Genomic DNA, 72089 nt, shown 5'->3' on the forward strand with positions numbered 1-72089 from the left:
TTCATATTGCATATATAATTTTTTAATTACCTACAGGTTCTATTTACAAATACAAACAACATTAGACCCGTAATTGGTAATGGTCTTGTGCTACTATTTTATAATTTTATGGTGCTGAGATCACAAGTTTTTTATTTAAAAATTTGTAGAGAAATAAGTTTTTTAATTTAAAAATTTGTTGAGAAATAAGTTTTTTATTTAAAAATTTGTTGAGAAGTAAATATTAACAAATAAATATTGATGATGAATAAAGAAATAGTATATGAGGCTAGTCCACATCGATATGCTGAGGTTAATCTCAATAAAATAGCCAACTAGGAATTGATGGGTCGCCATTTGGCGTCTATTCCAATCTCAATATCATGTTTACCAAAACTATAAATAGAAGACAACGATGAGTGAGACAAACATTGATTTCTGCTGCTTGTACCGCAAGGCAACTGATATTGAGAAGACCAAACGGTCACAAAATATATTACAAAACAAAAGGGGCAGTTGAAAAATCTCTCTGTTCAACAAACATCAATTTCAAGGGAGGAGGTGCCTTGTAAACAAAGAAATTGAAAACCAAAAGCCACAAAAGAAAAAGAAAAATTGAGAGCAAGGTGCCCTGTATCTAAATGAACTAAAAGCGAGATGATCTTATAAATGGAGCAAACAAAATTAATGAGAATGAAATTGGGAAGATAGGTAATTCAGATTTCACTGAGCAAGAGCAATGAGCAGAGCTTCTGTCTCCTTGTTTCTTGTAATCTTGTTGGCTTCAACAAGATTTTATTATGTTCATGGGTGGGGCTGGTTTTCTTCCTCGGAGGAAGAAGAAGGAAAAGAAGAGAACAATGGCAGTGAATTTGACATTGAGGCGTTGGACAATGCAAAGGGCAAAGATCTGGTGAGGGAAGTTAAGGAGAGAGTGGCTTTACCTGGGTCGTGCTGGCAGCAGGCTTATGAACAGCTGTTTTCGAGCTGCAAAAAGATAATGCAAGAGGAGGAGAAGAAATCAAGGCTGGCTTGGCATATGACAGAGTGCTTTCAGAAGGAGTCTGGCAGAGGCCCTCTTCCCTCCTGTTCTTCAAACACCCTTATCCTCCCCTGCCTCAAGAAGCTCAATGACGAACAGCACAAGGTTTACCTTGCCTTCTTCATTAACACCAACGCCATGTGCCATCATTTGCAGTTCAGTATGCTTTTTCCCTCTACCTAATTGCTCTTATTAAGCGTATCACTATTTTACTGCATTCCCATGCTAAAATTTCTAGTGGCACAGGGAAAAGTTCTACATCTTTTAAATCTTAAGTTGTATCATGCCAATTTCTTTGGTGTATCTTCATAGGTGACTCAAAAGTTTACAGCTAAGATTTTGATGTTTGGGTATTTATGGACCTTTCTGTAGAAGTCAGGCTGTGGAGTGTGAAGTGGTAAAAAAATATCATTTTAAAATACTCGCCCAATATCTGTTATGTTCATCCCCCAATAGTCGCTCACCAATAAATAACATTATTTGTGGTTAAATATCCCCGTAGTTGTTAAGACATGTCCCAACAGTAATGCACAAATTGATCAATCACCAACCATAAAAACCAGAAAATAATCGAGAGAGTATCTATGATAACACTCTATCACTATTATTGGACCCCTATTGATCAGCAGATCTCTTCACTACACTAGACATGATGCTCTTCTCGGCCGAGAATTCTGATCTTCAGCATACGATCAGCAGTTTTATGTTATCACATGGTCTTAAATTCAAACTTTGCAACAATGATATGCGTGACTCACATTTGTTTAGATCTTTACCTATGTATGAACTTGAAGAGCTCGAGGAGATCAATACTGTTGAGACACAACCTCATCATTTTGGCGATTCCCTGATAGAGTACGAAGCAGTCCTAATATTAGGACTTTGAGATGCATGCCATGGAGTCACTTGCTTTGGATTGGTATATGCTTGGAAATAGTGAGTTCCAATAGAACTATGCTCCAATTTATAGAGATGGTCATTTGAGTAGAACTATTCCAGCCAAAACTTGCTGGGTTCCAATTCAATTGTTGTTATTGGGAGGCCATCCTTCATTGCTGGTTACGAAAGTTTTAGATTGTAATTTGATGACATCAGTAGTTGGGATAGATTGGAATGATTGGGGTCATTACTCCAACTTTGGATATTGGCATGGTGACAAGGGCCCAACAACAGACGATACTAGATGCATCTCTTACAGTGTTGAGGATTCACTTAGATGATCAGGGACAACTCTCTTCCATTTGAGGGAGTGTGACTGTGCAATGACTTGGGATTCAGGGATTCACATTATATATGGAGGGCTTCTTTAGTTGCAGATTGATGATAGTTATATCAGATTGGCGCAACAAATTGGGGGAACTGTATTACTAAGATTGATATAGGATGCAGGTATTTAGACCAGAATAAAAGTGCATAACATTTGGCATTAGTCATATGGTGAGATATCAGATGGCTTAAACATCATATACTAAGGCTTGATTCCTAGGCTAAAAGTGTTCAATAGTCAAAGTTGACTTATTTTTTTCAAGCTTAATTTCTTCCTTAGTGTGTGATGTTTAAGAGTGACCGTGAGATACATCTATTTTTACACTTTTAGCGTTGGAGGTTGAACGGTTTGGGATCTTGGCATAAATATGTTCGGTAGGGTGTTTCATTGGGATCATGATGCATTGTTTCACATTTCAAGGTATACTGATGTTATAATTAGAGTGCAGCAGCGACAGTGTAAAATAGATGTACACGGGAAGACAAACTGAGATTCTAGATTAATATGCAATCCAGGTATTGGCTGGTGTACTTGGAGTCACTGAAGAGTTGACTTGTCTAATGGCTTGAGGTCAAGCAATTTTGGGGAGTACAGCTGCAGTACAACTTACCATGCATCAATTAGAATCTTAGAATCTTCTCTTTTAAGCATTGTATGGCTACGATGCAACTTCTTTTGTAGATCAGCATCTCATCAATAGTAGAGTACCTAGTGCTCAAGATTTGACTCACCAAATCAAAGATATTCAGGAAGCCAATCATGAGAACTTGCAACAAGCCCAAAGTGGGCAGAAGTTGTATTTAGATGGACATCAAACAGAGAAAGCATTTAAGAGGACGATTTGTTGCTTCTAAAGTTACACCACATTTCTATGGCACTTACCAAGTGATTAAAAAAGTGGGACAAGTTGCTTATGAATTAGAATTACCTCCCGACAATAGCATTTCACAATATTTTCCATGTTTTACACTTAAAGAGAGCTCTCAGACGATCTGTAAGGAACACTTTTAGTTTCTGAACTTTGTTCAACTAAATCCTGAAATAAATGCATAATTTATGTGAGTCATAACAAACTATTAATTTAGTTTTGAACCGGACATAATCTCTTCAATGATGAGCATCATTTACTAGAAGTATGAAATGGGTGGAAATAATCTCTTCAATAATGAGCATCGTTTATTAGAAGTATTAATGGGTATTAATTTGATGTTCTACTCTTATTGTTTCTGGATTTTGATTGTGTTTATTTTTGAGTTAATATGTTGAGTTACACTCAGTGAACCATCATGAGGACAAGCAAAAGTGAACTTTTCATCTCCTTTGTGCTCTCTTGTTTGTCTTCATGATAGTTCACTGAGTGTGATCTGAAACATTAGCTAAAAAATGAGGCACAATCAAAATCCAGAAAAATAAAAATATAATTATAGATTGTAAAAACCTAGTAGAATAACTCTGATGCCCTGATATATGGTATTGCCCTTTTACCATGGTATGCCGGTATTAACCTTTCGCTGTGATATAGTATTAGAACGATTATCACTCTTTTACTTTGTTATGGTCCTGTTGAGTAACTACAATGGGACTAATAATTCAAAAGTTGCAACCTGAAAAGGGGATGAAAGTTTAGTTTCCTTCCTCTACATCAGAATGACATCAGAATTTATGATCTGTGTTCAATGTGGTCTGCCTCCCCTGATCCTAAAAGGTTCTGAGCCAATGCAATCTGAGGAATGCTAACAGGCTTAAGAATCAAGATCTATGTAGTTTTAGTAATAAAAGGTTGAGGATAAATGTAGCTCGGGAACCTTCAATGCAATTGTATCTCAGCTTTTGGTTATGAGGAAGAGCTCCATATATGAAGCCTTTTATAAGCTAAAATGCTTATGTCATGGGGATTTCACTACGCTCAACCCATATAAGCATGGTAAACTGCAGTAATAATTATATAGCCCTTTCTATTTCCGGTAAAATAATATGCATGTCCCAAGAAAATACCTGGCCTTTTCACAGTAATTTTGTTTAAGAAAGATGCATCACTTTTAATACATGTGCATAAATTGAGTCATATAAGTCCAAATGCCAAGTTGTATAGAATCAACTCCTATTTGTAAACACACGAAGAAACTTGTAAATTGTTTATACAGTTGAAATAATACTTGTATATAGATAGATGAATAATTTATAATCAGTCAAATGTGTATTTGGTTGCTTCTCGTTTCTAACAAATTTAGTTGTTATTTGCAGGAGCAATGCATTCAAGAAAGAAACAGAAAGAGTTGTGAACGAGTTGAAGTCATCTGCTCATTGGGTAGTGGACAAACTGGGTAAAATAGAAGAGCAATCAGATACTCTGTTAGAGTCTTCTGGTCAAATCCATGATTCACTCATCACTATAGAGTCCCAAGCAGTGGTGTTGGTAGAGAAATCAAAGACTGTAGAAGATAAGATTACAAATGTATTAGAGAAATCCAATGCCATTTTTGAGCAATCTCATCTCATAACTGATACTCAATCCAAGTTGCAAGAACAACAGTTGTATATGCAGAAAACAATGGATTCTAGCATGGCCGATCTTGAAAAGTCCTACGCAAACTTAGGGGAAGGAATAGGGTTTCTTAAACAATTAACACGACAAACTCAGACAGAAATAACTCAACTGACTAGTACTATGTACTCCAAATTAGATAACCTTCAAACTAAAGCAGATGTCATCGGCAACGTAGTGACCCTTTCATTAGATCAACAGAGAGAATTACTGAGTGGACAAAGTCTTGCAATACAAAATCTTGATTCTCTTACTCAACATCAAGTTGAAGCGTTCAAAGAAAGCAGGTAATTTGTTTTTCCTAATCTATTGTTTGTCTAAAGAACACTAACATTGGATTATAGATTTATTTTTTATAGTAATGTATCTCTAAATCATTTTACAAGTGAAGAACTGTGGTAGAATAATACATCTTTCATATGGTATAAACAAATATGATTTGTCAATAGTAAACAGAAGACAATGGTATTTGATTTTGCATAATGCTCTGTGAGAATTAATTGAATTTTTTGTCGCCATCAGAATTGATTTCATATCTTTTTTGTAATTTGCATTGCAGGGCATCTTTACAACAACTTGCTGATGGGGCTCGACAACAACAAATTGAATTCAATTTATACCAAGAGGAACTTCAGCAAACTCACACCCGCCTTGCACATAGCTCCTCCGCAATTTTGGCAGCTCAGGTTTCATTTATTTTCTTTTCTTTAATAAACCTTTAATGTGATGTGTGTAATTTTCTTTTTTATTTGGGAAGTTTCAGAGCCCTCTTAGTTTAGATGTCAAGATAGAGTGTCATATCTTCATCAGAATCATAAGAAAATTCACATTTGGTTTCAATTACTGTATGTGTTATTTGGGTTAGTTTAACTTTAAACAGCATACATTAAGGCTTGATTCTTATATTAGAAGTGTTAAATAGTCAATGTTGACTTACTTTCTTAAGCTTAATCTTTCCCTTAGTATGTGATGTTTAAGAATGGCGTAGTATTCTACCCAATTGAACACTTTGTCTCATTGGATTGACTTAGATCCTCAATTGAACCCAGTTGCTTTTACCCTTGAAGTTCTTATTGTTTGATATTTGGAAAATATATTACAGTAGATTAGACAATTATCAGAGCATAATTGTTAAATATGACGTGTATTTTCAATTTGATTGTAGGAAGCATTTGAATCAAAGCAAAGCACCATGTTGATGACTCTTGATAAGTTGTTTTCTTTACAAAATACTATCTTACTTGAGTCTCGAGCTGTGAAGACCTTTATTTTCTACTTGGTCATGTTGTGTGTGGTGTATCTGCTAACAATTGCAAAGCAAAGCAATAATATCAGAGGCATTTTGTACCTAGGTAGGTGAACAAAGAAACCTACTATTGTTATGGATGGTTTTTGTTTGGTGAGTTGTGAAATGAAGTCTAACAATGGTCCTTGTTTGCAGGACTTTCTACAACATTTGCAATTGAATTCTTCATAGTTCGCATCAAAGGCAATGAGCTTTCACAAGATTGGATTTCTTCAACAACATTCTATCTTAGGACTTCATTCATATGCATTTCTATTCTTTATCTCGCCATTTCAATTATTAGATACAGGTATACCATCTTGTCTACAGAACACTAAGTAGCCTCCTCCATTATCTATTTCAATGGGATGCTTAGTGATAAGAGATTTTGATATGCAGGGACTATGAACGACTAAACTATAGAATACTCTTAGAAATACAAGAGAAGATGAAAGTGTTAGAACCCTATTGTAAGGAATCTAAGCTAATGGAGATTAATAGAACAACACAACACCATTTCACTGAAAGAAATCCTATATTTCAAAGTAAGTGCCATTTCTTTTAAGTTTTATTGTGAAAGAGATTTTGGTCTCTTGGACTTCTTAGTCATGCACTTCAATAAAATTCGTTTGTTAGCCATGACAATTAAGATAATTTCGAGATCTTTGGAATTTGTTTCAGGGAAAAGATATATAGTTGGGGAATTGGGTGATTGGTCTTATGCATCATTGCTTAATGCTCAATTGGGAGAGGATGATTCAGATGACCCAGATTATGAGCTTCCATTGAGTACTAGACAAGAATTTTCTCTCACACCCAAGACATATAATTTTCGCCCTCGTTCTCAAAATTGATCTCTATGTCAAGCTAATCTTGTAATTTAAAGACCAATTGGTTCATTGTATTTTTTATATTTTCCTAATAATGCTTTAATTGTAACATTTTATAATTTGTCAAGCCCCACTTGAGTTGTGTTGGTAGTATTCTAAAGCTATTTCAGTAATAGAATGTTAGTTATAGAATGCTATTAAAATTTATCTCAAGAATATTATGTTCAATTTTATTAAAATAATGTTGAAAGTGACATACAATTTATAATTTTAGATATGAAGATATTGTGTGATTGTGATATAGATGTTATGATCAAGGTGTTGTGGCTTGGTAATGCTAAAGTCTATATTTTGTATTTTGTCTTTGATTTGGGACAACTAATTTTTATTATTAGGAGTTGATTCAAGATTTGACATGCTTAAGTGACTATTGGTTTGAGAATGGTTATAAATTTTTTTAAGCAGTGTATGATGCTTGGTCTCAATGTGCTTCATTTGTCTTTATTTTCTTTGTCATCTAGACTAGTGACATTAAAAATTACTCTTAAAGGGCTATTAGTATGTTATTGGGGGGAACTAGTCAACCCTCTCAATACATGCTAAGATTGAAGACAACAAGCTTTATCCATGCAAATGCTTTATGTATAAATGGAAGGCCAATTACACAATAACACAAGGGACGCAAGCATCCAAATTTATACCTATGGTATAATATTTTTTGTTGTAAGATATGATCAAAATAGAAGATGAAATAGAAATTGTCAGACCCTAGACATGATTAAGAACACAAAAGTATTGAAAAGGGATATTGATGTTAATACCTAGTTCATCAATTCAATGGTGACAATGACTAACTAGGTGACAAGAGCTAGCTTTGGCATTGTGGGCAGTAGAAAGCTTATATTTTTATATTTATGACGTATTGATATTATCATTGAGCATGTCTGTCAATTCTGGCTAGTGACGTTTTCATAATGACTATCACAACAACACAATTTGGGTATATGGTTAGTACTTGCAACATGTGTTGTAATGTAGCAGAGGGTAGATCTAAGAAATCAAGTATATCATACCTTGGTGATACAAATACTTCTTTGAATGTATCAAATTCATTGATTCAATAACTCTGACTAAACCTAAAAATTTAAAAGAAATCATGAAAGATAAAACCTTATGGAGTAGATGTTGTGATTTGCAACAATGTATGATTAAGGAGAAAAGATAGAAGACTTAACTAAAAATTGGTGCATGGGGATCTCTCCTTGAGAGAAAATTCATTTGATCAAAGCTCCAATAGGAGAAAAAGATAGGTATATGGAGGAAAACACCTTGAATTCTTAAAGGAGAATGAATCTTGAATACTTGAACTTGATAACTTGATGACTCTAAAACTTGATTTGCTTCCTTGCACTCGATAGCTTCAATACTTGTTTGTTGGAATACTTTGATAATAGTGGATGTGCTTGATTATTTTGATCGTGGCATAGATCTTCATATTAAATTTGGGCCAATCCTCAGGGACATGGCACCAATGGTGACTTATCCTAAGGAAAAATCATTAATGACATCATGTACCTGGGGAAACAAGTCAAGATTTTGTCATGGTTCCAAGAAACTAGGGTAGATGTGGGATTTCCAAGCACCTCTCATTTTAAGGTCCAAAAAAAACATGTATACCAAAAAGTAGGTACACTTCTATAAACTCTTATTCTCAAGAATATCTATGATGAAGGGAATCTCAAGAGGTATCTTATAGCACTCTATATATAACGTACAAAGGTGCAAATAGAAGTGTTGTGGCTTTCAAATGAACCTAGATATGCAACCCTTTCCAGGTGCACCGTGGAACAAGAGATTCAAAGATGAAAGCGAGAATTCTAGCATCCAAGAATCACAATGTAAATGCAATGCAAGGTGAAAGCCAAATGAAGAATGCAAATGCAAGCTAAACTAACAAGAAAGAAAGTATTACAAAGTGTCCTAGTTAAACTATGTGATCTAAGCTATAAGCATAAAGGAAATCTAAGTCAGTATGCCATAAAGCTACAATGCAAGATGAATGCCAAATGAGTGCTCCAAAATCACCAAGAAGACCTACAACATAACATTAGCATAACAGGCCTAGATTGAGAGAATGAGGAGAGATCCCTCCTTTTGAAGAAAAATGGACGGTTGAGATTAAAAGTCAAAAGAGGCATAATCAAGGGTGGGGATGATTCATGTGCACAAGCATCTCACCTAATCAAAATTAACATTGGAGATCAAAAAGGTGAGATGTGTGGAGGAGAATGAAGATTCCACCCACTGTGGAAAGTATGCACCTCATCTGAGACAAAAAGCCTTTTCTTTTATTTTTAAAATATGAATAATTCTTAATGGGTGCACATTTAGGATAAGTGGGACTTGGGTATTTTTATTCAATTAAAAGGCATCAAGTTCTTTTAGTTAAATAAAAGACTTAGGATAAAGTGGTCAAGCCATAGGTTATAATTGAATAAATATATTTTTGAGGATTTGATCAAAGATGAGTGATAGATAAATTATGCAAGATTGCGAAAGGGGGCTTATAGTCTAGATGACCATTTTTGGGTGATTACACAAATAGGCCTAGGAGGCCATAAATGAGGATAAAGGGCCCAGAAGATAGAATAAATTATTGGGTTGCAAGAAAAAAAAGAGGAGAGTACTTAGACATAAGGGATAATCTAGATATTAAGCAATATTCAAAGGATAGAGTACCCATATTTGAATTTAGGTATCTTTTAAGTCTCATATGAGGTCCTACTATTTAGAGGCATCCTTTAAGAACCATATGAGGTATCATTTATTTGAACTTAGGTATCCTTTAAGTTCCTTCTAATGTCCTACTAGAGAAAATACACTAAGATGTGCGCAAAATAATCCTTAAACATGCAAATTAGGTGATTGCAAGTTAGGATGGTATAATTGGTTTTCTTTCTCCAAATTTTAACCTCTTCCCTTCCATCATGTCTATTTTTATCCCTAATTGTGTGTAAGTAATTCTCTTTAGAACACCATTCACATCTTTGCCTTATCTTAGATCTAATTTCTTCTACAATATTGAATGTGATTCTTGCATTAGAGCATTATTAGTTTTTATTTCCCCCATCATAAGCTATATTTGTCTTATTCTTTGTCCATATTGGAGAAGAAATTTATGTGTTTTGTGCTAGTACTAAAAGCTTCTCTATGTTTATGAGTTGAATGCTCATCTTCTTTAAAATGTCTTAATAGGTGTTTGAATCTTGAACAATTTCCCCACTTTCTCAAGTCTCATATTTTGGCTCCCTCAAAACCTTCTTTTTGCTGAAATTTGACCACACTAGTTCATTTCATCAAAAGCACTTTCCACCAAAAGTTTTATTTCGAAAACAAATCCAAGTACAAAATGAGGCCCATGAAATGCTCTCTTGAAACCTTAATAATCCCCTAGATGATTGGTTTTAGGATAAGAATGGCCTTTGAAAGACTTTTACTCATATTCATTGTGCACCCAAAAGTTAGATGAAACTTCGTCGCCATTAAACTAATTCCTTGATCTTCCTCTACCTTTGATCATGATATAGCTCATGATATGCATAAACATAAATAGCCCCACTCAACATGCCCATGCTAATTGTCCATCTATGCACAATTATAAAATGTTTATTTCAAAACAAAAAATACTTAATTTTATTTGAAAAAAAAATCATTTATTTTTTATTGTAGAAAAGTGAACTAACTTCTTTTTAGTTTATATCAATTTCTTAGAATAACATTAACATAATACAAAATTAAAATCTAAAATTTCATTTATCAAGACATTAGAAATCTAAGAATAGCTAAAGTTCCAATATTTTTATTAATTAGAAGATAAAATAAGATAGAAGTTGATCTTTGGTTGGGCGATATAGCTATTCTTCAGGTGTTTGGCTATGTAATCTGGTGATGTATTATGTGTGCAGGCAGTTGTTTATTGTAAAGTTTGCATATTAATTTAAAAAATGAACTTAAACATAAATTAAAGTTTAATTTCAATAAAAACACTGAACTACAAATTGAAGGGTCGCCATTTTGCATCCATTCCAATCTCAATATCATATCCACTGAAACTATAAATAGAAGATGATCACAAGTAAGATAAGTGTTGATTTCTCCTGCTTGCACCACAAGCCAACTAATTTGAGAAGCCAAAAGGGTCACAAATCAAAATACAAAAAATATAGTTGAAAAACCCTATGTTAAACAAACATTAATTTTAAGGGAGGTGCCTTGGAAACAAAGAAATTGAAATCCAAAAACAAATAAAAGCGAGATGATCTTATAAATAGAGAGAAGTTTAAATAAGAATGAAATTTGGAAAATAGTTAATGAAGATTTCACTGGGCTAGCAAGAGAAAGAGTAATAAGCAGAGCTTTTGTCTCCTTGTTTCTTGTAATCTTGTTGGCTTCAAGATTTTGTTATGTTCATGGGTGGGGTTGGTTTTCTTCCTCAAAAGAAGAAGGAAAAGAAGAGAACAATGGCAGTGAATTTGACATTGAGGTGGTGGATAATGCAAAGGGAAAAGATCTAGTGAGGGAAGAAAAGTAGAGAGTGACTTTAACTGGGTTGTATCGGTAGCAAGCTTATGAGAAACTCTTCTCTGGTTACAAAAAGATAATGCAAGAGGAGAAAAATCGAAGCTAGCATGGCATATGACAGAGTGCTTTTACAAGGAGTTCGGTAGAGGCCCTCTTCCCTCTTGTTCTTCAAACACTCTTATCCTCCCCTACCTCAAGAATCTCAATGATGAACAACATAAGGTTTACCTTGCCTTCTTTATTAACACCAATGCCATGTGCCATCATTTGTAGTTGAGTATGCTTTTTCTCTCTACCCAATTGCTCTTATTAATTATATCACTGTTTTGATGCATTCCCATGGTAAAATTTGGCAATGGCATAGGGAAAAGTTCCAACAGTCATTTAAGTTAACTTTGTGCACGTAGATCTCCTAAATCTTAAGTTGAATTATGCCCAAAAAAATTGGTGTACCTGGTAAGTGACTTGAGAGCTTAAGGCTAAAGTTTCAATGTTTGGGCATTTATGGACTTCTCTATAGAGGTCGTGAATTGTGAAGTGGTCAAAAGTGTCATTTTAAAACACTTACCCAATATCCATTATGTTTACCCCTAATAGTCACTCACAAAAAAACACTAGTACTTGTGGTTAAATATCCCCATAGTTGTTGTGACATGTTCCAATACTGGTACACATATTGATCAATCACAAACCAAAAAAGCTAAAATTGATTGGGAGTATCAATGACAATCAAGAGTATATGTGATATAGTATTGGACTTCCTATTGATTATTGATATCTTCCCCTAAAAAAATTCTTTCTAATAAGAGTCCTTCCCAACTATTCTTATTATTCATATCACTATTTTACTATCTTCCAATGACAACATTTCCACTTTGAGTGGATATAAAAGATCCTAGCTGATAAGAGTCAAAACCCAAGCAGTTGTCTCACAACTCTAATGTATAGATGCATAAGTATAACCACACCCAAAAAGAAGCAAGAAGCATTAGCATTTTGGGTTACAGAGCAGTAGGTCCAAAAATAAGGGATCATAGATATTGGTGATCTTTAACTAATTTGTGCTCTTAGTATATGTTTTAACTTCTATTGTGAGAATACATGCATAACCCAGAAGACCTATAAGGAACTCTCTTATTTTCTCAACTATGTCTAACTAAATCTTGACATAAGTGTAAAATTTACATGAATTATAACAAGCTATCAATTTAGTATTGACCCAATCATAATCTCTCGAATAACAAGCATTGTTTCCTTAAGTATAAAATGGGTATTACTCTATTGCCCTCTTATGATCTTCAAATGGTTATTACCCTTTTACTATAATATGTTGATATTACCCTTTTGTTGTGATGTTCTCTTAAAATGAGTATTACCCTTTTGCTATGTTATGGTTTTGTTGAGTTAATATTATGGGACCAAGAGTTCAAAAGTTGCAACTTGAAAATAAGGTGAAAGTTTAGTTTTCTTTCTGTGCATCAGAATGATACCAATATTTATGATCCATGTTGAATGTGGTCTACCTCTTTTGATCCTAATAGGCTTTCAATCAATGTAATCTTAGAAATGTTGATTGGCTTAATAATTGAGATTTATTTAGTTTTAATATAACAACATGAAGATCAATGTAGTAATGCAATCTTAGGATTTCTAACAAGCTTAAGAATCGGGATCTATGTAGTTTTATCAATGATAATAGACTAAAGATTAATGAAGTCTTAGTACCTTCAATGCAAATCTATCTTATCTTTTGTTTATAAGGGAGATGTTGCAAGGTAGTGTTATCGTTACACTAATAGATAGACCTATTGATGCCCAATATAACTACTAGACTTGTAGAACATAGGAGGCGGTTAAGAAATGTCATTAATTTCCCTTGAGTGTTACCTGAGAAGAATTGAGGCTATGACCAAGCTTTGATACCACTTCTTACAAGTTAGAGTTGTCTTTACACCAAAAGACCAACTTGTCAATGTCTAATATAACTACTAGACTTATAGAATAATAGATAGTTAAGCCAAGTCACACATCCCAAAGGGAATGTTGGAGGTTAGTCCAAGAGAAGAGTAAGATATAGTAAGCCTTTCATTAAAAAACTTCTAATGTAGTAGGGATTCCACTATACTGGAACTTTTAAATTCTAACTACATAATTATTGTCAACTACACTAATAGATGTATATTCCTTTTTATATCTAGTAAAGATATATTTATGTCCCAAGAAAACTCTTGGCTATTTTACCGTAGTTTTGTTTAAAGATGCATCAATTGGAATAGTTGTCCTCAATCAAATGAAAACTTGCATAAAGACTACCCCTAGCTATTGTAAACACATGAAGTAACTTATTTTGCAATTGAGACAATACTGATATATTATTTGATAAAATTAGTCGAATGTGTATTTGGTTGCTTCTCATTTCTAAAAAAAATAGTTGTTATTTGTAGGAGCAATGTAATCAAGAAAGAAATGGAAAAGGTTGTGAATTGTTTGAATTCATCTTCTCATTGGGTTGTTGACAAACTAGGTAAAATAGAAGAACAATCAGATACTTTGTTAGAGTCTTCTGGTTAAATTCATGAATTGCTCATCTATATTGAGTCTCAGGCATTGGTGTTGGTGGAAAAATCAAAAGTTCTGAAAGATAAACTCATGAATGTTCTAGAGAAATCTAATGCCATTTTTGAGCTATCTCATCACATAATGGATACTCAATCCAAGTTGCAAGATCAACAGTTGTATATGCATAAAATAATTGATTATAGTGGCTAGTACAATGTCATCCAAATTAAATAACCTTCAAACTAAACTAGATGACATTGGCAACATACTGAACTTTTCATTAGATCAATAAAAACATTTACTGAGTAGACAAAGTCTTGCAATACAAAATTTTGATTCTCTCACTCAACATCAAGTTGAAGCATTCAAAGAAAGCAAGTAATTTGATTTTTCTAATCTATTGTTTGTCTAAAGAATGCTAACATTGGATTATAGATTTGTTTTAATAGTAATGTATCTCCAAATCCTTTTACAAGTGAAGAACTGTGATAGAATAATACATATTTCATATGGTATAAATAGATAGGATTTATCATTAGTAAACATAAGACAATGGTATTTGATTGTGCATAATATGCACTGTGAGACTTTATTGATTTTTTTTTGTCACCATTAGAATTGATTTCATGATTTTTTGTAATTTGACATTGCAATTTATCATTAGAACAACTTGTTGATTGTTCTTGAAAACAACAAATTGAATTCAGTTTATACCAAGAGGAACTTCAACAAACTCACACCCAACTAGCACACAGTTCATCTGCAATTTTGGCAGCTTAGGTTTCATTTCTTATATTTTCTTTGATAAGCCTTTAATGTGATGTGTGTAGTTTTCTTTTTTATTTCATAAGTTTCAGAGCCCTCTCAGTTTAGATGTCAAGATATGTATTATATCTTTGGGAGAATCATAGGAAAATTTGTATCTGGCTTCAATTGTTGTATGTGGTATTTAGGAGAACTTAAATATCATATATTAAGGTTTGATTTCTAGACTAAAAGTGTTAAATAGTCAATGTTGACTTACTTTTTTTAAGCTTAATTTTTCCCTTAGTATGTGATATTTAAGAATGATCATAATATCCGATCCAGTTTCAACACTTTGTCTAATGGGATTTACTTAGATCCTCAATTGAACCCATTTACTTTCACCCTTGAAGTTCATATCATTAGGTATAAGAAAAATATATTATAGTAGATTAGACAATTTTCAAAGCATAATTGTTAAAAATGACATATATTTTCAATTTGGTTGTAGGAAGCATTTGAATCAAAGAAAATAACCGAATTGATGACTCTTGATAAGTTGTTTTCTTTGAAAAATATTATCTTACTTGAGTCTCTAGCTGTGAAGACCATTGTTTTCTACTTAGTCATGTTGTGTGTATTGTTTTTTCTAATTAGTACAAAGCAAAGCAATAATATCAAAGGCACTTTGTACTTAGGTAGGTGAACAAAGAAACCTACTCTCCTAATGGATGAGTTTTGTTTGGTGAGTTGTGAAATGAAGTATAACAATGGTCCTTATTTGTAGGGCTTTGTACAACATTTTCTATTGAATTCTTCATAGTCTACATCAAAGGAAATGATCTTTCACAAGACTAGATTTCTTCAACAACATTCTATCTTAGGGCTTCATTCATGTGCATTTCTATTCTTTATCTCGCCATTTCAGTTATTAGATATAGGTATAACATCTTTTCTCTAGAACACAAAGCAACCTCCTACATTATCTTATTCAATGGGATACTTAGTGATAAGAAATTTTGATATGTAGGGACTATGAACGACTGAACTACATAATGTTCTTAGAAATACAAGAGAAGATGAAAATATTAGAGCCCTATTATAAGGAATTTAAGCTAATGGAGATTAATAGAACACTACAACACCATTTCATTGAAAGAATTCCTATATTTCATTGTAAGTGCCTTTTCTTTTAAGTTTTATTGTGAAAGAGATTTTGGTTTCTTGGACTTATTAGTCATGGACTTCAATAAAATTCTTTTGTTCTTCATGAAAATGAAGATAATTTTGAGATCTTTGGAATTTGTTTCAAGGAAAAGATATATAGTTGGGGAGTTGGGTGACAGGTCTTATGCATCATTTCTTAAGGCTCAATTGGAAGAAGAACTATCACGTATTGATGTTATCATATTATTATATTTATGACGTATTGATGTTATCATTGAGCATGTGTGTCAATTGTGACTAATGGCATTTTCATAATAACTATCACAACAACACAATTTGAGTAGATGGGTAGTACTTGCAACATGTGTTGCAATGTAGCAAAGGATATATCTAAGAAATCAAATATATCATACCTTGGTGATATAGATACTTCTTTGAATGTGTCAAATTCATTGATTCAATAACTCTAGCTAAACCTAAAAATTTAAAAGAAATCATGAAAGATAAAACCTTATGGAGTATATGTTGTGATTTGCAACAATGTTTGATTGAGGTGGAAAGATAGAAGACTTGACTAAAATTTGGTGGATGAGGATCTCTCCTTGATAGAAAAATCATTTGGTCAAACTCCAATGGGGGAAGAAGATAGATCTATGAAGGAAACACCTTGAATTCTTGAGGAGAATACTAGATCTTGAATGCTTGGACTTGATAACTTGATGATTCTTAAACTTGATTTTGCATCCTTGCACTCGATAACTTGAATACTTGATAGTTGGAATACTTTAATAATAATGGACGTGCTTGATCATTTTGATCATGGTTACATAAATGAGGAGAGATGAGATGGTTATATACATCTCACAACATTTTGGAGTTTAAGAATTAAGCAGGCTAACCTTGGGACTAGATTTCCAGCCAAAATCATGTCATAGATCTTTAGATTAAATTTGAGTCAATCCTTAGGGACATGGCACCAATGGTGACTTTTCCCAAGGAAAAGGTATTAATGAAATTGCGTACCTTGTTAAATGAGTCAAGATTTGGTCATGGTTCTAGGAAAATAGGGTAGATGTGGGATTTCCAAGCACCTCTCATTTTGAGGTCTAGAAAAAACTTGTATACCAAAAAGTAGGCACACTTCTATAAACTCTTATTCTCAAGAATACCCATGATGAAGGGAATCTCAAGAGGTAGCTTATAACACTCTATATATGACATAAAAAGGTGAAAATAGAAGTGTTGTGGCTTTCAAATGAACCTAGCTATGCAACCCTTGCAAGTTGCACCATAGAACGAGAGATCCAAAGATGAAAGCAAGAATTCTAGAATCCAAGAATCACAATGTAAATGAAATGCAAGATAAAAGCCAAATGAAGAATGCAAATGCAAGCTAAACTAACAAGAAAGAAAGTATTATAAAGCCTCCTAGTTAAACTCTATGATCTAAGTTATAACCAAAAAGGAAATCTAAGTTGGTACGCCATAAAGCTAAAATGCAAGCAAGAAGATGAAGATGCAAGATGAATGCCAAATGAGTGCTCCAAGTGCTCCAAAATCACCAAGAAAACTTTCCACATAACGTTCACATAATAGGCCTAGATTGAGAGAATGAGGAGAGAGCCCTCCTTTTAAAGAAAAATGGATAGTTGAGATTAAAAGTCAAGAGAGGCATAATCAAGGGTGGGGAATGCATCTTGAGTGATCCATGTGCACAAGCATCTCACCTAACAAAAATTAACAATGGAGTTCAAAAAGGTGAGAGATGTGTGGAGGAGAATGAAGATTCCACCCACCTTGGAAAGTGTGTACCTCATGTGAGACAAAAGGCCTTTTCTCTTTTTTTTTCAAATATGAATAATGCTTTATGTGTGCACACTTAGGATAAGTGGGACTTGGAAATTTTTATTTAATTAAAAGGAAGCAAGTTCTTTTAATTAAATAAAAGGCTTAGGATAAAGTGGTCAAACCATAGGTTGTAATCAAATAAATAGATTTTTGAGGATTTGATCAAAGATGAGTGATAGATAAATTATGAAAAATTGCTAGAAAGGGGGCTCATAGTCTAGATGACCATTTTTGGGTGATTACATAGATAGGCCCAGGAAGCCATAAATGAGGATATAGGGCCCAGATGATGGAATAAATTATTGGGTTGCAAGAAAAAAAGAGGGGAATACTTAGACATAAGGGATAATCTAGACATTAAGCAAGATTCAAAGGATAAAGTACCCATATTTGACTTTAGGTATCCTTTAAGTGGATTATGAGGTCCTACTATTTAGAGTCATTCTTTAAGTGCCATATGAGGTATCATTTATTTGAATTTGGGTATCCTTTAAGTTCCCTCTAATTTCCTACTAGAGAAAATACTATAAGATGTCCACAAAATAATCCTTAATTATACACACAAATTAGGTGATTGCAATTTAGGATAGTACAATTGGTTTTCTTTCTCCAAATTTTAACCTCCTCCCTTCCATCATGTCTATTTTTAGCCCTTATTTTGTGTAAGGAATTTTCTTTAGAACACCATTCACATCTTTGCCTTATCTTAGATCTAATTTCTTCTAGAATATGGAATGTGATTCTTTCATTGGAGCATCATTAGTTTTTATTTCCCCCATCATAAGCTATATTTTCTTTATTCTTTGTCCTTATTGAGAATACTTATCTCTGTCTTCTCTAAAGGAGAAGAAATTTATGTGTTTTGTGCTAGTACTAAAAGCCTCTCTATGTTTATGAGTTGAACACTTGTCATCTTTAAAATGTCTTAATAGGTGTCTTAATCTTGAACAATTACCCCACTTTCTCGAGTATCATATTTTGGCTCCCTTAAAACCTTATTTTTGCTGAAATTTGAACACACTAGTTCACTACATCAAATGCACTTTCCACCAAAAGTTCTATTTTCCAAAAAAATCCATGTACGAAACGAGGCCCATGAAATGCTCTCTTGAAACCTTTATAATCCCCTATATTATTGGTTCTAGGATAAGGATGGCCTTTGAAATACTTTTACTCATATTCATTGTGCACCCAAAAGTTACATGAAACTCCATCACCATTAAGCTAATTCCTTGATCTTCCTCTACCTTTGATCATGATACAACTCATGATATGCATAAACTCAAATAGCCCCACTAGACATGCCCATGCTAATTATCCATCTATGCACAATTATAATATCTTCATTTTAAAACAAAAAATACTTATTTTATTTGAAAAAAAAAAATCACTTATTATTTATGGTAGAAAAATGAACTAACTTTCTTTTAGTTTATCTCAATTTCTTATAATAACATTAACATAATACTAAATTAAAATCCAAAATTTCATTTATCAAAACATTAAAAATCTAAGAATAGCTAAAGTTCCAATAGTTTAATTAATTAGAAGACAAAATAAGATATAAGCTGATCTTTGGCTAGGCGAAATAGCTATTCTGCAGGTGTTTGGTTGTGTGATCTAGCGATGTATTGTTTGTGTAGGAAGTTGTCTATTGTAAAGTTTGCATATTAATTTTAAAAATGAACTTAAACATAAATTAAATTTTAATTTCAATAAAACATCCAACTATGAATTTGTGGGTGGTCATTTGGCATCCATTCTAGTCTCAATATCATATTCATTGAAGCTATAAATAGAAGATGATCATGATTAAGACGAGCATTAATTTCTCCTACTTGCACCACAAGCTAACTAATTTGAGAAGCCAAAATAGTAAAAAAATATATTACAACACAAAAAATATAAATGAAAAACCCTTTGTTAAACAAACATCAATTTCAAGGGAGGTGCCTTGTAAACAAAAAAATTGAAAGCCAAAAAAAACAAAAGAAAATTTGAGAGCAAGGTCCTTGTATGCAAATGAATTAAAAGCAAGATGATCTTATATATGGAGAGAATTTTAAATAAGAATTAAATTCTTAAGATAGGTAATTAAGATTTCATTGAGCTACTAAGAGCAATGAATAGAGCTTTTGTCTCCTTATTTCTTTTAATCTTGTTGGCTTCAAGATTTTGTTATGTTCATGGGTGGGGTTGGTTTTCTTCTTTGGAAGAAGAAGGAAAAGAAGAGAACAATAGCAATGAATTTGACATTGAGGCAATGGACAATGTAAAGGGAAAAGATCTGGTGAGGGAAGCAAAGGAGAGAGTGTCTTTACCCGGGTTATGCTGGCAACAAGCTTATAAGCATATTTTCCATAGCTGCAAAAAGATAATGCAAGCAGAGGAGAAGAAATCGAGGCTGGCATGGCATATGACGAAGTGCTTTCAGAAGGAGTCTAATAGGGGCCCTCTTACGTCTTGTTCTTCAAACACTCTTATCCTCCCCTAACTCAAGAAGCTCAATGACATTAAGCATAAGGTTTTCCTTGTCTTCTTCATTAACACTAATGCGATGTGCCATCATTTGCAATTGAGTATGGTTTTTCTGTTTACCTAATTTCTCGTATTAATTATATCATTTTTTTGATGCATTACCTTGCTAAAATTTTGTAGTGGCATAGGGAAAAATTCCATTAGTCATTTAAGTTAACTTTATGCACCTTGATCTCCTAAGTCTTAAGTTGAAGTATTCCAATTTTTTTTATGTACCTAGGTAGGTGACTCGAGAGCTTAAAACTAAAGTTTCAATGTTTGGGCATTTATGGATTTCTCTATAGAGGTCGTGAAATGGTCAAAACTGTCATTTTAAAACACTTACCCAATATCTGTTATATTCACCCCTAATAGTTGCTCACCAAAAAAACACCAGTACTTATGGTTAAATATCCCCATAGTTGTTATGACATGTTCCAATACTAGTACACAAATTGATCAATCACAAACCAAAAAAGATAAAAATGGTTGGGAGTATCTATGACAATCAGGATTATCTATGATATAGTATTGGACCTCCTATTGACTACTAGTCTCTTCCCCTAATCAATATCCTTTCTGATAAGAGTCCTACCTAACTATTCTTATTATGCATATCACTATTTTACTATCTTTCAATGCTAACATTTCCACTTCAAGTGGATATAAAAGATGCTAGCTAGTAAGAGTCAAACCCTAAGTAGTTGTTTCATAACTCTAATGTGTAGGTTCATAAGTATAACTACACCCAAAATCTCCTATTTGGTAAGACTTATTCAAACACCAAGAAGCATTAGTATTTTGGGTTACAAAGCAGTGGACCCAAAAATAGGGGATCATATATATTGGCGATCTTTAACAAATTTGTGCTCTTAGTATGTGTTTTAACTTCTATTATGAGAATTCATGCATATCCTAGATGACCTATAAGGAAATATCTTGTTTCCTCAACTAGGTCCTACTAAATCCTGACATAAGTGTATAATTTGTGTGAGTCATAACAAGCTATCAATTTAGTATTGACCTGACCATAATCTCTCGAATAACAAGCATTGCTTCCTTAAGTACAAAATGGGTATTACTCTATTGCCCTCATATGATCTTCAAACGGTTATTACCCTTTTACTATGACATGCTGATATTACCCTTTTGTTGTGATGTGCTCTTAAAATGAGTATTACCCTTTTTCCATGTTATGGTTTTGTTGAGTTAATATTATGGGAGCAAGAGTTCAAAGTTCGCAACTTGAAAATAAGGTGAAAGCTTAGTTTTCTTTCTCTACATCAGAATGATACCAGGATTTATGATCCATGTTGAATTTGGTATGCCTCTTCATATCCTAATAGGCTTTCAATCAATGCATTCTTAGGAATGCTAATTGGCTTAAGAATCGATATCTTTAAAATTTTAGTATAACAACATGAAGCTCAATGCAACAATGCAATCTTAGGATTGCTAATAGGCTTAAGAATCAAGATATATTTAGTTTTAGCAATGATAATAGGTCGAAGACTAATGCAGTCTTAGTATCCTTCATTGAAAGTGTATCTTATCTTTTTTTTATGAGGGAGATGGTGTAAGCTAGTGTTGTCATTACACCAAAAGATCAACATGTTGATGCCCAATGCAACTACTAGACTTCTAGAACATAGGAGGCAGTTAAGAAATGTCACGAATCCCAAAGGGGAATGTTGGTAGTTAGTCAAATAATTCCCCCTAAGTGTTACTAGAGAATATTTGAGGCTATGACCAAGATTTGATACCACTTCTTACAAGTTAGAGTTGTTGTTACACCAAAAGATCAACCTGTCAATGCCTAATATAACTACTAGACTTATAGAACATGATAGATAGTTAAGCCATGTCATAGATCCCAAAGGGAATGTTGGAGGTTAGTCCAACAGAAGAGTAACATATATTAAGCCTTTCATAAAGAAACTTCCAATGTAGTAGGGATTCCACTATACTGAAACTTTTAAATTCAAACTACATAAGCATTGTAAACTGCATAATAGATGTATATTCCTTTTTATATATAGTAAAGATATATTTATGTCCCAAGAAAAATCTTGGCTATTTTATGGTAGTTTTGTTTAAAGATGCACCACTTGGAATACATGTGCTCAGTCAAATTACAACTTGCATAAGGGCTACTCTTGTTGTAAACACATGAAGTAACTTGTTTTGCAATTGAAATAATACTAGTATATTATTTAATAATCAATCAAATGTGTATTTGGTTGCTTCTCATTTCTAACAAATTTAGTTTTTATTTGCAAGATCAATGCATTCAAGAAAGAAATGGAAAGGGTCATGAATGATTTGAAGCCATCTACTCATTGGGTTGTGGACAAACTAGGTAAAATAGAAGAACAATCATATACTTTGTTAGAGTCTTTTGTTCAAACCCATGAATCACTCATCTCTATTGAGTCTCAGGCATTGGTGCTGGTGGAAAAATCAAAAGATGTGAAAGATAAACTCATGAATGTTCTAGAGAAGTCTAATGCCATTTTTGAGCAATCTCATCACATAACAGATACTCGATCCAAGTTGCAAGATCAACAGTTGTATATGTAGAAAATAATAGATTCTAGCATGGTCAATCATGAAAAGTCCTATGCAAACTTAGGAGAAGGAATAGGGTTTCTTAAACAATTAACACAAAAAACTCAAATAGAAATAACTCAAGAGGCTAGTACTATATCCTCCAAATTAAATAACCTTCAAACTAAAGTAGATGACATCGGCAACGTAGTGAATCTTTCATTAAATCAAGATAAATAATTACTATGTGGACAAAGTCTTGCAATACAAAATCTTGATTCTCTCATTTAACATCAAGTTGAAGCATTCAAAAAAAAAGGGTAATTTGTTTTTTCTAGTCTATTGTTTGTCTAAAGAACATTAACATTGGATTATAGATTTTTTTAATAATAATGTAACTCTAAATCCTTTACAAGTGAAGAACTGTGGTAGAACAATACATATTTCATATGGTATAAGCAGATAGGATTTATCATTAGGTAAAAGAACACAATGGTATTTGATTTTTCATAATGTGACACAATTCTTCTACAATTTTGGCAGCTCATGTTTCATTTCTTTTCTTTTCTTTGATAAGCCTTTAATGTGATGTGTGTAGTTTTCTTTTTTATTTAGTAAGTTTTGGAGCCCTCTCAGTTTAGACATCAAGATAGGTGTTATATCTTCATGAGAATCATAGGAAAATCTGCATTTGGCTTCACTTTTTGTATGTGGTATTTTGGACATGTTAAATATCATATATTAAGGTTTGATTTCTAGACTAAAAGTGTTAAATAGTCAATGTTGACTTACCTTTTTTAAGCTTTATTTTTCTCTTAGTATGTGATCTTCAAGAACGATAGTAATATTCTACCCAATTTCAACACTTTGTCTCATGGGATTGACTTAGATCCTCAATTGAACCATTTACTTTCACCCTTGAAGTTCATATTTTTTGATATAAGAAAAATATATTATAGTAGATTAGACAATTGTTAGAACATAATTATAAATGTGACATATATTTTCAATTTGATTGTAGGAAGCATTTGAATCAAAGGAAAGAACCATGTTGATGACTCTTGATAAGTTGTTTTCTTTACATAATACTATGTAACTTGAGTCTCAAGCTGTGAAGACCATTTTTTTCTACTTGGTCATGTTGTGTGTGTTGTATTTGCTAACCAGTGCAAAGATAAGCAATAATATCATAGGTACGTTGTACTGAGGTAGGTGAACAAAGAAATCTACTCTTGCAATGTATGATTTTTGTTTGGTGAGTTGTGAAATGAAGTCTAACAATTGTCCTTATTTGCAAGACTTTGTACAACATTTGCCATTGAATTCTTCATAGTCCAAATCAAAGGCAATGAGCTTTCATAAGATTAGATTTCTTCAACAACATTCTATCATAGGATTTTTATTTTTATTTTGGAAAAAACATTCTATCGTAGGACTTCATTCATATGCATTTCTATTCATCTTGCCATTTTAGTTATTAGATATAGGTATAACATCTTGTCTCGAGAACGCAAAGCAACCTGCTCCATTATCTTTTTCAATGACACATTTAGTGATAAGAAATTTTGATATGTGGGCACTAATAATGACTGAACTATAGAATCCTCTTAGAAATAAAAGAGAAGATGAAAATATTAAAACCCTACTGTAAGGAATCGAAGCTAATGGAGATTGAGAGAGCAATGCAACACCATTTTATTGAAAGAATTCCTATATTTCAAAGTAAGTGTCATTTCTTTTAAGTTTTATTGTGAAAGAGATTTTGGTCTCTTGGACTTCTTAGTCATGGACTTCAATAAAATTCTTTTGTTCATCATGAAATGAACATAATTTTGAGATCTTTGGAATTTGTTTCAAGGAAAATATATATAGTTGGGGAGTTGGGTGATAGGTCTTATGCATCATTTCTTAAGGCCCAATTGGGAGAAGACGATTAAGATTATCCAAATTATGAGCTTCCATTGAGTACTAGACAAGAATTTTCTCACACCCAAGACATATAATTTTTGGAGCTCATTCTCAAAATTGATCTCTATGTCAAGGGAATCTTGTAATTTAAAGACCAATTGGTTCATTGTATTTTTTATATTTTCCTAATAATGCTTTAATTGTAACATTTTATTATAAAATGTCAAGCCCCACTTGATTGTAGAGCTATTTCTAGTAACAGAATGTTAATTATAGAATGCTATAAAATTTTATCTCATGAATATTATGTTCAGTTTTATTAAAATAATGTTGAAAGTGACATACAATTTATAATTTTAGAAATGAAGATATTGTGTGATTGTGATATAGATGTTATGATCAAGGTGTTGTGGCTTGGTAATGCTAAAGTCTCTATTTAGTATTTTGTCTTTGATTTGGGACAAGTAATTTTTATTATTAGGAGTTGATTTATAGATTTGACATGCTTATGTGACTATTGGTTTGAGAACGGTTATAAAAAAATTTAAGTAGTGTATAATATTTGGTTTCAATGTGCTTCATTTGTCTTTATTTTTTTTGTCATTTAGACTAGTGACATTAAAAATTACTCTTAAAGGGATATTAGTATGTTATTGGGGGGAACTAGTCAACCCTCTCAATGGTTGTGCTAAGATTGAAGACAACAAGATTTATGATCCATGCAAATGTTTTATGTATAAATGGAAGACCAATGACACAATAAAACAAGGGATGCAAGAATCAAAATTTATCCCTATGGTATAAATTTTTTTTTTTGGTAAGATATGATAAAAATAGAAGATGAAGCAGAAATGGTTTCTAACTAGGTGAAAAGAGCTAGCTTTGGCATTGTGGGTAGTAGAAATATTATATTATTATATCTATGACATATTGATGTTATCATTGAGCAAGTGTGTCATTTCAGACTAATGACATTTTCATAATAACTATCACAACAACACAATTTGGGTATATGGGTAGTACTTGCAACATGTGTTGTAATATAGCAGAGGCTAGATCTAAGAAATCAAGTATATCATACCTTATTAATACATATACTTCTCTAAATGTATCAAATTCATTGATTCAATAACTGTGACTTAACCTAAAAATTTAAAAGAAATCATGAAAGATAAAACCTTATGGAGTAGATGTTGTGATTTGCAACAATGTTTCATTGAGTAGAAAAGATAGAAGACTTGACTAAATATTGGTGGATGGGGATCTCTCCTTGATAGAAAATTCATTTGATCAAACTCCAGTGGGGGAAGAGGATAGATCTATGGAGGGAAACACCTTGAGTTCTTGAGGAGAATGCTATATATTGAATGCTTGGACTTGATAACTTGATGACTCCTAAACTTGATTTGCTTCTTTGCACTTCATAGCTTGAATATTTGATTGTTGGAATACTTTGATAATAGTGGATGTGCTTGATTATTTTGATAATTGTTATAGAAATGAGGAGATATAGGATGGTTATATACATCTCACAACATTTTGCAGGTTAAGAATTAAGCAAGCTAACCATGGGACTAGATTTCCAGCCAAAATCATGGCATAGATCTTCAAGTTAAATTTGGGCCAATCCTTAGGGACATGTCACTAATGGTGACTTTTCCCAAGGAGAATAAATTAATGACATCATGTACCTTTGGAAATGAGTCAAGATGTGTTCATGGTTCTATGAAAATAGGGTAGATGTGGGATTTCCAAGCACATCTCATTTTGAGGTCCACAAGAAACATGTATACCAAAAAGTAGGCACATTTCTATAAACCCTTATTCTCAAGAATATCCGTGATGAAGGCTATCTCAAGAGGAAGCTTATAACACTCTATCTATGATGTGCAAATGTGCAAATAGAAGTGTTGTGGCTTTCAAATGAACCTAGCTAAGCAACCCTTGAAAGGTGCACCATAGAACGAGAGATTCAAAGATGAGAGCAAGAATTCTAGCATCTAAGAATCACAATGTAATGCAATGCAAGATGAAATCCAATTGAAGAATGCAAATACAAACTAAACTAACAAGAAAGAAAGTATTGCAAAGCCTCCTAGTAAAACTATGTGATCTAAACTATAAGCATAAAGGAAATCTAAGTTCATATGCCATGAAGGTACAATGCAAGAAAGAGAATGGATATGCAAGATGAATGCAAAATGAGTGCGCCAAGTGCTCCAAAATCACCAAGAAAACTTGCAGCATAGCATTATCATAACACGCCTAGATTGAGAGAATGAGGAGAGAGCCCTCCTTTGAAAGAAAAATGGACAGTTGAGATTAAAAGTCAAGTGAGGCATAATCAAGGGTGGGGAATACATCTTGGGTGATCCATGTGCACAAGAATCTCACCTAATCAAAATTAACGGTGGAGTTCACAAAGGTGAGAGATGTGTGGAAGAGAATGAAGATTCCACCCATCTTGGAAACTATGCACCTCATGTGTGACAAAAAGTCATTTCTTTTATTTTTAAAATATAGTTAATGCTTTATGTGTGCACACTTAGGATAAGTGAGACTTGGGCATTTTTGTTTAATTGAAAGGGAGAAAAATCTTTCAATTAAATAAAAGACTTAGGATAAAGTGGTCAAACAATAGGTTATAATTGAATAAATAATTTTTTGAGGATTTGATCAAAGATGAGTGATAGATAAATTATGCAAAATTGCTAGAAAGGGAGCTCATAGTCTAGATGGCCATTTTTGGGTGATTACATAGATAGGCCCAGGAGGCCATAAATGAGGATATAGGGCCCAAATGATGGAATAAATTATTGGGTTGCAAGGAAAAAAGAGGAGAATACTTATACATAAGGGATAATCTAGACATTAAGCAAGATTCAGAGGATAGCTTACCCATATTTGAATTAGGTATCCTTTAAGTTTCATATGAGGTCCTACTATTGGGAGGCATCCTTTAAGTACCATATGAGGTATCATTTATTTGAATCTAGGTATGCTTCAAGTTCCATCTAATATCCTACTAGAGAAAATACACTAAGATATGCCTAGAATAATCTTTAGTTATACACACAAATTAGGTGATTTCAATTTAGGATGGTACAATTGGTTTTCTTTCTCCAGATTTTATACTCCTCACTTCCATCATGGTTATTTTTAGCCATGATTGTCTGTAAGGAATTCTCTTTAGAACACCATTCACATCTTTGCCTTATCTTAGATCTAATTTCTTCTAGAATATGGAATGTGATTCTTGCATTGGAGCATTATTAGTTTTAATTGCCCCCATCACAAGCTATTTTTGCTTCATTCTTTGTCCATATTGAGATTACTTATCTCTATCTTCTCTAAAGGAGAAGAAATTTATGTGTTCTCTGCTAGTACTAAAATCTTCTCTATGTTTATGAGTTGAAAGCTCATCTTCTTTAAAATTTCTTAATAGGTGTCTAAATCTTGAACAATTTCCCCACTTTCTCAAGTCTCAAATTTTGTCTACCTCAAAACCTTTTCTTCACTGAAATTTGACCACACTAGTTCACTACATCAAAAGCACTTTCCACCAAAATTTCTATTTTCCAAAACAAATCGGAGTACGAAACAAGGCCCATGAAATGCTATGTTGATACCTTTATAATACCCTAGATGATTGGTTCTATGATAAGGATGGCCTTTGAAATACTTTTACTCATATTCATTGTGCACCCAAAAGTTAGATGAAACTCCACCGCCATTTAACTAATTCCTTGATCTTCCTCTACCTTTGATCATGATATAGCTCATGATATGCATAAACTCAAATAGCCCCACTAGACATGCCCATGCTAATTGTCCATCTATGCACAATTATAATATTTGCATTTTTTTTTAAATACTTATATTTATTTGAAAAAAATCATTTATTTTTACTTCAGAAAAGTGAACTAACTTTTTTTTAGTTTGTATCAATTTCTTAGAATAACATTAACATAATACTAAATTTTATTTATCAAGACATTAAAAGTCTAAGAATAGCTAAAGTTCCAATAGTTTTATTAATTAGAAGACAAAATAAGATATAATTTGATCTTTGGCTGGGTGATATAGCCATTCTGGAGGTGTTTGGTTGTGTGATCTAGCGATGTATTGTTGTTTTAGGTAGTTGTTTATTGTATCCATTCCAATCTCAATATTATATTCACTGAAACTATAAATAGAATACAATCATGATTAAGACAAGCGTTGATTTCTCCTGCTTGCACCACAAGCCAACTAATTTAAGAAGCCCAAATGATCACACAATATATTAAAACACAAAAATTACTATTGAAAAACCCTTTGTTAAGAAAACATCGATTTCAAGGGAGGTGCCTTGTAAACAAAGAAATTGAAAGCCAAAAACAAACAAAAGAAAAATTGAGAGCAAGGTCCCTATATACAAATGAATTAATAGTGAGATAATCTTATAAATAGAGAGAATTTTAAATAAGAATAAAATTTGGAAGATAGGTAATTAAGATTTCACTGAGCTAGCAAGAGCAAGAGCAATGAGCAAAGCTTATGTCTCCTTGTTTCTTGTAATCTTGTCGTTTCAAGATTTTGTTATGATCATGGGTGGGGCTAGTTTTCTTCCTTAGAAGAAGAAGAAAAATAAGAGAACAATAGTAATGAATTTGACATTAAGGTGGTGGATAGTGCAAAGGGCAAAGATCTGGTGAGGGAAGCAAAGGAGAGAGTGGCTTTACCTAGGTCAAGCTGGCAGCAAACTTATAAGTAGCTTTCCTCTAGCTGCAAATGGATAATGCAAGAGGAGGAGAAGAAATCAAGGTTGGCATGGCATTTGACAGAGTGGTTTCAGAAGGATTCTGGCAGAGGCCCTCTTCTCTCTTGTTCTTCAAGCATTCTTATTTTCCCCTGCCTCAAGAAGATCAATAACAAACAACATAAGGTTTACCTTGTTTTCTTCATTAACACCAATGCCATGTGCCATCATTTACAGTTGAGTATACTTTTTATGTTTTCCCAATTGCTCTTATTAATTATATCATTATTTTGATGCATTTCCATGCTAAAGTTTCGTAGTGGCATAGGGAAAAATTCCAATAGTTATTTATGATAACTTTTGCACCTAGATCTCCTAAATCTTAAGTTGAATTATGTCAATTTTTTGGTGTGCCTGGGTAGGTCACTGGAGAGCTTAAGGCTAAATTTTTTATGTTTGGGAATTTATGGATTTCTCTATAGAGGTTATGAATTGTGAAGTGATCAAAATTGTCATTTTAAAAGACTTACCCTATATCCGTAATGTTCAACCCTAATAGTCACTCATCAAAAAAACACCAGTACTTGTGGTTAAATTTCTCCATAGTTGTTATGACATGTTCCAATATTGGTACACAAATTGATCAATCACAAACCAAAAAAACTAAAAATGATTAGAAGTATCTATGATATAGTATTGGACCTCCTATTTATTACTGGTATCTTCCCTTAATCAAAATCCTTTCTAATAAGAGTCCTACCCAACTATTCTTATTATGCATATCACTATTTTACTATCTTCCAATACTAACATTTCCACTTCGAGTGGATATAAAAGATCCTAGCTGGTAAGAGACAAAACCCAAGTAGTTGTGTCACAACTCTAATGCATAGGTGCATACGTATAACCACACTAAAAATTTCCTATTTGGTGAGACTTATTCAAACAACCAAGAAGCATTAGCATTTTGGGTTACAGAGTAGTGGACACAAAAATAGGGGATCACAGATGTTAGTGATCTTTAACTAATTTGTGCTTTAACTTATGTTGTGAGAATACATGCATATCCCAAATGACCTGTAAGGAACTCTCTTATTTTCTCAACCATGTCCAATTAAATCTTGACATAAGTGTATAATTTATGTGAGGCATACCAAGCTATCAATTTAGTATTGAGCCGACCATGATCTCTTGAATAACAAGCATTGTTTCCTTAAATATAAGATGGGTATTACTTTGTTGCTGGCATACGATCTTCAAATGGTTATTACCATTTTACTATAATATGTTGATATTACCCCTTTTCTATGATGTTCTCTTAAAATGAGTATTACCCTTTTTCCATGTTATGGTTTTGTTGAGTTAATATTATAGGAACAAGAGTTCAAAAGTCACAACTTGAAAATAAGGTGAAAGTTTTGTTTGCTTTCTCTGCATCAGAATGATACCATGTTTTATGATCCATGTTGAATGTGGTCTGCCTCTTCTAATCCTAATAGGCTTTCAATCAAGAAGGTTTACCTTGCCTTATTCATTAACATCAATGCCACGTGCCATCATTTTCCATTGACTATGTTTTTCTCTCTACCCAATTGCTCTTATTAATTATATCATTATTTTGGTGCATTCTCATGCTAACAATTTGTAGTGCCATAGGGAAAAGTTCTAGTAGTCATTTAAGTTAACTTTGTGCACCTAGATCTCCTAAGTCTTAAGATGAATTATGCAAAAAAAATTGGTGTACCTGCGTAGGTGACTCGAGAGCTTAAGGCTAAAGTTTTTATGTTTGGGCATTTATGGATTTCTCTATAGATGTCGTGAATTTTGAAGTGGTCAAAAGTGTCATTTTAAAACACTTGCCCAATATCTGTTATGTTTACTCGTAATAGTTTCTCACCAAAAAATACCAATAGTTGTGGTTAAATTTCTCCATAGTTGTTATGACATGTTCCAATACTGGTACACAAATTGATCAATCACAAACCAAAAAAGCTAAAAATGATTAGGAGTATCTATGACAATCAAGAGTATCTATGATATAATATTAGACATCCTCTTGATTACTGGTCTCTCCCCCTAATCAAAATCCTTTCTAATAAGAGTCTTACCTAACTATTCTTATTGTGCATATCACTATTTTACTATCTTCCAATGCTAACATTTCCACTTCGAGTGAACATAAAAGGCCCTAACTGGTAAGAGAAAAAATGTTGATAAATGATTGAAAAGATCATTTGAGTAGAAAAATTGTTGAAGAAGTGTTTCAATCATTGTTTTGTCACTAATGTCAAACCTGCTATGTGTTGGTAAGACAATTGCTTAAATGTTTCAAGCACTATCACTTAGTTGATTGATGAGAAGGATTTGATCAACAAGATGTAACAAAAGTACCTAGAGGAAAGGTTGAGTAATGATTATGTATTGAAGTGCAAGAATTAGTTAAGATAGTGATAGCATAATGTATTGATGATCTACTTTGAAGTTACAAAATGATCAGCCACACTTAGAAAGTTCAGAAGAATAAGATTGGACAAAGTTCATTTGCCAAGCTTGAGAAAGTTGATAGAAGGTGCCGAGAAAAGTTAGTGTAAACCAAGCAAAAAGTCAGTTGGACTCGAGTCAAAGAAATTTCTAGTGGATACCGAGCAAGATAGTAGATGTTGAGTGATTTTCAATTGATGCTAAGTGATTTTACAATAGATGTTGAGTAACTATGTGTCAAGCACCAGTAAATTGATAATGTCGAGCTGCTACATTATGAAAAAGATTGAAGATTCACCTAATAAAAGTCAACAAGTTTGTTTTCTTGGAACTTGTAAATCAGAAAGAAGGTAAGATTGATGAGCTGGAGGCATGTAATCTTATGTAAACCATTTTGGAGGTGAATTCAAATGGATTCTAAGAGAAGTTTTTAGAGAAGACAGGATATGGGGTAGATACATTGTATCCTACCTAATCCATCGAAAACCCTAATTTGTGTGATGGATAATGAGAGGGAAAAAGAGTTCTAATTTCCTATAAGTAGGGATATCTAGTCATGAAGCAAAGAGGTTAGAGATTTTTGGATGAAAAAATCTGACGAGGAGAAGGAAGAGGGTTTGCTTCATCAAGTGACCCAAGAGAAGAAATCTACAATGGCGAACTAAGCAAGAAGGCTTAAAGAGGATGAATGCTTGAAGGGTGAACAAGCTGTCAGAGTTGTAAAGATTGGAAGCCAAGCAGAGTTGAGGACTAAATAGTGATATGTAATCTGCAAGTAAGGTTGTAAGTTTTATTAGATCAAAGCTCTACTGTTACTTTCTAACAATTGTATTAGATTAGGGTAAATCCTTTGGAGAAAGGTTGACTTAACAGTCATTGGTAAATCCTTTAACAGGGTGGCATTCCAAGTGAATGACCTAAAGTCCTCTAACAAGGTTCATTTTTAATAGGGTGATTGAAATCCCTTAACCGAGTCACATTTAACAGTGTGTGTTGTAACCTTTAACAGTGTTGGCCTTTAACAAGGCATCACTTCATAAGTGTGAAAAAGAAGTAGCATGTTACTAGTGATTTTTCCCAAATTGGATTTCCTCGTTAAATCATTGTGTCAAATGTGCTGATAGATATGCTATGTTTTATGCTTTATATTTCTGCATGTTAATTTTACAATAACATATTAGTTTTGGTTAACACATAATGAATGCATGCATGGTTAAGAATGTTTTATGGGTTCACTAAATTGTGAAAATTTTTATTTTGTACATCTAGACCTTGAATAACTGATTCACCCCCCCCCCCCCCTTCTCAATTATTCTAAAAGAATTCCAACAATTGGTATCAAAGCCTAGTTTCTTAAGAGGATTAGTTTTAAAGTACTAAAAGCATAAAGATCAAGATGTCAAAAAGAGAGGTACCCAAGCTAAACAGAGATAACTTTCCTGCATGGCAAAGTTTGATGAATCTACACCTTGGAGGACTTGGAGATTATGCACAATCTTGCAGTTCAGTGGCACATGTTGATCCAACGGGAGCCCTAACTACTGAAGATTTGAAGAAAAAGAAAGAGCACAATTAGGCGATGTTGGAGATTTCCTCTGCCCTAAGCTATGTTGAGTTTGATGATATCAAAAACCTTAAAATTGCAAACCAGAAGTGGGATGCCCTAGACACAATTTATGGAGGAGACAAAAATGTTCAAAGAGCCAAGCCAGAGAGCCTCAGAGGTAAGTTTGATGACATGAGAATGGAAGAAGGTGAAAACATTGCTCAATATGTTGCTAGAATAAAAGAAGTTGTAAGTGCAATAAAAGGTGCAACTGGTAAAATAGATGATGATATTGTGCTAAGTAAAGTCTTGAGAACATTATTGCTTGTGCATGCCATTAGAGTATTTGCAATCCAAGAGTTAAGATGTATGCCAGGAAATGATCTAAACCTTGAAGGTCTGGTAGGAAGACTCACTGCTTTTGAGTTATCTAATTTTGACAACCACAGACCAGAGAGTATTGAAGCAGCTTTCCAAGAAAAAATGTTACTAAAGGATTCTAAGGAGGTAAAGCCAAAGAAAAAGAAAAGAAAGATAAAGTATGCATCTAGTAACAGCACTACAGATGAGTAAGACATTGAACAATTGGAAGCATTGCAGACAAAAAGATTTCATAGAGGAAAAGGTAAATTCTAAGGTAAGTTGCCTATCATTTGTTTTAACTACAATGAAGTTGGTCATATTGTTGCAAGATGTACACAGAAGAACTTCAGAGAAGGGAACAAGCACAAAAACATAAGAGAAGATGATGGAAGAGACTACAAAGACAAAGGCAAGAAGTCATGCTACATTACTGATGAACATGACTCTGATGAAAATGATGACGAAGTGGTATATGTTGCAATGAAGGATGAATCAAATGAGGATGAGGCTACTGCACTTATGACTTGTGTGAACAAGAATGATAGATGGGTCATTGATAGTGGATGCTCACATCACATGATTGGAGACAAAAGTAAATTCATTACCTTAACCTGTTATGATGGAAATATTGTAAGATTTGGTAATGATGCACCATGTTTAATAAAAGGAAAAGGGTATATCAAGCTCATAGACAAGATTTCATGTGACAATGCTTATTATGTTGAAGGATTGAATTATAACTTGTTAAGTGTGTCACAATTGAATAATTTGTGGTGCAAAGTTGAGTTTGAAAATAAATCAGCCAAGACATATGATATAAATGGAAACTTGATTAGAAAAGGTGATCAAATTAGGAGTAATTTGTTCTATTTGGATATAGAAGATGCTACTAGTCTTATTGCAAAATTTGATGATGTATGGCTTTGGCACATAAGATTATGTCATGTTAAATTTGATAATCTAATTAGTATCAGTAACATGAAAAGAGTTAGAGGTTTGCCTAAGTTGAAGAAACCAAAAAATATAATGTGTAAACAATGTCAACTAGGCAAGATGACAAAGTCAAGCTTCAAAAGCAAAGCTTATACCTCTAAGGAAATACTTGAAATTGTTCATACTGACTTGTGTGGACCTATTGAAGTGCAAAGCTACAAAGGAGATAAGTATATAATGTTGCTTGTTGATGATTACTCTAGAATGATGACAATTATGTTTCTGAAAAAAAAAAAAAAAAAAAAAAAAAAAAAAAAAGATGCTTTTCAAATGTTTAAATGGTACTTGGCAAGAGTTGAGAAAGAAATAGGTAAGAGCTTGAAATGTTTGAGATCAGACAAAGGAGGTGAATTCACTTCACATGAGTTTGAGATGTTCTACAATGACAGAGGAATCAAAAGACAAACATTAGCACCTAGGACCCCTCCACAAAATGGAATTGTTGAAAGAAGAAACATGTCTATAATGGACTGTGCCAGAACACTCATGATGGAGAAAAATGTTGCTCTAAAATATTGGAGAGAAGTTGTAAGTACTATTGTATACACCTTGAACCATGTGCAAGTAGAGAAAGGTACTCACTCAACACCTTTTGAACTATGGTATGGTCATCCACCCAATGTGAAATATTTTAAGGTATTTGGAAGCAAATATTATATTCTTAAAAATGTTAGGAGTGGAAAGTTTGATGCAAAGAGTGAAGAAGGTATATTCCTTGGTTACTCCACAAGAAGTAAAGCTTACAAGTGTTTAAATACTAACATTAACAAAATTGTGAAAAGTGAAAATGTGAATTTTGATGAGTTTATAGAAGAACATGAGGTTGAAACTACAAAAGAACCAAAAGATTACAAGACATTTGTATACTATTATGAAGGAATGCGTACTAAAGAAGATGCTACAAATCATATCGCAAGCCAACAGCAAGTCTCAACAACTACAGAGTCACATCCTGTGAATGTCGAGTTGCATTCAGATGTTGAGTTGCAGAATGAGGAAAATGCACAATCTGACTCTGATATTAGCACATATGAAAGAGATGCTAAACACCTGATAGAGATGCACTTAGTGATACTGAAGCTGAGAGATAGAATGTAGTCACAAGAATTGAGCCTAGACTATCCAAATATGTCAAAAGACACCATCCTATAGATAAAATCATTGGAGACAAAGATGCAATGCCAATGACAAGAAATAGGTTGAGAAGTGAATCATGTTTGTTAAGCACGAAGGAACCTAAGACAGTGAGAGATGTATTGGAAGATGATGACCGGTACAAGGCTATGGAAGAGGAAATTCAACAGATAGAAAAGAACAAGATGTGGAGCCTAGTTCCTAGACTAGAAGACAAGAATGTGATTGGCACAATATGGGTATTCAGAAACAAGCTAGATGAGAATGGTGAAGTGACAAGAAATAAAGAAAGACTAGTTTCCAAAGGATATGCACCTATGGTGAAACATTTTCCCCTGTTGCAAGAATGGAAGGAATAAGAATTTTGCTTGCTTATGTTGCATATAAAGGTTTCAAATTTTATCAAATGGATGTCAAGTCTGCATTTCTGAATGGCATATTAGAAAAAGAGGTCTACATAGAATAGCCAGAAAGATTTGTGGATAAAAATAATAAGAACATGGTATGTAGACTAAACAAAGATTAAAACAAGCACCAAGAGCATGGTATGAGAGACTTCATACTTATCTTATTAAGATTGGATGTGAAAGGATAGATGATAACAACAATTTGTACATAAAGATAGATAAAGAAAAAGGTACACTATTATCTAAAACATTTGTTGATGACATAATATTTGGAGGACAAGATGCTTTGTGTAAAGATTTTGCAAATCAGATGGAGTAAGAGTTTGAAATGACAATGTTTGGTGAGATCAAATTCTTTGTGGGATTATAAGTCTATCAAATGAAGTATGGTGTATATATCACTCAGTCAAAATATGTCAAGGAGATATTGAAGACATTTGGACTTGAGGATTCAAAATCAGTAAGTACACCTATGATAACAACACTCAAGCTATTAAAGAATGACGATTTAGCTGAGGTCAATCAAACATTATATAGATCCATGATTGGAAAATTGCAATATGTAGTACACAGTAGACCTAATATTGCATTAGCTATGGGGATAGTTGCTATATTCTCTACTAACCCTAGAGCGAATCATTTGATGGCTGTGAAAGGGATAATGAGATATTTGAAAGGAACAGAAGAGTATGGTTTATACTATAAGAAGAATGAAAAGTTTGAACTAAAAGCCTACACTGATGTTGATTGGGCTGAAAATATTGATGACAGAAAGAGCACCAGTGGAGGAGCATTTTTCTTAGGCAAAAGACTTGTTACATGGACAAGCAAGAAGTAGAGTTGTACTTCCCAATCAACTGCTGAAGCAGAGTATGTTGTTGCTGCTATTAATTGCACAAACATTGTATGGATCAAATAGCTACTAAAGGGAATGAAGGAAGAGATCACTGAACTAGTGACACTTTATTGTGATAATACAAGTGCTATAAATATATCAAATAATCTTGTAATGCATACAAAGACAAAGCACATTGCAATAAAGTATCATTATGTAAGGGAATTGATTCAAGACAAAAAGGTGAAGATGGAATATATTAATACAAAGGAGCAAATTGTTGATATCTTCACCAAAGCATTACCTAAGGATGCTTATGAGTATTTGAGAGGTAAACTAGGGGTAATACCCCTATCAAAGGCTATGTAAAAGACAAAAGGAATACCCTGCACCAAAAAAGATGACACTCATTTTATACAAATTGATGCAGTGGATCTTACTTTAGGAACTGCCTAAACTAATCATAGAACTAGAATTTCTAATAAGTCACAAGCAAGGTGACAAAGGGAGAAAATTGAAGAGCCTACAAAAGCCTATGTTTGCATATACCAAAGATGTCAAGTGTTGAGTATATGTCTTTGGCATTGTTGTTAAAGAGGGAGAAAGTATAGTAAACTAATCAAGGGCATAGTGATCAAGAGGGAGATTATCAAAGCAAAAAATCAAGGGAGAAAGTACATTAAACTAATCAAGGGAGAGATGATCAAGGGAGACGTGAGAGTACATCGTCAGAAGATTAGAAGACTAAAAGAAAGAAAGAGGGAGAAAGCAGAAAATAAAAGAGGGAGATATTTTGATATTCTACTAATCCATGATAGAAGAGAATCATAAAAGAAGGAACTCAGAAGGAGAAGTTTTGAGTTATATTTTGTAATTGAAAAGGGATTTGCTAATAGAGGAAAAAGTTTTATTCATGAGCTTTCTTTTTGGTATTGCCTTATTGTTTTAACGTAGTTAGTTTGTCATTTGTTTGAATGGTTGATCAGTTTGGTTTGCCATCAATGCCAAAGAGGGATATTGTTGATATATGATTGAAAAGATCATTTGAGTAGAAAAATTGTTGAAGAAGTGTTTCAACCATTGATTTGTCGCTAATATCAAACCTACTACATGGTGGTAAGACAATTGCTTATATGTTTCAAGAACTATCACTTAGTTGATTGATGAGGAGGATTTGATCAACAAGATGTAACAAAAGTACCTAGAGGAAAGGTTGAGTAATGATTATGTATTGAAGTGCAAGAATCAATTAAGACAGTGATAACATAATATATTGATGATCTACTTTGAAGTTAAAAAATGATTGGCCACACTTAGAAAGTTTAGAAGAACAAGGTTGGACAAATTTCATTTGCCAAGCTTGACCAAGTTGATAGAAGGTGCCGAGAAAAGTTAGTGCAAGCCAAGCAAAAAGTCAGTTGGAGCCGAGTGAAAGCAATTTCTAGTGGATTCCAAGCAAGTTAGTAGGTGTTGAGCAAGATAGTAGATGTCGAGTGATTATCAGTTGAAGTCAAGCACTAGTAAAATCCAATTGATGCCGAGTGATTCTATAATAGATGCCGAGTAACATAGTATGTGTTGAGCATCAATAAATTGATAATGCTGAGTTGCTGCATTATGAAAAAGATCAAATATTTGACTAATAAAAGCTGACAAGTTTTTTTTCTTGGAACTTGTAAATCAGGAGGAAGATAAGATTGATGAGTTGGAGGCACAGAATCTTATATAAACTATTTTGGGGGCGAATTCAAATGGATTATAGGAGAAGTTTCTAGAGAAGATAGGATATGGGGTAGATACATTGTATCCTATCTAATCCATCGAAAACCCTATTTTTTGTGAAGGATAATGAGCAGGAAAAAGAGTTCTAATTTCCTATAAGTAGGGATATCTAGTCATGAAGCAAAGAGGTTAGAGAGTTTTGGATGCGAAAATCTGACAAGGAGAAGGAAGAGGGTTTGCTTCATCAAGTGACACAAGAGAAGAAATCTACAATGGAAAACTAAGCAAGAAGGCTTAAAGAGGATGAATGCTTGAAGGGTGAATGAGCTTTTAGAGCTACAAAGATTGGAAGCCAAGCAAAGTTGAAGACTAAATAGTGATTTGTAATCTGCAAGTAAGGTTGTAAGTTGTATCATATCAAAGCTCTACTATTACTTTCTAACAATCATATTAGATTAGGGTAAATCCTTTGGAGAAAGGTTGACTTAATAGTCATTGGTAAATCCTTTAACAGGGTGGGATTCCAAGTGAATGGCCTAAAGTCTTCTAACAAGGCTCACTTTTAACAGGGTGATTGAAATCCCTTAACTAGTCACATTTACAGTGTGTGTTGTAACCTTTAACAAGGCATCACTTCAGAAGTGTGAAAAAGGAGTAGCATGTTACTGGTGTTTTTCCCTAAATTAGGTTTCCACGTTAAATCATTGTGTCAAATGTGCCGATGGATATGTTATGTTTTATGCTTTATATTTTTGCATGTTAATTTTACAGTAACATATTAGTTTTGGTTAACACACAATGAATGCATGCATGGTTAAGAATGTTTTATGGGTTCACTAAATTGTGAAAAGTTTTATTTTGTACATCTGGACCTTGAATAACTGATTCACCCCCCTCTTAGTTATTCTAAAAGAATTCCAACACAAAACCCAAGTAGTTGTATCACAACTTTAATGCATAGGTGCATAAGTGTAACCATACCCAAAATTTTCTATTTGATGAGACTTATTCAAACAACCAAGAAGCATTAGCATTTTGGCTTATAGAGAAGTAAATCAAAAAATAGGGACCATAGATATTGGTGATCTTTAACTAATTTGTGCTCTAATTATGTGCTTTAATTGTTGTTGTGAGAATACATGCATATGCTAAATGACCTATAAGGAACTTTCTTATTTTCTCAACTATGTCCAACTAAATCCTTACATAAGTGTATAAATTACATGAGTCATAACAAGCTATCAATATAGTATTTACCCAACCATAATATCTCAAATAGCAAGCATTGTTTCCTTAAGTTTAAAATGGCTATTACTATGTTGCCCTCATATGATATTCAAATGGTTATTACCCATTTACTATAATATGTTGATATTACCCTTTTGCTATGATGTTCTCTTAAAATGAGTATTGCCCTTTTTCCATGTTATGGTTTTGTTGAGTTAATATTATGGGACCAAGAGTTCAAAAGTCACAACTTGACAATAAGGTGAAAGTTTAGTTTTCTTTCTCTACATTAGAATGATACTAGGATTTATGATCCATGTTGAATGTGGTTTGCCTCTTATGATCCTAATAGGATTTCAATCAATGAAATCTTAGGAATGTTAATTGGCTTAGGAATTGAGATCTATGTAGTTTTAGTATAACAACATGAAGATCAATGCAACAATGCAATCTTAAGATTGCTAACAAGCTTAAGAATCACGATCTATTTAGTTTTAGCGATGATAACAAGCTGAAGATTAATAAAATATTAGTATCCATCAATGCAAGTGTATCTTATCTTTTTTTTTATGAGGGAGATGTTGCAAGCTAGTGTTGTCGTTACACCAAAAGATCGACATTTCGATGCCAAATACAATTACTAGACTTATAAAACATTAGAGGCAGTTAAGCAATGTCCTAAATCCCAATGGGGAACATTGGAAGTTAGTCCAATAATTCCCCTTGAGTGTTACTTGAGAAGATTTGAGTCTATGACCAAGATTTGATACCACTTCTTACAAGTTAGAGTTGTCGTTACACCAAGAGATCAACATGTCAATGCCTGATATAACTATTAGACTTATAGGACACAATAGATAGTTAAGCCATGTCATTAATCCCAAAGGGAATGTTGGAATTTATTCCAATAGAAGAGTAACATATAGTAAACCTTTCATTAAGAAAATTATAATGTAGTAGGGATTCCACAATACTAAAACTTTTAGATTCAGACTACATAAGCATTGTCAACTGCACTAATAGATGTATATTCCTTTTTATATTTGGTAAAGATATATTTATGTCCCAAGAAAACTCTTGACTATTTTATAGTAGTTTTGTTTAAAGATGCATTAGTTGGAATACATGTGCTCAGTCAAATGACAACTTGCATAAAAGCTACTCCCATTGTAAATACATGAAGTAACTCATTTTGCAATTGAAACAATACTAGTATATTATTTAATAATCAATCAAATATATATTTGGTTGCTTCTCGTTTCTAACAAATTTAGTTGTTATTTGTGGGAGCAATGCATTCAAGAAAGAAATGGAAAGGTTTGTGAATGAGTTGAAGTCATCTTCTCATTGGGTTGTGGACAAACTAGGTAAAATAGAAGAACAATCAGATACTTTGTTAGAGTCTTCTAGTCAAATCCATGAATCTCTCACCTCTACTAAGTCTCGGGCATTGGTGTTGGTGGAAAAATTAGAAGCTATGGAATATAAACTCATGAATGTTCTAGAGAAGTCTAATGCCATTTTTTAACAATCTCATCACATAACGGATACTCAATCCAAGTTCCAAGATCAAAAATTGTATATGTAGAAATAAATGGATTCTAGCCTAGCATGGCCAATCTTGAAATGTCCTATGCAAACTTAGGGGAAGGAATATGATTTCATAAATAATTAACACAACAAACTTAAATAGAAATAAATCAAGTGGCTAGTATTATGTCCTCCAGATTAAATAACCTTCAAACTAAAGCAAATGACATCGACAACATAGTGAACCTTTCATTAGATCAATAGAAACAATTATTGAGTGGACAAAATCTTGCAATACAAAATCTTGATTCTCTCATTCAACGTCAAGTTGAAGCATTCAAAGAAAGTAGGTAACTTGTTTTTTCTAATCTATCGTTTGTCTAAAGTACACTAACATTGGATTATAGATTTTTTTTTAATATTAATGTATCTCTAAATCCTTTTACAAGTGAAGAACTGTGGTAGAATAATACATCTTTCATATGGTATAAACATATAGGATTTATCATTAGTAAACATAAGGCAATGGTATTTGATTTTCCACAATATGCACTGTGAGACTTTATTTATTTATTTTGTCACCATCAGAATCGATTTCATGTATTTTTGTAATTTGATGCTGTAGGACATCATTACAGCAACTTGTCGATGGTTCTCAAAAATAACAAATTGAATTCAGTTTATACCTAGAGGAACTTCAACAAACTCACACCCACCTAGCACACAGTTCCTCTGCAATTTTGGCAGCTCAAGTTTCTTTTCTTTCTTTTTTCTTTGATAAGCCTTTAATGTGATGTGTGTAGGTTTCTTTTTTATTTAGTAAGTTTTGGAGCCCTCTCAATTTATATTTCAAGATAAGTGTTATATCTTCAGCAGAATCATAGGAAAATTTGCATTTGGCTTCAATTGTTGTATGTAGTATTTAGGATGGAGTAAATATCATATATTAAGGTTCAATTTCTAGAATAAAACTATTAAATAGTCAATGTTGACTTACTTTTTTAAGCTTAATTTTTCCCTTAGTATGTGATGTATAAGAATGATCGTAATATTCTACCCAGTTTCAACACTTTGTCTCATGGGATTTACTTAGATCCTCAATTGAACCCATTGACCTTCACCCTTGAAGTTCATATTGTTTGATATTTGAAAAATATATTACAGCAAATTAGACAATTGTCAGAGTATAATTGTTAAATATGACATATATTTTCAATTTGATTGCAAGAAGCATTTGAATCAAAGAAAAGAACCATGTTGATGACTCTTGATAAGTTGTTTTCTTTACAAAATACTATCTTAGTTGAATCTCAAGTGGTGAAAACCATTGTTTTCTACTTGGTCATGTTGTGTGCGTTGTATTTGCTAATTAGTGCAAAGTAAAGCAATAATATCATAGGCACTTTGTACTTAGGTAGGTGAACAAACCAACCTACTCTTCTGATGGATTATTTTTGTTTGGTGAGCTGTGAAATGAAGTGTAACAATGGTCCTTATTTGTAGGGCTTTGTACAACATTTTCCATTGAATTCTTCATAGTTTGCATCAAAGGCAATGATCTTTCACAAGATTGGATTTCTTCAACAAAATTCTATCTTAGGACTTCATTCATATGCATTTATATTCTTTATCTCATCCTTTCAGTTATTAGATACAGGTATAATATATTTTATCCAGGGCACAGAACAACCTGCTCTATTATCTTTTTCAATGGGACACTTAGTTTAAGAAATTTTGATATGCAGGGGTCAACTAAACTACATAATGCTCTTAGAAACACAAGAGAAGATGAAAATATTAGAACCTTATTGTAAGGAATCTAAGCTAATGGAGATTGATAGAATAGTGCAACACCATTTCATTGGAAGAATTTATATATTTCAAAGGAAGTGACATTTCTTTTAAGTTTTATTGTGAAAAAGATTTTGGTCTCTTGGACTTCTTAGTCATGGACTTCAATAAAATTCTTTTTTTTGTCATGAAAATGAAGATAATTTTGAGATCTTTGGAATTTTTTTTAGGGAAAAGATATATAGTTGCGGAGTTGGGTGACTAGTCTTATGCATCATTGCTTGATGATCAATTGGGAGAGGACAATTCAAATGAACCAATTTGTGAGCCTCCATTGAGTACTAGACAAGAATTTTCTCTCACACCCAAGATATAATTCCCGCCCTCATTCTCAAAATTGATCTCTATGTCAAGCTAATCTTGTAATTTAAAGATCAATTGGTTGATTGTATTTTTTATATTTTCCTAATAGTGCTTTAATTGTAACATTTTATAAAGTTTCAAGCCCCACTTGATTTGTGTCAATAGTATTCTAAAGCTATTTTCAGTAATAGAATGTTAATTATAGAACGCTATTAAATTTTATCTCATGAATATTATGTTCAATTTTATTGAAATAATGTTGAAAGTCACATGTAATTTGTAATTTTAGATATGAAGATATTGTGTGATTGTTATATAGATGTTATGATCAAGGTGTTGTGGCTTGGTAATGCTAAAGTCTCTATTTAGTATTTTGTCTTTGATTTGGGACAACTATTTTTTATTATTAGTGGTTGATTTGTAGATTTGACATGCATATGTGACTGTTTGTTTGAGAATGGTTATAAAAATTTTTAAGCAGTATATAATGTTCATTCTGAATGTGCTTCATTTGTCTTTATTTTCTTTATCATTTAGACTAGTGACATTAAAGATTACTCTTAAAGGGCTATTAGTATGTTATTGGGGGGAACTAGTCAACCCTCTCAATAGTTGTGCTAAGATTGAAGCCAACAAGCGTTATCCATGCAAATGCTTTATGTATAAATGGAAGACCAATGACACAATAAAACAATGGATGCAAGCATCAAAATTTATCCCTATGGTATAAATTTTTTTGCGAGAAGATATTATCAAAATAGAACATGAAGTAGAAATGGTCAGACCATAGACATGATTAAGAACACAAAATAATACAAAAGAGATATTGATGTTAATACCCACTTCATCAATTCAATGGTGACAATGACTAACTAGGTGACAAGATCTAGCTTTGGCATTATGGGTAGTAAAAAGCTTATATTATTATATTTATGATGTATTGATGTTATCATTGAGCATGTGTGTCAATTCTAACTAATGACATTTTCATAATAATTATCAAAAAAACACAATTTGGATATATGGGTAGTACTTGCAACATGTGTACAATGGTTGCCTAATAAAGGAGCATTGAGAAGTGATGGCTTGAAAGGAAATATGCATTAGGTATATATTAAGAAATTGAAATATCATAAAAATTATATACTTATTTTTTGTAGAGAATTCTAATTAAATCTAAAGATTGTGTGTGTGTGTGTGTGTGTGTACATTATGGAAAAAAATTCTAGTGTGAAGATTAAAAATATATAACTTTCCTTGTCTAAGTCTCTAAGTCATTACTTTGGCATTCCACTGTATTATGGATATACATGCTCTCTATACTCTTTGATTGAACATATGATCATTTCAATATGCTTTTCTATATATATATATATATATATATATATATATATAAAGAAATACTAATTAAATCTAAAGATAATATTTAAAAAAAAACTCTTTACATTATAAAATTATACAACATATATATTATAAATATAATAACAATAATATTATTTTGAAAATAAAGTCAAGAATTTAGATTATGTATATAACATAACAATATAATTTATTTATAGGAGCCTACAATGCATCGATAAATTGCAAGCCTCTCATCAGGGAGGTCTTGGGTTCGAACCTAATCAAAATTAATACATAATATTAATTAATTTTAACAATAATAATAAATCATCTAGGCTTCGACCGATTACCTATAATAAAAAAAAAGCAATATAATTTATTTATATTAAATATTATGTATAATAATAAAAATTCCTCTATATATGGTAGGTTACACCAAATACATGTGTATAACCCATTTGACATTTGGAAGCATCACTGGGTTGCGAATGATGTCAAATTCCCGACCAGACAATATGAAACCCATAGATTGTGTAGGAAATGGTGTTAAAATTGTTTGTAAAGGATGAGACAAGAAAAATAAGGGTCTTCAAGGTAGTTGTAGGGGATGATTTAGATGATCCAGATTATGAGCTTCCATTGAGTATTAGACAATAATTTTCTCTTGCAGGGTGAATGCACCAAGTTGTGGTGCCAAAAAGATGACACCAATCTTGATTTTTGAAAATTTCCTATAGTGCAAACGCACTTTTTGGCGCTATGTGAAAACATATTAATGGACTATAGCTCGTGGCCCATGTCATTTCTTCCATTTCATTTGTTGGTTGCCTTCTCTACCCCCAACAACGCACACAATTTTCCTAAAAGGTGAAATCTTTGCTCACTCTCCTCCTCAAAATGCCTCCTCATTGCCAAAGATCAAGATTAGACTCATCAAATATGTTTTCTAACTTTATTTTTGTATTCTTTTGTATGTTTTAGCATTGGATTGTATGTTTTTTCAAGTTTTGTTTCAAGTTTGTTTAGTTTTTTAAAATGCAATTGGTTTCTTATCAAGAAATGTGAATAATCAACCACCAAATCCCCAGCCTGATCAACAAAATTCTCCACCAGATTAAAATCAAAACCCTCCATAAGATCAAAATGAAAACCCTTCACAAGATCAAAATGAAAACCCTTGTAAGGAAGAGCAAGAACCTCTACAACTTCCATTGATTGAAAGACCTCCTCCTGGCACCCAAGATAATATAATGAATAAAATAGAAAGAGGGAAAACTAAATTAGAAGCAATCATTGGTAGGTTAAAATCTTGTGGGAAAACTAATCCTATGAGAGCACAATTGGCATCCTTCCTTGAGTCCATTGTGAGCCAGGTAGCTTCTGTTAGTGGTCAATTGGATATTTGGCATGTTAAGAGAGAAGAAAAAAGAAGATATTATGCAAACAAATTATCCTATGAAGATGTAAAAAAAGGAAATAACGAAAGGTAACATATGTGCATTGTTTAAAAATCTAGGAGAACAAGATATGGTTAAAACTACAACAAAAAGGTTCTCCATCCACTAGTGCATACATGATGATATTAGAAATAAATTTTGGGATAAATGGTGGATGGTCTTTGATGCCTCTCCATGCAATAATTATGAGGTTTCAATATATTTCTTTAAAAAATTAAATTGTGAATTTGTCCTCGGGGAAATCCCCAATTATTTTGACATGTTAGATTCTCAGGGTAGAGGTGGGGGTCATCATTTCAGAGGTCAGGGCCACATCATGACCCTAATGCTATTAGGGCACCTATTGTCAAGCCACAAGGTGAGCATGTCATTATTCCTTCAGTTGTGAATAAACATGTAGAGACCGATACCCTAGGGACTATCAATGCTTTGACACAAACCTGCATTCATTATGCCAGTCCATTAGTTGAGGAGGAGCCTTCTTTGTGTCGCTGTCACATGTGCACGTCATGTGGATCCTTATGCACATTTGGTAGTCACATTGGAGACACTATGGATGATGGGATAGTGACTGATGACTTCCTAAGTGAGACATTTGACATTGACACATAGGTAAATTACAATTATAATAAACTAATTTGATCACATTTCGTATGTATAATGAATGACTAATAAATTATCATGTCTTGACATTGTCCAAAATTCAGGGTAAGAGTGTTGATGTCCCTAGTATAGATTCCCCAACCCCATTTTACATCTCGTCAACGAGTCGACATGTATGTATCAATTTGATCATTTAAATTATTACATATATTTATTAAGTAACCATATGAAGAATTGACAAAAAAAAATTATCCATGTGCATTAGTTCTCTACTAGACCATCGACATTCACAAGGGACTCTAAGCCTAGGCATGATACGAGCTTCATAGAGGTATATTTGTTTCATGTTAATTTAATTCATTTTATTATATTATATTATATTAAAAAATATGTAAATCGTATTATATGATTTGCAGCTGTTGACATTAGAGACTCCTCCTCATCTTCTCCAGTCCATCGATCATGGAGTTGCTATCGTGATGGCTAGTTCAGAGCCATTGACTGAGGTATGAAAGAGTTTTCATAGTTTTAGCTGTTATTTATATTAGTTAGTATTGAAATTTCAAATGGTATTTATAAGTATGATAGAGTGATTATATAGATTGAATTGTTGTAGGGCCTTATTACTTTCGATTGTCTGTGAGCCTTTGAGGTGGATGTATAGAGTAATTATTTGATGGTAGTAAGAAAATAATTAATTTTGTGTGTACATATATTTGATTTCAATATATAACAATTATTGATTCATATATACTTTTTTTGTATCAGCTCCAATTAGAGAGGAGCCTAAACAAGAGGACGAGTGAGCGTGTGAGGAAGACCCCTTCAACCCCATCATCTCCCTCCACGTAATGACCAAAGACCTATAAGGATTTGTTTCCTTCCCCTCATGGGAAGGAGAAGATATAAGGATGGGCACATGTATAGGAATTAGTGGACATATATCTTGGATTTTATGTTAGTGGACATATTCGACATACATTTGATGTATACATGACATTATATATTTGATGTATGACATATATTTGATGCATGACATTATTAGACTTACAACTTTGATGCATCAATTTTTTCATGTATGACATTATTGGTTATCATAATATATATCTTGTTTTTCTTGTTTATGTTTTAAGTATTTGATGTATTTCATTTTAATGTAATTTGCATCCAAAATAAGGGTAGGAATCATTATAATAAGCTTTGATAGTATCTTTTGACATGTGAATAAGGCTACAATATTAATTTGTATTTAGATTGTACAAGTTATGAGTAACTTATTTGTAGTTTTTGTTGGGTTGAGAACAACAAAACTTGAATTCTTATTACTTTTATACAATTAACATTGAAATTTGAATCTTGAATTGGTTTCATTATGTAATTGTCTAAGCTTGAATCTTAGTGTCATCATAAACATGTCAAGAGTTTATATATGATTTATCTTCACAACACAAGAAGACTTGAAATAAAGTTTTTAATTTATTTATTGAATTTGATATCAATATTGCTTGCTTATCCATCTCTTCTAGAGCTTCATTCATGAAAACACATTATATATGCTCTTCTTATGATTCATATAGCTATAGTTATTGCATTTTTTCTTTGATATCTTTTGTATGTCATTATCCACTGTGCATTGACTACACTATCTTTAACTCCTTTGTATGGTGATGGATTTTATACCCTAGGATGTCATCTTCAACTTCTTGTATCTTTTTCATTCTTCCAAGTATCAACACACAATATTTAGTGACTCTTAGGGTCAATTCTGTTCAGCGTGCCCCAAAACATTTGAGTGGTCAATGAGATGCGATGAGATTGGGAATAGGGTTTACCCAACCACTCAAAGCTAATAGAGCAGATAGTTTGATCCCACAAAAAATGGTTAGAGAGACTCACCAATTGGTAACTTTGTATTGGCCAACACTACAAGTTTCAACATCACCCGAGATGGGGTAGAAAAATAAAAATGGAATCTAATCTCTAGAGAGAGAGATAGAGAGTTTATTGTAGGCATATACAAAATGATCTTGTAGCACCCAAAATTGCATCCATACCTCGTACGAGCTTTGAGATATGCCCCATCAAAGATTGTTGCCCTGTGGAATTTAGTGACTTTCAGGGTCAATTTCGTTTGGCATGCCCAAGAACATTTGAGTGGTCACAAGGATGAGATGAGCTTGGGACTAGGGTTTACTCAGCCACTCGGAGCTAACAGAGTAGACAGTTAATTCCCACAACAAATGGTAAGAGAGATTCACTAGTTAGTGACTTTGTACTGGCCAACACTACAAGTTTCAGCATCACCCAAGATGGGTCCGCAAAATCAAAATAGAATCCAATTTCCAAAGAGAGAGAGAGGTTGTTGTAGCTGTTAACAACATGATCCTGTAGTACCTGAGATTGCATCCATACCTCACACGAGCTTCAAGATATGCCCCATCAAAGATTGTTGCCCTATGGGATTTAGTGACTCTTAGGGTCAATTCCATTCGACATGCTCGAGAATGTTCAAGTGGTCAACGAGATGAGACAAGCTTGGGACTAGGGTCTACCTAACCACTCATAACTAATAGAGTAGACAGTTTGATCCCATGACGAATGGTTAGAGAGATTCACTAATTGGCGACTTTATACTAGCCAACACTACAAGTTTTAGCATCACTCGAGATGGGGCAGAAAAATCAAAATGGAATCTAATCTCCAAATAGTGAGAGAGGTTATTTTAGGTGTCGAAAAAGTGGTCCTATAGCACTTGGCATTACATCCATACCTCACACAAGCTCTAAGATATGCCTTGTCAAAGATCACTACCCTATGGCATTTAGTGATTCACAGGATCTATTTCATTCGGCGTGCCTGAGAATGTTTGAGCAATCAATGGGACAAGATGAGCTTGGGACTAGGGTTTACTCAACCACTCAGAGCTAAAAGAGCTTGGGATTAGAGTTTGCCCATCATCAAACTATTAATTTTATGTACAACTTAGCTATAAAAATCACTTGTAGGAAAAAGCTAAGAGATAAAACCTCTAGTCTTGCCTAAAAAAAATATGAAATATAAATGTTACATCAAATGTTTTGGTAATTATATTCAATCTAATAAACCAGCTGGATCTACTCTACATTTTAATGTCTCAAGTATTGCCTCATGGTCTGAGTCGTGAACCTTCCAAAGAGTCTTATTATGTGGTTTTCCTCCATATTTTATCAAGTGGACATTTGACGTGACAAGAACGTTTGAATAATGAATAATCTTCCTCTTTTTTTGTCAATCCTCGAATAACCACAAGTTAGGGTTCTTCATAGAATATCATCTAAGCTATGTATCGGTTACAACCACCACAACTATATGGTACTCTAAACCTTCAGCATCTATAACTGAGTGATCCAAAAAAAAATTGGCCTAGACACAATGAAACAAATAATAATATACCCCTTCTTCATTATTTTCAAGTGCAATAACAACAAAAACATGGGCTACAGTGATAAATGTACATAATGTGGTCATTATTTCAACAAATACTAAGGTCAAAGTTATAAAGTTGCATATGAATTTATATATATATATATATATATATATATATATATATATATATATATATATATATATATATATATATATATATATATATATATATATATAAAACCAGGTTGCACTAGATTAAACAAGTGGTCAAAGTCAATGGATGAATCCATCTCTACCATTTCTAGTGCTTGTGGGGACAATAGGTGTCAATTGGGCCCAAAACCCATTTATCCCACTTGTCCATCCATTCAATCGACTCACACTCATCCCAATTTTCCTTTGCACATGATGGACAAAAGCATGCAATTTTTTGTTTGTGGATACTCCATGAACCTACATCAGAGCTTCTAAAAGAGCGCAACTCACTTGATCATGTCAATGTACAACAATCATCATATAGTGCAATGTTAGTATTATCTATCAACCAAAAATATCTACAAACCGTAGACTCACCTTCCTTACCTGGACTCATTCTAGCATTACACCATTGGATGATGGATTTTGCATCTATCAATGTTGCTCCATCTTTGTACTTTAATTCTTAATGAGCTAAGGCTCTTTTGATGCATGTGCCTACACCATCGTGCTCTCCCTTTCTATGACCAACCTTTATAAAATTTCACATATATTGAATTTTAGACAACCTATGCATCTTGCTCAACTAATAGAACATCTTTGTATTCTTGAATTGAGATGCGCAATTGTCTGACCAAATAATGTGTTGGTGATCTGGTATGCCCTTGTTAGCCAAATTTCCATTAAATAGTTGAAAAAAACTATGTACAAACTCCATAGAATGTGATCGATCATCACTGATGTAAAAATGGTACTCCCTCAATATCTTCCTATCATCCTCTATACTTGTAGGTGAATGCATGAATGTTATGTGAACAAATATGGAAACTTGTTGAGAAGTATAATACTTTTCTTGCACCTCATTTGTGGCTATAGTGTGTAGTTCTCTGCAAAGCCTACAACCAAAACAATGGTATCCAGTGAAAATCTATCCTTGCACAACTTGAATTGCAAATTCAATCATTGAACTCTATGTGTATGTCTTGCATACTCGTAAATAATTTTTTCATGAAAAATGTTCATGAACGCATACACTAGAATCTTTTCAATGACTAAATCACATCTTTTACCCTATTTCCCATCTTTTAGAGCATATGTCATTGTCTTATATTTTTTGTAATCTACTATTTGTTTTCCAATAGCATGTGTACTATCCATAAGTTCACAAGTAGATAAAAGTTGCAAAGAACCACAAAATAAGCATGTAGCATCCAAGCATGACATCTTGTAAAATTTTTGACCATCTCCTATTTCACATAAAATGTTGGATATGAATTCCCTTGAAGATCTAGGTGCCTCATTCATGTCACAATCCTACAAAACAAGCTTAGAATGCAAAAACACACACACATGCCTAAAAATCAATATGTATCCTACAACAACAAGTTGTGTGTGTGTGATTTATCTTCACATAAAAAGTTTTACCATCTCAAAAAAAATTTGACTTATTTGAATTTGAGGATATGTACCAATAAATTTTACAAAAAAATTTGTCTGAGTTGAGTCCAAAAAATGTTTCTCATATGGATCGCAATTTTGGCTACCAATCCTCCTTCTTACAACATATCTTTGATTAGGGGAAACACGTGTGTTATTTATCCAAAAATATTCAATCAACAATTTTAAAGCTTCACTAATTTCTTTACCCTTTTGTTGTAGTCTACTGCTAAATGTCCATAACTTTTTTTTGTTTGATCTTTCACTCTCTCACGCCTTACCATAGCTCTCCTTAGAGTACCTCTACCGATTTTTAATATTTTTCTTGTCTTTCTCATGATACAAGCTTTCTTCATTTGGGTAGTTACTATTGTTGATGTAAGTACGTGTCTTTTGATATTACTATCTTTGGTACATGGTTTAGAACCCACTTTGTCATATGCACTCATTAGATTCTTTACAATGCTTTTTTTATTTGAATCATCCATCATTCTTAGCCCAAGAATCTTCATGATGGGCCTAAATTTCAAATTTCTCATCATTTCAACAAATAATTGGCATTGACTTGTCATATTTAATTCTTCAAAAAATAATCTCCACATATGATTAAATTTTCTTTGACAAGTACGCTTGCTAATCTTGTCAGGCATTGATTTCAAAATGTTAGTATCAATATCAATCAAATATTTTGGTCTTCAAAAACTAATTCTAGAAGGTACTATAATCTCTTCCACCCCCTAAACATTTTGAACATCAACATAAGGTTGAGTGATTTGCGTACCTTGAACTGAAGATGACGTGCCTTGGCAATAAGATGCAAAAGATGGAATATCACCTACTTGATATGTTGATGTTGTGCCTTCAACATGACATGATGGAGTGTACATCATCAGATGTAGAAATTAGCATCTCTTCAACATGAGATGATGATATGACTCCAACATTGGAAGATAATGTAACTTCACAATTTAATTATCTTCTTGAGTGTAAGAGTTTGATCTGTTCTCTTTGTCTTTGCAATTCTTCCTCTTTGTCTCTTTGTATTGGTGGTTCATGTTCCTCTTTGAAAGACAATTCTTCATTATTGCATTGCAATTTTCTTTGTTCATGTAGTAGTTTCATTTTATCTCTTTAAATTGCCAAATCTCTCTCCCTCTCTTTCCTTGTTTGAGTTTTTGGTTTCTTCTTTGGCATGATGATGATTTCTATAGGTAAAATCATTCAAACATCTAAATTACTTACAATTTGTAATTAGCAAATTATTCAAATACATATAAAAATTACAATTATTTCAATGAATACACAATATATATTAAACAACTTGTAAAATTATAATGGATTATTCATTCATTAAAATTTCTAACCATTTCCAAATAACAATTCATTCAAACATACAAATTTCAATGAATTCACTATATATTAAATAAGTTGTCAAATTATAATGAAATTTGTCTCTATAGTAACAAATAATGTTTAAAAAGGATTGCACTAACCTTTTCTATACAAAGAATGCTCAAAAACCCTTCAAATAGTGTATCTAATGATTGAATTTGGTGTTTTCTAGCTTCCAACACCATGAAACTTGTGTTTTCTATCGGAACAACAGAACAAACAACAAACAAAAAAGAGAATATGGGTCAGTAGGGACCCAAACTTTCCTTGTAACCATTTTTGGGTATTTTCATATAGTGTGTACACACTATGTGAAAACTCTCTCTCCCCACCCTCTCTCTCTCTCTCACCTATAGTGCATACGCACTATATGAGAACTCGCTTTCCTCCCCCCCTCTCTCTCCCTCTCTCCCTCCCACCCTCTCTCTCTCTCTCTCTCTCTCTCTCTCTCTCTCTCTCTCATTCTCCCTATCCCACTCTTTGTCATCCCCTACTCTCTCACTTTATATATATATATATATATATATATATATATATATATATATATATATATATATATATATATATATATTCATGTATCTATCTTGATCTTCATATCTATATTTCTCTAGCTAAATATCTCTCCCACTCCTCTCTTTTACTATATATTTCTTACACACAGACATCTCTCTCTCTCTCTCTCTCTCTCTCTCTCTCTCTCTCTCTCTCTCTCTCTCTCTATATATATATATATATATATATATATATATATATATATATATTCGTGTAACTATCTTGATCTCATCTCCCTATTTCTCTAGCTAAACCTCTCTCCCACTGCTCTCTTTTACTATATATCTCACACACATCTCTCTCTCTCTCTCTCTCTCTCTCTCTCTCTCTCTCTCTCTCTCTCTCTCTCTCTCTCTCTATATATATATATATATATATATATATATAATTTTCATGTATCTATCTTGATCTCCATCTCCATATTTCTCTAGCTAAATCTCTCTCTCACTCCTCTCTTTCACTAGATATATTTCTTACACACACCCCTCTCTCTCTCTCTCTCTCTCTCTCTCTCTCTCTCTCTCTCTCTATATATATATATATATATATATATATATATATAGATTTTCATATCCATATTTCTCTACCTAAATCTCTCTCCCACTCCTCTCTTTTACTATATATTTCTCACACACATCTCTCTCTCTCCCTCTATCCCTATCCCACCCTCTCCCATCCCCTTCTCTCTCTCTCTCTCTCTCTCTCTCTCTCTCTCTCTCTCTCTATCTATCTATCTATATATATATATATATATAGATCTTCATCTCCATATTTCTCCAGCTAAATCTCTCTCTCTCACTCCTCTCTTTTACTATGTATTACTCACACACACATCTCTCTCTCTCTCTCTCTCTCTCTCTCTCTCTCTCTCTCTCTCTCTCTCTCTCTCTCTCTCTCTCTCTCCCTATCCTCTACTCTCTCTCACTCTCTATCCTCTCTCCTTATCCATCCTCTCTATTAAAATACAAGGCTTAAAAAGTGTGTGTGCACTATCCCGCGTATGTGCTATAGTGTGTGCACACTATTTAAGCCTTGAATTAAAAAATACTTTAAATAGCATGTACACACTATGGCATACACATGCTATAAAAATCATTGGATACCACAAAGACTAAGGTTTGGATTTGTCTTGGGGATCCAACCCAAAGGTTTGGAGTCTCTAAAATGGTCTGAGATGTGTTTTGCAGTAAGAATACAAAAAATGATTGATTTTTCTTGTGTGAGCTCCTTCAAGTTTCCTCATGGTCGAGCATCAATAAAATCAGGTTACATGATATTATAGATCTCTGTGTTAGCTATATAACCATATAATTTATTTTAAATTCATACTATTTCAAGCCTTTTAACTATAATTTCTTTTGAATGTATTTCCATTTTCTCTTAAAAACCAATATGTACTAATTGGGTTGTAGATTTTAGCTTGTTCATCAAATTTCACAACAACTTAGTTGTTTAGAAACTAGACTCCATTCTACACACTTTGAAAAAAAGAAGTTTTGATTTTGGATTAGTTTTCAATCATTTCTAGGGGGAGCCATACAAACATTTCACGTTTTTGGGATGTGTCTAATTACAAAATTCATTAAAAAAAATACACATTATAAGATTACCCAAAAAAATTGGGATAAACTACACAGTGTTAGGTAACTTTTGACTAGAGCAATTAAATATATTTTTTTTTTAAAGTTCAAATTTTAGGGGGACCACACTATGCACTATGTTATGTTTTTTCTGAAAAAATAGTACTAGTTTCTGTGGCCCCCTTTTTTGAGGACCTAAAACTAAACCATTTTTAAAAAAATAGTATTTTAGAAACTAGATTCAAAGGACTACTACTTTTGTTTTTGTCATATCTTAAAATTTTGAGTGTAACTATCTTCAAATTCTTGTGAAAATTTAGAAATTGTTGATTTCAGAAAAAAGGTGGCCACTCATACCCCCCTTTTGGCACCACAACTTGGTGCACTTACCCTAAAGGTGTTTTATTTTAAAATTGGATGTTGGTTTTGGTATAAAATGTTGGTGTGAAATAAAAAATTCCCCAATATTGAAGAGTTGATAAGCTAGCCATATGATCAATGTGCTTAGGATCCTTATGGTCTAAGCTTGAATTTGTAAAAAGAAAGTTATTATGGCCATCTTCTTCAACAAGACCTAATTTGATTTGTGATGTGTCTTGAAAGGAACAAGAAAATTCATCAAAGATGTGATCCTCCACTTCTAAGGCCACTTCTAAGGTAATCTTAGGAGAAGGAAAAACATAACTCATCAAGGACTCATATATAGAATGAATATTGATGAAATGCATAGGAAGTCATTGATCATTAAGAGAAATAATCATGTCATCATCCAATTATATAAATTTTGCTTCATGAGGAAGGGAGTAATCTATGTCCCTATCCAAGGGATCATCCCAAACAGTAGGATTATCTAAGGATGGAAGAAAGCACAAATTAGGAGAGGAAAAATCATGGCTAAAAATAGTTTCATGAGGGAGAGAGTAGTCAATATTCCAATCCAAGAGTTCATCCCAAATAATAGTATTATCTAGGTTAAGAACATCATGCGTAACTAAATATTGATCAAAATCATATTTGAAAAGATTATTCTTTAGAGAAAAAATGTTTTCACAAGAATAAATGAAAGGAAAAACTAAAATTTCATCATATGCATGAAATGGAATATCTTGAAGATAGTTAAGATAGTTTAAAAATAAAGATAAGAACCCCAATTGAAAATGAAATACAATGACTATGAAGGAAATATTTTTGTGTTTTTATATCATTCTAAACAAAGTGCAAATGCAATCTATGAACGTAGGTTCCAGTTTTTTTTTTTTTTTAAATCACAATGCAAATATACCACTAATGAAAAAATGTAGTTAATGAAATCTATATGAAAACAATGTTAAGAATATAATGCAAAAGGAGATCTAAATACCACTAATGCAAACAAGGGCATATAAAGTAGATCTAGATGCACAAAGAAGATATAAAGAAATCTAACTCCATAAAGAAGGAAAGGGCACAAGTACGATTCACCAAAATGTTTAGGGGGGAAATAGAAGCAATCGATTTGTTAATATAAATTAGATGAGATGAGTTCATTAGTCAAAAATCTTCACCCTAATCCATTCAATACAAGAGAAAGGGGGGATTCTAAAAACAACTTTGAATATAACCCAAGTCAGATTAACACAACCCGAGTGAGGTGAAGGGATGTCAATACTAAACCCAAATTATATCAAGGAAGTACACAAGCAAGTCCTCTTTCATGAATGTTCATTAACCTTAGATTTGCAATATGATTAGATTGAATGGATTACTTAAGTGCTAGATTGATTAACTTGCTTGGGGTTGACTAGTTTAAATGCAAGAAATACATGTGTAGTCCTACCATGATAATAAATTAGATTTGAGACTCAAGGGGAAGAGAGAGAAAGTGACTTATCTTGAGAATGTGAAGTAGAAGACACCTTTCTGCTCATAAAAAAGGAACACTGGAAATTGTAGGGTAGAAATTGAGACCACATTTGGAATTAGGACAAAAATCTTAGAAACCTTATAAAAGTATAAATCTCTAGGTACAGGTTAACTTGGTCGACCTATACTAGTCTATGTTCCACCAAGTCAACATGTTCTTAAAAGGCAAAAGATTAGTTGACCTCAGATCTTTAGATAACTCTTGATAATAGGTTTCTAATTCCAAATTTTCAATTTTGATAACCCATCCCTACACACAAGAAAAATGGATTTCTGTTGGGGGAAGAGCTTTCCTTGGTCAAGCCCTAGATTAAGGAATCAACCTTAAAATTGGAATGATAATGATAAAGGAAACAATAAAAAACAGTAGAACTAAATCTACCAATGAGGAATATGATTACCACTATAGATGCAATTGAGTTTGGTATGCAATCAAGTATGTTAATGTAATAGTCTTGACTCAATACAAAAACCAAAAGAAAACTATGTAAGACAAAACCTCATGGAAAAGAGTGCTAGTAACTTATCTTGACAAAGAATTGAAAAACTTGAATGAAGGAACGGATGATACCCTCTTTAGAATCCAAAGTCCACTACCACCCTAGCAAAAGAAGCTTGATGCAAGAAGGAACTATCTTAGATCTTGATGAATCCTCGAAGAATACTTGATGTATACCTTGAGAAGGCTTATCTAGTGTGTATAATATGATTTCTTGATGATTCATGCATGTGTGTTATGTTATGAAAATGAAGTGCCCAAGTTCCCTTGTATAGTGGTTTTTAGGATCGAAAACAAAGCGAGCTAACTGAGTTACAAATAAAATAAATTAAATATTGAGGGTGAGTTTGGCTCTAAGACTAAAAAGGCTAGGGTATAGGTTAACCTAGTCAACCTATACCACTATAGGTTTATCTATCCTATGATTATCCTAAGGATAGATAATCTAGAGGTCTTAGGGATGGTGCAAAAAGAAGTGGGAAATGATGAATGTGCCAAGAAATATGGCCAAAAGGGTGATAAAATAACACCTATGAGGGTCATGCATAAAAATGGGAGATGACCCAAAGATTTGAGGAAGATTGGAAGAAGAGAACCAGACCTAAACCACACTAATGATGGTTAAAGGTCTAAAAATAAATGTTTCCATTTCAAGTTGACACACCTAGTATCCAACATATGGTAAAATATATGCTCTAAAAAAATAGAAGAAAACCATCCGCAAGAAAATGTTTACTGCCTGTGATTGACATAACCCTATTGTTTGTATCCCTTTTCTTATAATAGGTTACCTCATCTTTTTTGAATATTCAATAATTGTAGAAATTTTGACTACCAGTGGGGGTTTTCTATTATTGATCCTAATGGGTTAAGTTTAAGGGTAGTGATTATTTCCAAACACTTCAATCAACTCGACATCCACAAAAATAATATAAATAACTAGCTTCGCTAGGTCTAAATTCCAAGGGTTTGAAACAAGGACATTCTCATCATTATTTTTTTATAAAAATAATGAAACAAGTCTCTTCTTGTGATACAAATGTCGACATCCCTATACCCCTCTAACCTATCACTAAACACATTCTTCCCTCCAATTTATTTTGAACTAGGTAAGACTAGTAAGGAATTTTGCATAAGTATTTTTATTGGGTTTGTTGGTCTTAGAATGGTTTTGAGATTTGAGTGTCAACACACTTAACCACTTTCTGCATTGAAGCCGAGTACACTATGTATGTCGAGCTACAGTATGTACTGAGCCAAAATTCCAACAGGTGCTGAGTGACTTCAGCTGTCGAGTATTATACAAGTGCCGAGTGATAAATAGGTGCCGAGTCATAGTTGATGTCAAGCAAGTTAGAATAAAACATGTGTCGAGTGAGCCAAAACTATGCATGTGCCGAGAAAGATAGAATGCAACATGTGCCGAGAAAACTAGGATCAAACATGTGTCAAGCACTAGTAGTCCAGTATGAGCCGAGTAACACAGAATCAACATATGAGTTTGTGCCTTCACAAACTTAGATGTAAACTATTTTTTGAGTTGACATAGAAGGATTTTGAAGGATAATAAAGATAAGAACAAATCTTTTATATTTCCTATGCAATCAGCATGCAACCAATAAGAAAAGTGCAAGAAATGAGCAAGAATTGAAGATTCAATATGGATTGTAGATCCATACCTAACCCTAAGTCTATGAAGTCTTTATAAGAAGGCTTAGACCCCATGATTTTATGTTGTTGAAGAGAAGTTAAGGAAGTTGCTAAGCAGATAGCAAAATTGCAGAATAGGGCAAACAACAGGGGCATCAAAGACTTAGTGAATTGAGCAGCAATTACACATCCAATTGATCATAACATAACAAGGATTATGAACAAATATCAAATCAAGCAAGGATCACATCAGAATGAGCATATAAAGTGCCTAAAATTAACAATTGAAGATTGTAAGCAATCAAGTCAAAGGTTTCGAGTACTCTCTAGCAATTGTATTAGATAGTGGAAAATCCTATGTTGATAGGTTAGCTTAACATCTATTTTGTAGATCCTTTGAAGAGGTGACTAAATCCTTTAATAGGGTGACACTTCATGTGAAGTTTTTGTAAATCCTTTAACCAGGTCACTATTGACACAGTGTAAAGCCTTTAACAGGGCAGGCCTTTCATAGGGCAAACCATCAGAAGTGGTCAAACAATTATTGTTGTAGTGATTTTGTGGGTATCATCCCCACCCCAATTTTACCTTCTTATTCCTAGAGGTTTTTTGGTTTACCAAATTCTGGTGTCATGTGTTTACTTGCATGTGTTAACTTTATGTTTATTTGATATGTTCACATGCATGCAGTTTACTTTCAGTTAAAAATTTTAATGGATAAAATGCATTACTTCTGATTCACCCCCCCTCTCAAAAGTACTCTTCCCATTTGAATATTCCAACAATTGGTATCAAAGGATAGTTACTCACAAGGAGAAGCCTAACAACTTAGAGAAAAGATCTAAAGATGGAAGTCTTCAAACTTGGGAAGATCATAGACAATTAGGTGATTGATGTGCACCTCGCTATACACAAATTGGAGCAAGCTAGAGAAGAATTGAGAAAGTCCTTGAAAAGAAGGAAGGATATAGCCATAGCTGAAAATGACATACACTACATGGAGATTGATACCACACAAGTGTTTACTAATGGAGATTCTAAGGAATTTGATGCAACAATAGCATAATTGATAGAGAAGAATAGAGCTCAAGCAGAAGAAATAAGAATACTCAAGCTTGAACAAGAATCACAAGCCATAATGCTTTGTGAAGTAACTGAATAGAAGAAGAAAGCCATTGAAGACAAGGCTATGATAGAAGATAACAAGAGAAATCTTACCAATAGACTGGAGGAGAAGATAATTGAGTTTGAAAGAATCTCAAACATGCAGTTAGATACCCTTAGTCAAATGATGAATGCTCATCATGAGCTAAACATGAAGGACATTGAGATCTCCACCTTGAAAATGCAAAATGAACAATTGCAGAATGAATTAAGGAGAGAGAAGGAAGTAGCAGAAAGCTTCAACAAACCTAATGAGGCTATCAAGTACTTTGAACAGCTACTAAAATCACCAAGGGTCAGTAATGATACTTCAGGACTTGGTTACACCACCACTAAACAAGGAGAATCATCCAAGACTACAGAAGAAAGAAGTAACAAAGGTAAGAATACTAAACCTACTTGTCATTTCTGTGCTAAAAAGGGACATACCTCTAATGTATGTAGGAGCAAGAATGGTCATCAACTAAGCCTAAGAATGCAAGCTTTTGTCACAAGTGCAAGAAGCAAGGACATCAAATACACGAATGCAGGACTATGCCTATAAGAACACCAAGATTTGAGGGTCACTGCTACAATTGCAAGAAGTAAGTACATAAAGCTTTTGAGTGTAGATCAAAGCCTATGTAGACACCTAATCAGCCTACAAGGAGAAACAACCATGCAAACCACTACAACTGGGATTACAATACCAGGTATAGCTATCACTACTATCAAGAATATGGACACATCCTTGAAAATTGCATAAGGACACATTTCAGAGGAAACTATAGTAGATGGTTAAGTCAAACTACATGTTTTAGTTGCTTGAAGACTGGTCATATCAGCAGGTATTGCCCAAATTAGAAGCACCCAAGTCAGAAGTCAACAAAGGAAAAGAGAAGGTAGATGTTGAACAAATTAGAGGGCAAATAAACAAGACTTGGAAGAAGAAAGATGAGTGTAGCACATCAAATGAAGGGATCACTTCACCCAAGAGGTCATCCAATTAAGCATGAATAGATGTATGGGATTGATATACAAAGTTATATCATGCATCAGTCCCAAGACAAAGAAGTACTGCAAAGAAGAAATCAGCATGAGCAAAGATGCCAAGACGAAATTTGAAGTTTTTGTAAATACTGTCAAATTGTCCTCAGATGCCAAGTAAAGTTCCAATGGATGCTGAGTTGCTAGTAACGACCAAGTTGATAGTTAGTGCTGAGTTGAGAAATATCAATGGAAGCTGAGTGAAGTGGAAATATAGTGGAAGCCGAGTGAACAAAATCCACTAGAAGCCGAATCATGTTGAAACCTTCAAGTGCTGAGTTTACAGTTGTATGCACTAAGCATTTAATGCTAGGTTTTGAAAAGTATAAGGTCAAATTTTGATCATTTTTACACTATTTGAACACAAAGAAAAGGTGAGAAGAGTGTAGAAGTGATCAAAGAGAAAACTTGAAGCCATTTGCATCAATTTCAATAGTGATTCAGCATAAATTTCATCAATCTAAGGTATTTATCAAGTGCCGAGCTACGCAGTGTTGAAGTTTTTTTAATATATTAAAACCCTAGCTTGGTATAATGGCTTCTAGTTCCAAGAACCCCAAGGGAAAGGAAATTCATGAGGTCCAACTAGTTATTAATGAGGTCAAACAACCCGAGTTTAGGCCAATCCCTGAAGTCACCTAAAAAAATGATCCTGCTGGTGCATTATCCATAATTCCACCCAAGGTTGTCATGGTACAGGATGTAAAGAAGTGCTACAACTACAAAATAGGAGCAATAGATGATCTTGAGATATTCCAAGCCTATGACAAACTGTGTGAGAACAAAATTCTGAAGGACGAGTTTTAGGTAGTTGAGAAGAAGGCTTTAACTCATGCCCTAGTTTACCCTACAAGTTTCAAAATAGAATGGATACGAATTGTTCTCAGAAGAATTCACAATGGATGTTTATGGTTGGAAACAAGACCAATTAAGATTACCAAGAGGATAGTACATAGGGTTACGTGTTTCCCAACCCTAGATCAGCCTAAGATCCTCAGAAGTGATTCAAAAGAGGTCATTGAAAGAAACACAGCGGCAAAGTGGAATAAAAGGTGTATGACAATTGATATTGTGACAGATCCCTTTCTAGATTTTGCAATGAGAGTGGTTTCTCACAAATTCTACCAATCTAGTAGATTAAATAGTGTACCATGTATAGCTGTTGATGTGGCTTATAAGCTTGTAAAGAAAGATCATACATATGATCTAGTAGAATTAATGTTGCAGCAAATAAATGAAAACCTAGGAGCAATAAGAAGGTCAAAAGGTGCTCAATGCAAGTTTGGTTCAGTTCTTGTGTGTATATTCTTTTATGTCTTGGAAGAGTTTCCATCAATTGGAAAGGTGAACTAGAATCCAAACAAAAATACAATCACACAAATCAATGAGTACATTGATCAGATGGGTGATAATTTTGAGGCCCAAATGACAAGATATTTTGAAGATTTTAAGAAATCCATGAAGCAAAGGGTTAGAATACTAGTTTCCCCAGTGGAAAAACATATCAATGACATATGCTTTTTGGTTGACATTGACTATACCTATATCCATGCAGCAATTCCAAGGGGAGATGGCTAAGGCCATTAGGTTGTGAACTTGATGTGGATGAAGCCTTAGCAGCAATCGCAACATTGCTTGCAGAAGAGATTGATAAGGAGGCTCCTCATTTTGGAACATATGATGTTGTGTTTTCCAAGGCTGATATGGAACTTAAAACAACCTCCACCTTGAAGAAGAAAGATAAATTAGTGAAGAAGATAAAGAAGAAATTTGGTGTAGATATTGAAGGGGGAGTAGGTACTGAAGAAGAAGAAGAAGACAAACAAGGGCAAGGTCCAATGGAATTGACCCAAGGCTTAGGAGAAGACAAGGATGAAGGTGTCAAGGAAGAAGAAGCCAAGGAAGTACCTACACAAGCTGAGTCAAAGAAGAGAACGGCTAAAAATCAACCTCCAGCCCAACCAAAAGAGAAAAAGAAGGTTGCAGAGTCATCTCAAGCCAAGTCAGCACCAGTAACAAGAGCTACAACAAGGGCCTCTATTCAAAAGGCAAAGGAGCAAGTAAAAGAGAAGAAGAAGGCCACTAAACAGACTAATGAAGTGCCAAAGAAAGTATGTGGCACAGCCAGACACTGATGATGAGAAGACTAAATTAGAGGATATTAGCCAATTATTCAGAGTGGTAAGCCATCCTCCCAAATCTGCCATAGATAAGATTTGTGAAAATATTAAGAATGCAGATTTGAATGATTTGAAAAATCTTGTTTTCAATAAGCTAAGCAGAGAAGAGAAAAATAAAAAAGAGGAATCTGTATATGCCATGATGACTGAATTTAAGAATACACCTCTAGAGCTAGATAATACCATGCCTAGGGAATTATATGAGATAGTTGAAAACAAATGGCATTATTGTCTGAAAATGGAAAAAGAGATCAGAGAATCCACCTTAGCACAAGTGATGCCTGACCTAACAAGAGGTCAAATAACAAAGGCAAAAAAGAAACATGGTGGCAAATTTGCACCTAAATATAGAGCCTTCAACATCCTACAAAATAAAATTGAGGATGTAGTGAATAAGTCCACACAATTGTGGAAGACAGTCTACAAGATAACTGATGACAAGGATGAAGAAGCAAATAAGGCAGAGGCCAATGCCAAGGAGAAGACAGAGGAAAAGAAAGTAGAAGAGAAGCAAGAAGAAGAGAAGAAGGAGGAAGTAACAAAAAAAGGAGAAGAAGAAAAGAAAGAGGAAGAGGATAAGGAAAAAGGTGAGGAGGACAAAACACAAAAGGGATAAGATATGGGAATAGCTGAACAGCAGCAACAACAGGAACAAAGTGTGCAAGACACACAAATTCCACCTCCTACCCCTCCTCATGTAACCATCACACTTGTAGACACAATAACAATCAAGGATGTTCCTGACAATTCTTCTTAGAACATCAATCCCCTAACTGTAGAGGATCTCTCCAAGATCCTTCACCAATCCACTCTACAAGCATAGTTATGCACAAATCCGGTATTGGTGAGTGTAGATGAGTTGCAGAAGGAAGTAGCAAAACCAAAAAGAGACAAGATTGTAAGAATTTGGCTTAGGCCAGAATTCACCCAAGAACTAAAGAACTCAACACAAGCACACAATAGACCAAAATAGATAGAGTATGATCAAAATGATATTGCTTACTATTCAGAAGCATGTACATACACACTAGGAGTGCCTGCATATATAGGCCTCTCAAGAAGCACCTATAATGACTCTAGAAACAACCAGGAGATAAGACAACTAAGCACCTTATCCAACATTTTAGATGAGTGGATAAGAATGACAAAGTGTCATATATATGTAGAAGATTCCTATGTTGTAGACAACATCTGCTTAAAAGAGGTGTCGACCCCTGTGATGTCATCATGACAACTCACAAGAGTGTACATACTCCTAGGTGACTAATAAATAAATATTAATATAATGCATTAACCTAAGTAAACTTAAGTAAGTGTAATAAGTAAATACTTATTTACACCAACACCCCCCCTTAAGTGCAACTTAGGGGAATTCCCTTAAGCTTACGAAATCTAGGATGAAATGCATAATGGGTCCCAGCTACTAGGCCATGTTAGGTACCCATGTACATAATGATATGCAATCTCTCATAAAGTGGGGAAAGAGGGAAAATCTCATGGGAAAAACCCTCCCCCAAAAAGAGAGATGAATAGGGATGCATGGATGGATGGAGTAATCAAGACCCCCCCATTATGACATACATCCAGTATATACATAAGAGAATGATGAGAAGAGGAAGAGAGATAGGATAGGCTCCCCCCCCCCCCCCCCCAAGAAGAATGTTGAATAGTGACTACTCCGATGAAGAAGCTGATCCAAGACTGCAAAATGGTGTTCCTCCCCTTAGGAAGAAACAATGCCAAGGGTACAAATGAGACACTTCTGCTGTGTGTGGAAAGAATCCCATGGATAAGTATTGTCTCTAAAACCTGCTTAACTGGTTGAAGAACCTATCCCAAAGAACTGTCTGTCTTTGTAACTGATGAAGAACCCTACTACAACTGCTGATCATAAGTATCCACAATCACGTCAACTTGTAAGGATTGATCATGTAGAGAATGAACAAGAGAGTTGAATGGAACCCTCGTGACAACTGAAGAAGGTAATTCTGCATCAAGAAGAAGAGGCAGATCATCAATACTGTCCCCCAAATCTATCATCGAACCTGTATCTGGAAGACTGGATGTACCCTGTTGTTCTGGACCTATCATTGTGGCTATGTATGCATGTGGACTAAACTAATGAAGTGACCTCTCACTACAACTGTTGATAGAACCCCATGTGTCTGAAGCTATTGAAGCACTATTGCTGGTGTCACTATTAGTTTCCACATTGTATGATATGCGAAGAGGAGTAGAGGATAAGCTTGGTGAACTTTCCTGAAAATGTACATCCTTCTCCACAAATATCTGATGTGTCTCAAGATCTAGAAGTAAGTATGCCTTCACACTAGCTTCATAACCAATGAAAGTACAAGGTCGAGATAACTGTGCCCTGCATCCCCTGGAAGATGCCTTTGCCCATGCAGGACAACCAAAGACTCTAAAGTGTGTCACAATAGGGTTTTTGCCACACCATGCCTCGAAAGGAGTTTTTCCATCTAAGGCTAGATGAGGAGAATGATTAAGAATGTGAGTGGTAGTCAAGATTGCTTCGACTTTTAATGATGGATCGAGAGACTTGGCATGAATCATGCAACTTGTCGTAGACTTAAGAGTTCGGATCCTCAAAGCTACAACATTTGTCTTATGTGGACTGAATGCTGCTGGAGTCTAAAGATCAATGCCCTCGAGTCTACAAAAGTCTATAAGTCTTCTATTCACATACATGTTTCCATTGTCCATTCGGAGAACTTTGATGGCTTTCCATTCTACATGAGACTTGGAGGCTAGAAACTTGTCCAACACTTCATTCTTGCTATGTAAAAAGTAGACCCAAGTGAACCTTGAAAATTCATCAACAAAGGTTAGTATGTAGTGACCCTGGCTGAATGCAAAAGGACCTGCTAATACCATTTGAACCATCTGTAGAACACCTGATGCTCTTGAAGACTTCCCTCTCTATAACATCCCCTCTGGATGCATATCCACTAAATCTATTGAACATTCACCCTTAGAAAAGTTGATTTGAGGTAGACCTTTGACCATTTGGTTTGTTCAAAGTTGTTGAAGATAGCGGTAGTCAAGATGACCATATTGCTCCTGCCATAATTGCATGTTTGAATTGAATTGTGATAATAAGGCCTTTGAAGGAGACTTGGGTACAAAATGAGAGAAAGAGTACAACCTCTTGTTATCATTCACTTTCCCCACTGCAACCAAGGGATCGTCTTTAAGACTGTGCACTTTTATTGAGTCTAGAAGGAATTCAACTCTATTTCCATCTCCAAGGTGAGTGATTTGGTAGATTGATAGGAGATTTTGAACTTAGTTTTGGAACATAGAGAACATCTTGAAACTCTCCATTTTCCATCTCCACATTTCCTTTTCCTTCAACTTCTATTTTTCTATCATCTCCCATGAAGATGTGCGGTACCTTGGACTACATCACTGAAGAAAAATCCTCCTTTGAAGAACCCATATGATATGAGGCACCTGAGTCAAATATCCATTCCTTTGAAGAGTTTGAATTAGCCATGAGTGCTTGCCCTTTGCCCTTGGAATCTGAAGATGACCCTTTATCCTTATAAGCATTAGGCAATGGAACATTATGTTTCTTCATGATGTTGGTCAACTCATCAATCTTTTTTAGATAACACTCATGCTCTTCATGACCCGATTTCTTGCAATAAACACACTTCTTCTTCTCCTTATTGTTGTCCCCCTTGTTGTTGGAATTTGAGGACTTGCCTTGTTGATTGGATTGTGGTGTTGTCTTTTTCGCATCCTTAGATTTCCTCTTCCATTTCTTCTTACCCTTTCCTTTATTTGAAGACTGTCCAGGTGAATTTTGAGAACCCTCATTGTTGGCCACCAATGCTTTAGACTGAGGTGATTTGGGAATCCTCGTTGATTTCAACTTCTTTTCTTCATCATCCAACAGTTTAGCATATTCATCAAAAGTGACTTTCTTGTAAGCAGACCCTAAGGTAGTCTTTGAGGTGTTAAAAGAAGATACAAATGTGGAATATTTCGATGGCATCTTGTTATGAATGAGATAGATTAGTCTATCATCTTTGATAGAACCCCCACAATTAGTAAGCTTCGTCCTTAGTTCATTCACCTTGATGGTGAAATCCTGTATAGAGTCATATGACTTAGGATCTAAGGAGACAAGCTCATCTTTGATTTTGAACACATCCTCTTCAGACACTTTCCCATAAAAGCTTTCGAGGGTATCCCAAGCTTCCTTGGATGTAGAACACTTGTTGATTTGATACACGATATTATCATTAACCCCCAAACATTTATCGCCTAGGGCTTTCCTATCCATTGCTACCCAAGCTAAAATATCACTTGCTAAAAAATTATCACCTGTCGATTTAGGAAGAGTACCATCTACATATTGTGAAACTCCATTATGCATTAAGTGATACCACATTTTGATTAACCACGAAGCATATTTATGAGGAGTTAATTTAGGAAACTTAAAGTTGCCCATGATGCAGAAAATGAAAGAAAAGTGTAGAAAAGAGAGAACACAACACCAAGAACACCCCCACTTTTCACTAAATCAAGAAATCCCCCCAAAATAGATGCTTTGGGCACTTTATCAATAGTGCAATTACAATGGGCCACTTGCCAAATTTGGCCTTCATGAACTTCTAATTTTGCTTGTTACAACCTCTATATAGATTACAAACTAGAACTTTACAATGTGCTACAATTCTGAAGCATTACAAATTAAAGAAAGGCCCTATTTCTGAAAGTGACACTTTTGTCCACAAAACATGACAATCTGATAGTAGATCTGAAAAGTAGACAAAAAATAATGCACCTTCAAAAAAATAGGAACCTGTTTTTGACTCCAGATGTGCCCATACGGAGTGTTTGAAGTTGCAAAATGTAAGATTATGTAGGTATAGTTGCCAAAAAATGCAATTTTTGAACAATCCATGCACCAAAACTAGAAAATAGCCACACCACTAATTTTTTTAGGAAATTCTACCTAATTTCAAAAAAAAACACACCTAATTTGGAGTTTGGATGTCCGAGTTATGGCCTCCCAAAGTCAGACTACAAAAAATAAAATCAATATGGAGAGGGGTTGCATCAGTGAATGACAGGGTTAAATTTGATAGTCATATGACCATCATAGCAGTTCTAATTTGCCCTGAAATGACATCTAGATAGGCATCAAATTTAATGCAGCAAATTGATGACATCAGCAAAGAATATGCCCCCTATTGATGTGGCAGTATGGATGGGACACGTATCTGTCTATACTATACAAATGAACATAAAATCTAACATGGAAGGGGTACGGGTGCTAACTGGGATGATAGGTCACTACTAACATGTGTTGGTGTGATGTCCTTGTCGAATGCAAACTGGACTCCTGCTAGGTGCTGACTGGGCAAGCTGAGTCAGAGTATGATGTGTATTAGTTGATGCATGGGAGAGGCATATTCGCTCACATGGAGGTTGGGTTTGGGACTTGCGCGAGACTTGCAACTATTTTGCGATGCCAGTATATTCCCTAGATCCTATCAGAGGTAGATTGTGGGAGCCATAAAACAAGTTACGTTGCCGAGTTTTTTGAACTTAATCCCACATTCGTGGGGTGTTGGGAAACCAACTTTTATAAAATGCACTGCTCTCACCTTGTTATTCAAAATGTAGGCTTGCCAGAACTTTGGTTGGCTTGATCGGCGAAGGATATGTGCCAAATTTGGTTTAGGAGGTGGACGGTAGAATGATTGGTTCGCCGATGGGTAGATACAGATTTCTGCAATGTACAAAATTTGCAGGAGTATGGGTTGTGCGTAGATTTGATTAATTGCCCAAAAATTATAATATAACCTTGTAACAATAAAATATATCCGCCAAAATATAGAGCCGAGCTGAGGTGTCACTCCCAGTTCAGCAAAATAATTTTTCTTTGAATGTATGCCCATAATCATTCAAAAAATATAGGAAAATTATAGAGATGAAATTGAATGTAGATCTAAAACACAAATTCACAGATCAAATAAAATTACCATACCCAATTGCAAATCGAGGCCTCCAGGTTCTGATTTGCAATTTTTTTTTGCCTCACAATCAACTTTCACCTAGCACAGGCAAATTTATAGTCGATCTTCACCGAATTGATGCTTCGAATGCAACGGTGAGGTCAGATCTAGCTCTAGATTCTCCTAATTTCTGTAGATCCTCTACATTTGTGTTGAGGTACTGAAGCATGAACGGTCTCAAAAGACTATGTGATGAGAATCTCCCTCAGCTCTGATACCATGTAAGAATTTGGCTTAGGCCAGAATTCACCCAAGAACTAAAGAACTCAACACAAGCATACAATAGACCAAAATAGACAGAGTATGATCAAAATGATATTGTTTACTATTCAAAAGCATGTACATACACACTAAGAGTGCCTACATATATAGGCCTCTTAGGAAGCACCTAGAATGACTCTAGAAACAACTAGGAGATAAGACAACTAAGTACCTTATCCAACATTCTAGATGAGTGGATAAGAATGACAAAGTGTCATATGTGTGTAGAAGATTCCTATGTTGTAGACAACAAGAGCTTAAAAGAGGTGCAGACCCCTTTGATGTCATCATGACAACTCGCAAGAGTGTACATACTCCTAAGTGACTAATAAATAAATATTAATATAATTCATTAACCTAAGAAAACTTAAGTAAGTGTAATAAGTAAATACTTATTTACACCAACAAAGGTGAAAACACAAGAAACACCTTTCATCTATATAGCTACTAGCACTCAAATTTTAATGCTTCCACAACCACCTCAAACAATTGGAATAGCAACCAGTGACACCATTCAGAGCTGAGTGCAGAGGAAGGGAAGTCTGATGAGAAGGAGGATACATCAAAGGAAGAGGAGCAGGCTGCTATTCAGACATTGGTAGAGCTACCAAAAACAAGCACTCCTACAAAAACCCTTTAGAAGCCGAGCACTGAAGCCATACCTTTGCAAATCTCCACACCAAGCTTGAGTTCTACAAAGGTGTCCAGGGTACTTCACTATGGAGACCCTGAGTTAGATGAAGACATAATCATACTTGCTTATGACTCAAAGGCTATCACAATGGAGCATATTACAGAAATGCAAGATGCATTGAATAGAAGGAGATGATAGGAAATACTTAGAAAAGAGTATAAACATAAGCAAGCACTACATGAGATTAAGGACATCTTTATGGATGCCTTCAGCTTGCAGTCACCAGATGAGTCAAAACCTATAATGGAGCAATTGTCAGACATTGTTGACCAGGTGACAAGTGAAGACTAGGATACAAATGTCAAACTTATGGAATGGTCTGAAAGGAATTTTGAAGGAAAGGTGAATGAGAAAATATCAAGTGGTAAAGCACTTGCACAAGTTGAATTGGCCAACAGATTGAAAAGGTCAAAACTGTACTTGAGAACATTTTCTCATTGTACAAAAAGCAGTGTGATTTTTCCAATTTCACACAAGAGACAGGCCAAAGGATAATGAGCTTGGAGAGAAATCTTAAAATTTCTAGCACGCAATTACCAAAAGATCCAGCTCAAAGTGAGAAGCATTTTTCCCAATCGCTTCACACTCAAAGAGAGTTAGTTGCACTTACAAGTGAAGAGGCCAATATAAAGGCCAAATTGATGTTGATTCAATCCTCCATTACCCCACATTTGGAGGTCCTCCGCAAAGAACAAGTCTATGCTGAAAATGTTCTAAAGAAAGATCCTAATCTTTCCACATTAGAT

General features: G+C 33.8%; 1 protein-coding gene and 3 pseudogenes across 1 annotated transcript; all 4 read left to right on the top strand.

The window, feature by feature from the left end:
- The first annotated feature begins 578 nt into the window (after window positions 1-578).
- Window positions 579-7075, top strand: LOC149539188 (protein GAMETE EXPRESSED 1-like). The gene is made up of 7 exons (XM_089800511.1): window positions 579-1176; window positions 4533-5120; window positions 5393-5519; window positions 5999-6185; window positions 6275-6428; window positions 6518-6663; window positions 6800-7075. Exons 1-7 carry the CDS (start codon window positions 719-721, stop codon window positions 6970-6972), a joined length of 1833 nt encoding a protein of 610 aa, XP_089656637.1. The 5' UTR covers window positions 579-718; the 3' UTR covers window positions 6973-7075.
- Window positions 7076-11073: 3998 nt separating this feature from the next.
- LOC149539189 (protein GAMETE EXPRESSED 1-like) lies at window positions 11074-16257 on the top strand (annotated as a pseudogene).
- Window positions 16258-19969: 3712 nt separating this feature from the next.
- On the top strand, window positions 19970-23235 carry LOC149539190 (protein GAMETE EXPRESSED 1-like; annotated as a pseudogene).
- A 264-nt stretch (window positions 23236-23499) lies between these two features.
- Window positions 23500-43990, top strand: LOC149539191 (protein GAMETE EXPRESSED 1-like; annotated as a pseudogene).
- The last annotated feature ends 28099 nt before the right edge of the window (window positions 43991-72089 follow it).

The sequence above is a fragment of the Cupressus sempervirens genome, chromosome 9, assembly GCF_028749045.1.
Source record: "Cupressus sempervirens isolate cs-2001-9-10 chromosome 9, ASM2874904v1, whole genome shotgun sequence".
In the NCBI taxonomy this organism is placed as follows: Eukaryota; Viridiplantae; Streptophyta; class Pinopsida; order Cupressales; family Cupressaceae; genus Cupressus; species Cupressus sempervirens.

Bases quoted from the DNA above. Each gene is read 5' to 3' on its own strand.
- LOC149539188 (XM_089800511.1), top strand. From the start codon at position 719: ATGAGCAGAGCTTCTGTCTCCTTGTTTCTTGTAATCTTGTTGGCTTCA. The intron at 5,520-5,998 runs GTTTCATTTATT...ATTTGATTGTAG, and splicing joins CCGCAATTTTGGCAGCTCAG to GAAGCATTTGAATCAAAGCA. The intron at 6,664-6,799 runs GTAAGTGCCATT...AATTTGTTTCAG, and splicing joins AAGAAATCCTATATTTCAAA to GGAAAAGATATATAGTTGGG.